The sequence below is a fragment of the Coturnix japonica genome, chromosome Z (assembly GCF_001577835.2).
Source record: "Coturnix japonica isolate 7356 chromosome Z, Coturnix japonica 2.1, whole genome shotgun sequence".
Classification (NCBI taxonomy): Eukaryota; Metazoa; Chordata; class Aves; order Galliformes; family Phasianidae; genus Coturnix; species Coturnix japonica.
The window spans coordinates 60,255,389-60,327,477 of record NC_029547.1 but is presented as its reverse complement, the minus strand read 5'-3'; the positions used below and the strand labels follow the sequence as shown (position 1 = coordinate 60,327,477).

Sequence of the window (72,089 nt, the reverse complement as noted above, 5' to 3'; positions counted from 1 at the left end):
GTTCAAGGAAAAGCCACATGTTGCAGTTAGTGACATAGTCTAGAGGCACGGGTTGATAGCTGAACTACATGATCTCACTGGCCTTTCCTGTCTCAAGAGTCTGTAATACTAGGTCAGTGTGCAGAAGGAGTCTGAGACAGGTCATGCTATAGAGTTGCTAAGGCTTAGACTAAGAGCTAAGACCTGATATACTGATTCTCATTCAAATTGCATTCTACAACACCACAGTAAGCTGCTTCTCAAGGATTTGCATCTGAACAAGGTTTCCAAGTATTCTGGGCATTTTTTCTATCCTTTGTCGCAGGGTGCCTCATCACCCTGCACCCTGAGATGAAAACATCTGTTTTCCTTCTACTACATTTAATTTTGGTATCCCCAAAAGTTATACTTCGCAGATATTAAAATGGTATCATCAGGAAGGAAAGCTGACAGTGCAGGAAATAGAATGAGCTAAAACCAGTTTTAAAAAAAAAACATTTCTTAGCATATTTTTATTTATTTATTAAACCTGCATTTCAGAGCCATAGGTTCATTTTTTGTTCTGCCTGGTGGTGATCCAACAGTGCTTTGTACTTGAATGGAACCAGCAGGATACTGTGTTGTTGTGGATAGTTATTCTTAGATTACTCTCTATTTTCTTTGGACCTGTTCAGTCTTTCCTGCCTTGAGTAGTTTCAAAACACAGACAAAAAGGATAATGAATGGGAGAATCTTTCTTCATCTCTATATGTCTGTATTCAAATATATGTTAAATATAGAACCACAAAAAAAGAAGTAAAAATACAGGGACATGAACTATACTCACTGCAGTGGAGAGCAGAATTGAGCCACATTATCATTTCTTCCCAACATGACTGTCACAGAGGAGAACCAAACTTTTAAAGAAAAAATTAACTTGCACTTATCCTTTGACAACATCCCACATTACGGTGATTGAACTTTATTAAGAGAACTGTTTGCCAGCCATATTTGTCTTCCTTTTGGCAGTCTTGTCATAAATATTTATGCTCCAAATTAAAAACTGTCTCTATAAAGGCTGAGCTGTACCTGCCCACCATTAAAAAAATGCTCATATATTGCTGTGCCACTTGCAGTGAAACGTCTTTATGTGAAAGCAAACTGCTCCCTTATAGCCTGTGGTTTTAACCCTTTCTTAGTTCAAGAAAACCTGAAAAGTGGAAGAGATGCTTATCACAAGATGCCTCCTATCCAATTCCATGGAGACCAAAACACATTCAAAGTGCATAACAACACTATTTGTTAGAGAAAATTCTCAGCTCAAAACACTGTTTTTCAGCCATCATCACTGTTAGAGCTGCATTTTTGCCAGTGATAAACAAGAAACTGCATGTCAGGATCATAACAATCTGCACCAGTGGAATTGATTACTGCCACTGTCACTACTGCTGAAACACATCACAGACTACATTGTGCTCATATCCACCATTTGGTCCTCACAGATTCAGAGTGAGCATCGATGAAGGTCAGTTGGTACTACGTTTTCCATGTGGAGGAATTCAGTGGCACAATTTTCCTTCATCCACACTTCCATATCAGACACCATTCTGCCATACTGCCCCACTGCTGCTATCTGCCTCACTTTAACAACGTGTAATGGAATGTTGGGGGGAAGGTTCAGACTCTATTACCATACCACCAACATCTGGAGGGACAACATCATACAATAGGAAATATTACTATCAGAGTAGCCCTTGGTATTTTACTTTCTTATGTAGCACTCCTTTTGACACACACAAGAAGGAGCCTGAATTTTCAGCTCCCTCAAGAGTGAGGAGGTGGCAGTAATGATTTTACTGCAAAAGACTTGCCATTTTTGTAAGTTACACTTCAGGGTAATTTCAGCAAGTTAGGTACCTATAAGCTGTGAGAGTGAACATGCACATGTGACAGACCAAGTGGTGCACTCAACAACACCACTTTATATCCTGGTGACTATAACCAATATGGTTATATCAATAACCAAACTATAAATTCTTCTGTCTGGAACATGCACTAGAAACCAATGCTAGCTGCTACAAGCTGGATTAACAAGATTTTCCCAGACCTTTCTGTGATGCTACAGGGAAAAGAAGGAAAAAAATATGAATGAGGTGATGAATTTTGCAGCATTTTAACCGCTTTGAAGAGTCCAAAAGTCATGTTTTCACAACTAGTTACTTTTAGTAGGTAAACAAAATTTTTAAAATGTTATTTTCACAAACAGTGTATATTAGTAGCTGTTAGTGTTGCCTTCCTGCCTTAATAGGCTTTCCAGGATTTTTGACTTGAGGCTAAACAAAAACATTCTGCTATTTGTATGGAGAAAACTTCATTGGAATCTTTTGTACCCAGAAAAGGTAATTAACTTATAGTCTCCCATCAATATACAGTAATCTTCACATTATAATATCAGTGTATTTAATACACACGGGGTAATTCAAAACAGCTTTTAGGGTATTTCAGACAATAAACTCCCTCATCTAGATCAGCACAAGTGCTTATTTTCAATTTAAATTGAGTTTAGCTGAAGGGCTTTATATCTGAAGAATCCCAACATTTTTTGAATTACCTTGTGCATATTTTAACGTTAATCACCTTATCATCTGGTGGCTTGGGGTTCTTCTTCTTTTGTAATAGAAACTTATGATGAAGTTCAAAGCGCAATACTACTTCACAGTGAAAGGACTTCCTGTTCCCCCCCCCCCCCCCCTTTTTCTTTTCCCCCCATTTACTGCAAAAGTGTTGTTGCTGGGATATCCCTAAAATTATAGTTTACGTTAAGTTGGACCTAAAGAAAAATCATAGTTCAACCTCCAAATTATTATGACATAGTGTATTCCAACTGCTATAAGTTCATGCTTTATTCCTGTAAGTGAGACAGAGAAACTGAAAGAATTACATAAGCATAGGAAAATTCTCATCCAAATTATCTTCATTTCCTTATGGAAGTAGTATGGCATTAAAATGGTGAGAAGAGAAGGGTCTTCCTAATATTTTTCCAAGCTAATATTGCTGAACACAAGAAATGTTATGTTTCTTCCTGTGTGGCAGTGGACTTTAGACTCATCCATGCATAGCAAACATGGTGATTTTTTAACAGTAGCAGTACATGGTTGGAGATTATGCTCGGCATCTTCCAAGCCTGTGTTAAAATCTGACAGTGCTGAATCATCTTCCTTACAGCCAGTCCTGTAGAATATTTATAAGCTAATAAGTTCACGTGGAAAGCACAGAATGTTTCAAGCATTTAGTAATATAGATGTTTATGTTATATTCTACACACATTACTTTAGGTAATCATAGTACATCAGCTCATTCTTATAAGGTCTTAATCTCACAGGTAAAGCTATAAATTTCCTTAGAGACATGACTGACTGGATTTGCTCTGTAGGACAAGTTTGCTTCACAGCAAAAGCAAAAAATCTATTTGGAGGAAATACATGATTGGAGTGTATGACAGTTGACACAGTCTGAGAAGTCATGGGTGTAACTGCTAAGCAGATGAAGATTTAATTTAAGGCTCTTCTATGTCTGCAGTGAACTGGAGTTTTCTGAATGTTTTCTGAGAAGTGCTCCCAACACACACAGTGCAGATAAACTGTCTCAAGTGAGCTCCCATGTGCTGGTGAGTGGATTTCACACCCTGCCCCATCCTTACTTGGGTCAGTGGTCCCTAAGGCAATTACAGCTACTGCATTGCCGTGACCTCAGGAATCATCATTCCCTGCTTAAAATAATTGAATTATATGAAAATGATTACTTCACTGTCTCCAAGTGTGGTATTGTCCAAACTCTGCATGCCAGATAGTGTGGTCCAACTGTATTCAGTCTTATTTGACTACCCAGAAACAAAAGGCATCCTCATGACTTCAGGAGATACAAAGTCAGGAACATAACCCATATTTTAGTCCAAATTCTACATCCAGATACTCACTAGTCATTAACTTAATGCTTAAATGCTCTTTGACAGTAGAATAAATACAAAATACACTTCATAAATAAATAAACCATATATCATTGCTTTTCCTGCAATACTGCTGTGGGCTACTCTATCAGGTTTTCAGTTCATACAGTTAACGCTCTATTTATAATATAAGAATGAAACTCGTCCATTATTTTCTACTGTTTAATCAAATAGCACATTATGCCAACAACATTCCTATGGAACACCATTTTCTGGGCCTCCCTTTCTTGAAATGGGGAGCTGAAAACTTTGTGATTCTATCCAGGACATCAAGAGGAAAGTACTGCAGTGGAAACTCAAGCCTTGTTATGAAGATCATTTATTTATGAATGTTCCTACTAACCCAGTGGTCACCAGCCCTGCCATGGCAGGGAGCTGGAACTTGATGACCTGTAAGGTTCCCTCCAACCAAAGCCATTCTGTAATTCCATGATTACTTGGCTGTAAGAAATTAGCACATAACAGTGGTATACTCTGTTGGATTCATTAACCTAATGTAAACTTGCCATAAACATCTTTAGCTTCCTATTACAAAAAGGTAGACATATTAGGTAATTACAGACCAGGACTGGATAAAATAATTTCTGAAACAATGATTATTTTAATAATCTTGTTTAATAAGGTGGATACAGATCAATAGTGATGCAGACCACTGCACAGGTAAAATTAACACTTAAACAAATGTATAAAATGATGTAAGAACTCTGCTAAACTATGTTTAAATGCTATAATGAGATGGAAAGCACTACCATAATAACAGGGTGGAAAAGTCTTTGGCTACAGCCAATGAAAACAAGGTCAAATACAGCAGCCATAAACAGAGAGATAAAGGGAAACAGCTACTTACCTTTGGAAGACTTCAGGCAGACCAAGATCTGCAGCAAGAGATACTGTCACTGATACTGTCACTTAAATGAGGTCTGGGAGGGGGTGGATCCTTACTCAGGTGCATTGCTTGCACCTGAGATCTCCTGGGTTGGGCCTGTCTTCCCAACTAGTGCTCAGTCAGTGTTTCAGGCTGTGATTTAACATTTCTGCTGCACTATGAAGACTGTTGACTTGAGATGCCAAATGCTTGAGAGGCTTAAATGCTGCAGAGGCTTTCTCCCGTTCCCCTGTATGAAGGTGAGCTTCATTTTCCTTAAGAAATCTTAGTGGACTTCTCCAACCTTAATGATATTATGGTTCTATGATTCTATGAAGTAGTCATCAAGCTTACACTTCAATGAAATTTGGAGGAAAAGCTAATATAAGTTCCCTGAAGTTTTCTTTTTCACACTTCTGTGTATTTTTTATTTATGTGTGTCATGTAATTTCTCTGCACTTCCTAGGCATGACCTGAAGAAGTGTCATTAAATCACTTGTGAAATTTTATTTCTCATGTCAGCCTTTCTGAGAGAGAAAGCATCTTGTGGACAACATTTTCACTTCCAGAGTCTCTTTTCCTCTAAGCATAGCCCTCTCTTGTCACTAACTCAATCAAAATTTTAAAGTATCTCTTCTCTTGCCCCTGTCTCACAAATCTCTTATCCTCTCTGGCATCCCAGAGTATGTACTGACATTACCAAGCAGTGTATTTTCCAATCCAGATGGTTTAGAGTTAGATGCCAGGCAGACTGCTGAATTTAAACTGTGCTAGCTCTCTTTTCATGCTGGTTTTTTTTTTTGGTTTTCCTGGCCATCTTGCCAAGCAAGCACAGTGACTGAAACTGGATGAGGGCAACAAGCACAGTCTTCACACCTAGTTCAGGAAGAGTATACATTGTTATCTGTGATTCACTGTTGTAAATGTATTTCAGGTGATCAGCGTTTTTGATTCTCTAGTTATGTTTGTCCTTGTATATTGTTTGGAACGTGGAAGACTGACAGGAGAGCAGTATATATTGGGAAGGTCAGGATAGAGAGGGAGATGTAAATATGTTGTGAAGCAATGTTTTCTCTCCTGGTAGAGAGGAAACTTGCAGGTCTATTAGTCTCAGAGTAATTCTTAGCTGGTGACCTATGTATCTCACTATCAATAAGCAGCAAAACTAAGCATGAAGGATCCATTCAAGCTCTTCTGTCTTCTGAGAATTTAGACCTGAGTTACTTTTCTCACTCACTGGGCTGCTAAACCCAAATTGTTCAATTTATTTTCATCTCTTAGAAGCATCTATCATGACTGCAAAAGTGACCATGGTCTGTCCATATAGTTCTGTGGCTGATCCTCATGTATCACCCTGCTATGACGGTCCTTAATTTAGTTATCTGCTTATCCGGTCATCTGCCACCTCTGTATTAGCATGGTTGCAATCTTGGCAATCTTTTCTCCTTTCCTTTGTAGGTATTTAGGAAGGTATGTAGAGTAAAAGTAACTAGTCTTTAATTAAATCAGGATTACCAGAAAGAAAGTTCACATGCACTTGTGAAAATACTGCCGTGTGTAGGTGGGCTACAGACAGAAGGAATGCACCAAAACATTTTGGAGGTTCATAGATTTATTAAACTCACTTGTTCCACTGATATAAATTAACTACTGGTAGGCATCTAACTACAAGAATATACTTGCATGACTCTTCTATTTTTAGCAAAGTGGTTGTTTTCCTTTACAAAGAAGAGTAAACGAGATTTAAATGCATATATATATATATATATATATATATAAAGAATATCAGTATTGTGGAGAGCACCACCACCTAAACTGGGATAAAAGCTCTAATAGAAAAATTGCTTCTATCATACCACCTCCAAACAAAATTCACGTCTGTATCTTCATACAAGGGCATCCAAAGTGTATGAGAAAAGGTGTTACACAGCTCTCTTCTTTTTCTTGCTCAGGCCGCTGCACTGAACTCAGGTAGATATCAGAACCTTTCACCTGAGAGGTAGTCAGGGAATTTGCTTGACCAGGGCCATGCACTCCTGCTTCTGAAGGGCAGAGTGCTAACATTCTACAAAATAAGCAATTTATAGCAATAAAGAAATCATTTTAAGGAAAAAAAAAAAAAAAGATTTTGTGCAGTGCAGCATATTCCCATATATCCTTCCCTTTCTTTGTAGTGTGTTTTCTGAAGAAATATGAAATAACAAATCAAAGTTACAAACAGTAGGATTGTGGAGATCATCTCTCCTCCTCACTTTTTGTTGTTGTTTAAAAGAAGATCAAATCTGCTGAGGGAAATTTGATCAAAAGCCTATTAAACTTGCAAGAAGAAATGGCATTATCAACTGCGGTTGAAATAGAATTGGTAAGTTTTTTATACAGTTTGGATAAATTATGGAAATGACACAGAATATTCATTCCCTTTTGTACTCAGGAAAACAATAGATTTGTGTACTTAATGTTCTCATTTATTTATATGCTGATAAATTCTCAGGTGGTGCATCTGCTTTAGTTAAATGAAGGTCAATAGAACATGGTGTCTGCTGTTGCATGTGAAATATATTTTAAAGTGTTGTTTTCCATTCATTATACTTTGTATGTGACTTGAGAGTTCAGGACAAATAAAAAAGAGAGAGATGTTTAATTTTAAAATTAGATGTCACTGGTTTTGAAAGTAGCATTTTCTTCAGACACAAAGGAGGGTGAGAAAAAGCAACAATTCAGAAATATGCAAAATTTTTTCTGGCTCTGTATTAAAAAAGAGATATTTATCTGCTGCCTGAGAGCCCAAAGTGGAATTTCCTTGTTCTTCATTTATGTCATTTACTTATTAATTTTTACCAAGGGCCATTTGAAAAATTGCTTTGTCACTTCTATAGCATTTGGTTGTGCTGCAGGGAAGAGGGAGTCAGGAGAATGAACATTCATAGCCCATGAACTGGGCTAATAATGTCACTACTTTGAATGAGGCTTTGGCTGTTTGCCCTAGTTGGATTACTGATAGAAATAGCAGTTGATTGGCTGGAGGGCAGAGCAGCTGGAATCATGACCACAGAGACAAGAATCAGATACTAAGTGAGTTGGCAGATCTGTTCTGAAAAAAATATTTAACAGGTGATGATGCTAATTATAACTTAATAGTAGAAATATATGCTCAAAGACTGAATATTAGATTTAGACAATAAAAATTCTAGCAAACTGGAGAGTTTTGGAACATAGTGAAATTATAAATAAAATAAGGCAAGGAGGATGGTGAGGTGAAAGTAGATGTTCACTCCACTTTGATAAGCTAGTCATTACTTTATTACATCTATTTAGATCTCTTAAGGAATTTATGAAGTGAGATATACAGGAGTACTGTGGAAAAAAAGACAATGGCAGAAAATAGTAATGAAATCAATGAGTTAAAAAGGGAGGAAAGAGCAGGCACAGGCTCTAGTACAAGAAAAAAATTCAGTAGCAATTCTCCACAGGCAGCAAATAATGTTTGAGTGCATAATTAATAAATTTGTCAGAATGTACTTAAATCATGAAATATTACAAATAAGCCTCTTTCCAGAAGGATTAAGATGAACGAGTTATCCAGCAGTGTATGAAACCTCACTGCTCAGTATTTGGAGAAGTTTTTGCATCTAGATTTATCTGTTTCTTTACTCTTTGCTTTTCTTTGCTCTGTTTGCTGTTGAGGAGAAGGTGTGGGGAAGGGAAGGGAAGGGAAGGGAAGGGAAGGGAAGATCTCTTTGGCCAGTTCGGTTCAGCTGTCCTGTCTGCATCACCTCCCAGCTCCTTGTTCATTCTGAACTCCTCATTGACAGGACAGTGTGAGCACCTACAACATTTGAGCCTTTCATAGACCTCAGGAGACCACAGGAGAAAAGACAAAAACAGACATTATAATCCCAGAAATTCCTGATATTGAGAAGTACACAAAGATGTGGATAAGTGATATTGTCATATCTGCTATATTTTACTTTTGTTTTCCTTCTCTTTATCACTTTAGGGATAATAAAGCCTCAGGAGGAATGTAAGTTAATTAAGTTCAGCTTCAAAACATTAAGATTTTATTTTAATTCTTTTGAATTTCACTTAACTCTGACTTTGATTAGGAACTTCGTGATATTTCACTTTTATCAAAGATTATAGTATGACAGCTTTTGTCACCTTCAGAATGATATTTGGAGTATTTAACTTCAGGAATAATAGCTGGTAATAATTTTCCATCCCAGTTCTTGGTGAAATCAGCTAATTCCAGAAAACTGAAAGGTCCACCCTCCTACATCTCTCCAGTTAATCTGGACATGCCCTACTTCAAGTCCAAATTATACAATGTGAAGAAGAGCTCAAAAACATTGTTCTGCTGGTGTTCCCAAGAGACACTAACAGTGATCACTTTCAACCCAAGAAAGTCTTATTCTGTACAAGCCTGGTTTACAACAAATGTAATCTAGAGGGAATCTGGTTGTTTTGTGTATTCTGCCTGTGGCACATTTTCTAGGTTTTAGCATTTATAAAGTGCGTAGGGATGCCTGAGAAGGCACAGAAATGAGGTTTGGCATTCATTCATCTTAATTGGCAGCTAGGCTGCAAACTATACAATTCAGCACAGACAGAATTTAGGAATACAGCACATGCATGAATGGGTTTTTAATTTCTGATTTTTTATATTTTTAATGAAAAATGTTATTTTGAAATACTTTTTTCATTCAAAGTGGTTTGGACAAAAACTAACATGAGCAGCAGTAATAATTAAATTTAGAGGCTGACACTGACTATAAAGCTTAAACATGGGATGAAAAAATGAATTTTCATAATGTATATATGTTTTTTGATAGAAATAGTCTTTCAGTCTAAAGGGGAGCTTCTGAATTTAAAGAGTTTGGAAATCTGACTTCCACTCATTTCAAGCTATTTCAAAATTAAAACTGGGATGGTAGGGATAAGGAACAAGCAGAGGAAAGAAAATAACATCTAGCAAGCATGCAAGAAAGTCTGATCTGATGCCTTTCTGTTTAATGTAAAATCATGCTTTATGTATGCGTGAATTTCCAGTTGTTTTCCAGTTGCTTTTTCAAGTTTCCTACCAAGAAGCATTCAGTACAAAATGTAGAATAAACTGTTTATCCTGATTTCCACTAGTAACTTATACATCTTAAGTTATTGCTCTCCTTCTGCCCCAGAAACAGAGCTGTTCAAAGATTTTGTTATTTGTGTTTTTTGTTTGTTTGTTTGTTTGTTTTTAATATCTCTGAACTGTGTTGGTGCAAAACTTAACTGTTTTGTACGTATTTCATCCTCTGCAAGTTTGTTGATGAAGCTGGAACGAGTTGCTGACATACCAGAAGGTTGAGCTGCCATTCAGCAGCTGGAGAGCTGGGCTGAAAGGAATCTTAGGAGGTCCCACAAGGGCAAGTGCAGAGCTCTACACCTGGGGAAGAGTAATGAGATCAGTACAGGAGGATTTGTGATATAGAGCTACCTGATCAACAGTTCTCTACCTTTTTCTCAGTGACAATCGAGCTGAAAAGACTTCCTTTTCAAAATTCAAGCAGTTTAAATTGGTTGCTCTGAGGAGGCAGTGTACCTAAGTGAATGTCTGTGAAGAGGTTAAGTTGTTCAGTCTAGTAGACAATCTATTAGAGACAGGGAAGAAATTCAGCTGGCCAGGTTAGCTGCCAATGGCCTTTAGATCATAATTCATCCAAAGAGGAGAAAACAGTTCAAGGATGGCTTTTGATAGTGTTAGCATGTTTGGAGAAATACATAACAAGCTGAAAAGTATTTTTATTTTACCTTTCTGAAAAGAGACTTTCTTCTTGTGTCTTTCACAAAATAAATGGTCAGAAATGAAATTTCCTGTCCACTGTAACTATTTCTTTTTTCTTTTTTGTTTGAATTATTAATTAACTGTTTTAACTTAAAAAGCAGATTTATTTTAAGACACACAGAAATGCAGCTAAATTGTATTACTTCTATGAATTAAGATTTTGCTGCTCCAAGATCCTGTGGTTCTCAAGATATAAGAAGGATAGAGCTAAGAGAATTGAAGGAGTGGCACATAAGTGCTTTAAAGTTTCACAGCTCATTGCTTTTTAGTGTTTTGGCTTTATTTTCATTACTTCAGTGTGACTCAAGGCAGGGTTTATGCCTGTTCTGTATATAGATAGGATTATTTGTTTACTTGTTCTCAAATTCTCAATATCAAAAATCAGCTTGCAGCTGATGAAACATGGAAGTCTGAAAGACTTTACATGGGTTTTTAACTGAGCTAAGTTACTGTTATAGGGCATTGACCCACAGGAGAAAAACAGAAAATGGAGGATGTGAAACCTTATTTCAAAGAAATGCTCCGATTCTCTGAATAATTCAATTTTTCATTTTGGTCTTCCTTTGGAATGGTTTCCTTTTCCTTTTATTATTATTTATTTTTATTTTTATTTTTTATTATGTATTTGTTTGCTTTCCTCTAACAGTTATACTCAGTGCAGACATATTCCACAGGAAGTACATCCAGAGGATCACCTCATCCTCTAAGAAGGGATCAGCTATGACTCCTAACAGATTTTCATCTGATTAGATCTTGCAAAATTTTAATGATGGAGTTTACATGAAATCCTGGACAAATTAAGTATCCTACTTCTGGTGGATAATATATTTCTCAAAGCCAGAATGTGTCACATCACATTATCAGATAATGTGTTGTGTATTCTGAGAAATCATATTGATTTTGTAACCAACCCATAAGGTTGGTTACATATTTACACGAGGATAATATTAAAAAAGACTATTATTTAAAGTTGCTGCCTTTCTGTGAGTACTGAAGTATTTTCTTTAATCACATGGAGCAGAAGGAGATTTGCTTATCAACGTCTGTGCAGAAAACCTCCTTTCTGAGTGTTAGATTGCATGGAATTCACCTTGGTGCAGAAGGCTGAAAGGCCAAAATCACCATGCCAGGAGTTTTACTTACATTCTGCTATTCATGCAGTTCAATTGAATTTATGGAAATCTTATGTTCTTATACATGGCAGCAGGACACCTTTCTTGCATCATCTTCAACTTGGAAATATCATTCTTTTGCTCCTGAAATTTTAAGGAACCGTTTTATTAATAATAAATAATATGCAAAATGAATATATTTCTTTATCCTACAGAATGGTCTGTACCCTAAAATTTCACTCAGAAAAATATATACGCACCAAATATATTGACTGCTGAGTTGACTTAACATGAGAAATCATACTGATCCATGGCAAAGGTTTTGCTTTAACCCCCACAAATCTTCAGGCTGTTTATCTATGCTTAAAGTAGAACTCCTTCAATATATTATATTGAAATGAAACAGAGAAGCTTAAATAACAATAGAAGCATTTTTGTATTTTTTTTATTCATGTCTCTGTTTTTTGTTGTTGTTGTTTTTTTCCCAAGCAGTCATAGCAGTTTTTGTTAGATAACACGATAACTGCTTTCTGCTTATGAGCATTTCAAATATTGAACTCCTAGCTGGAGCATACCAGCTGTGGTGTCTCAAGGTTACAAATAAAAACTGAGCCTCTAATATCTACATTTTGCATCCCATAGTTCTTGGAATCTCTTTCAGCTCAAAGGAATGATAATCAAATATTTCCTTCATTCCCAACCCTAGCACTGTATTACAGTAAAAGAAATTGTACTCTGTCCTGTGATCAGCAACATAGAAACTGGGTTCAGCCTGATGCTTGAGTCAGTATTTGTCCATTCCCATAGTTTATACACCGAGAGATTTTTAACAGAATAAAATTTTCCAATGTCAAAATAGGTTAAAGATGACAAGTTACCTCTTAGTAATGTTGATATACAAATTTTATCTACCCAGATGAGAAAATTACTGTGTTGAACATTCAGGTCAGCTTCCATTGTAACATCTGGTGCATTGTAGTGTTTTCCTTTTGTCTCCATGGAGAATATTTTATAATGGCTACCTTATGCAGGTGAGCAACTGCAGTTTTTGTAAGAGTGGGGCCCTAATTTCCAAAATATATTCTAAAATTAGCCACAGAAAATGAGGACCGTTGGAGGTGATGTAGCCTGGCTGGACACTATTTCCAATGTGAGTTGATATTACTTACCCAGAGGACTTGTGACTGACTAGAGAACTAAATTCCTTCAAATAATTATTGGACAGTGAAGAAACCTGCATGTATGCTTAATGAAATTTGAATTCTGTTTCAGAAATTATGCTGTCATTTATCCTTAGTCTGGTGTTCTGTGGACAAATAGGTAATGAGAATTCTATTAATTCAAAGATTTTAGCATGAGGTCCTAGCCATAATTTGCCTACCAAATAGCTCAGCATCTCCCCGTCTTTCTGCAAGTCTGTCTTTCTAGTCAGAGCAAGAGAAACAGGCTCACTTTTGTGAAAGGCTTTTTTTGGAAGGAGATGCCCTGGAAAACTTTGGTTTAGAGAAATCATTAAAGCATGACTGAGCTTAAACCTTTCAATTTTTTGGTCTAATAGTTGTTTCTACTTGCAATTAATTTGGATGTCAGAAATGAAACATTACTTTGAAGACAAGGAGATGGATTACTGATAGTTAGCTTGCTGTGCTTACCTTGTTCATAAGCACTGACATTTAAGCTGGTTCTATTTCTTGGCTTCCTCTAACATTTTTCAAAATCAGAACAACATAACAGATTGTTCTCTTGCCTAGCTGTTCAGCTATGGCTGCTGTGTTGGCTGTTGTAAAGAGTCAGCAGGGTTATTTAAACTCTATGAAAGATTCACGGGATTGTTCTTAACATTTATTAGCTTTCTTGGCCAATCTTTACCAAGGGAATACATTTTAAAGAAAACCTGCAATTTTGTTGTTCTTCTACTGATCTCTGCAGCTGACTGATAATGCTGAATTGCCACAAAACTGGAAGGAACTCATCTCACTCAAATTGTCTTAGGAGCTGACATTAACACCAATCAATAATCAATTATATTCATTATACCTCTTGAATATGAAAATGAATGATATGAAAGAGGGAGAATAAATTCTTTTTCACTTCTTATACTCAAGAACAAGAAGGTGATATGCTTCTGCAGATTAGAGGAGTATTATATATCTTATGCAGAACAGTTGAAAAAATGCTTTATTTGCTGAAGAGTATATACTTTGCAAATGGGCTACAGTATGTGCTAAGGGTGTCTGGTTTAGGTAAGAGAAGGAGGCTTTCACACAAGTGAACCTGTTAGAAGAAGAAGAAAGAAACTTGCTGGTTAACACCGATTCATACTTAGTCTACATGACATCATAGTCAGCATTACTAATAATGTCATCATAAATTGCATTCCTTCATTCACTGTCTGCCTCTTTTTCATGTGTCTTGTAACAGCAGCTCTGATAGCAGGGTCAGACTGTTAACCATTTGGTCTAAATCAGTTTTCTATCCCCAGTGGTCTTGCACCTCCTGCTTTAAATTTTAGTTTCTTCGGTGTCAACTATTGTTAGGATAGAAATCTCATTCTGTAGCATCTCACAATAACAGTATCAAGAAATAGCAACAACTGTGCATTTATTCAGCTTTATTAGAATGCTTTCCCTGTTTATTCTTTCTCCTCAGAGATTTCTTCACTGACATAGTTAAAAAATGTTATCCTTTAAAATAGGAAAGGCAGTTCTAGAAAACAAGACAAAATAAAATGCAATAAAACATAATCAAAACCAAAAGAAGTAATGTTATTGGTTTAAGGACATTCCTTCCTGAAATATCTGTGGTTGTCATTTTGCCTGAAGTGGTGCTTATTGCACAGCAAGTGGACCATTATATTTTTGTGCTTACTGATCTCTGTATCAGGGTTGGGTAAGGAAATACTCTTCCATTTCATACAGTAGGACACCTCCAATAGGATGAGGAAGAGTCAGAACTGTGCGTCACTGCTCTTAAGGCTAAATGTTAAGTGACAGAAACTATAAAGTTACCTAGAAAAAAATAGAAAACAAATTAATTTGATTTGAGAGGATCACTATTTGTTAGTGTTTCTGGAGAGAGGTAAGTATTTTGCCACACGTAGTAACTGAGGAATAAGAAAGAGATGCAAATAAAATCCCTTGCTGGGATATGAATCTGTGTAAATGAGCAATTCAGATGATGATTTTATGCTATTTCCCATGAACTGTCTCCGTTCCAGCAAGGAGTGAAATAGCTTTTCAAACGAGAAAGCATATCCAAGGAAATACTGGTATTTTATAAAGCAGACTAAAAACTTCCAGATACATCTGGATTTCTATTTCTGGCCTTTTCTCCCCACTTTCTTTCTTTTTCCTCATGTGTCACCTATGCAAGAAAATATCTTGGTATTCTTTTACTCTGAGGGAGAAGGAAGCTGCTATGGATTCAGAAAACCCACTTTGATCTATAAGGAGGAACAAAAGAGGAATATACTTTTATGAAACACTTCTCAGAGCATCTGACATGAAAGCATATTTAAAAAAAAAAATCACAAAAATCTGGGACACTGCGAAGAGAAGAAATAATGAGGGATGAAAGAGCAGTAAACGTTAGTCAGTATACAGCAGAAAATTATGACATTTTCTCCCAGTTGCCTATTGCTAGATTTGTATGTCCTCCTGCTACTGTGTATGGGGCATTTAAGTTATTGATGTGCCAAGACCAGATCTGCTTTCCTGAACACTATATTTTAACTTTTAACAGTTTCTGTTAAAAATGTAAAAATGACTCATATACACCACTTTCATTCTTAATTTCTCAGTGAAACAATTGTGTCTTTACACCTTTACTTAACAGGAAAAGTCCTTACCCTTAGTCAACACAGACTATTCTTGCCTGTAGAAACATCCATGGAGTTAACAGAGAGACTGAAATAGTTTTGTAAGTTTCTATATTACTGTAATTGTAAATATGAGTGCACAGTCTAGAAGATTGAAAAGCAACAGTTCTCTGAAAGACTTAAATTCTGTGCATCAAAATAGCACTATCAGAAAAAAAAAAAAAAAATTTGAGCCAGGTAAGCATATGCCAGTATGTGCACTGATTAAAGGACTGACAATCATCTGTCCATCATTTCTTGTTGGGCCTGACACTCTACCTAAGCTGTTTCATGATTGAAAAGAAGCCTAGTACAGTATGTATTCTGTTTCAGGAGTTGTCAGTGAAAGGAAGTTTGGTTCAGATTTCCAATCCTAGAACATTTTTGACAGGTTTTAAATCACAATAGCTTTGGTTTCAGAGAACTTTAGTGACTGGACTTTGAATAACTGATCTTACATCTAATGAGAAATTAGAGGTGACTTTTACTGAAGCGGACTTGAAGTGGTGAACATCTGTACAAACACATAAAAAATACTTTTGCCAAGTCTTTCTGTAAAGAAATGTTATCAGCGATTCTATTTCATTTATCCGGGGATAGGGAAGAGCAGGTGAGGCTTATTAATCGTCACTGTGAATGTGGGGCAAAGAGGGAGAGGTTATTATTTTAAGCATCCATGCCTAGTTTCAAATGTGGGAAAGAATTCAGCACCCGTCAGTTCCTGCTAACACAGAATACTGTCTAAATACTTAAATTACTAATGGGTGCTGAACCATCCTGAAAATCGTCCACAGAGGATTTTGCCCATTGGTGTTTGATCAGAACTTACTGTTGACGTTTTCTAAGTCTCTCTAGGTCTAAACACTCTCTGCCCAGAAGCATCTCTTTGCTTGTGACTTTCCTGTAACCTCATTCACCATTCTCCAGTACATATTTGACATCATTCATATTTCACTGCAACATGCTCTCTATATTCTAATACAGAATACTTTAAAATGTCCTTTTGTTTGATGGTTATTGAGCTAGGAAATCATTATTAACTTACCATAACTTAATTCATTTTAATTATATATATGTATATAATATATATAATATATATAATGTATATAATAAATATTTTGCCCTTTTCCCAGGCATTAGTATTTCTTTGGTGGCAAAAAAAAGCGAAGGGACCTGGGGACCTGGATACATTATACGTGGCATAATAATCAGTCTATGGTGTAAGAAAACACAACTGCAGTGTTGTTTTCTGGATGTTGCTCTTTGTTCAGACTCCTCAGATACACTGCAGAATGCTGCTGTAAGGGATGCTGCTGCTTTACTCATCCTTGGCCTTGTTTCTCTGCATCTATAGCATCATGTTTAGTGATCCAAGATCTCAGATTCTGACAGCAATCTGTAATAGGACAGAAATAGGTGTAGTATAGAACTATATTTCAGAATATGGGCTAGCAGACAATCTGAAAATACCTTAAGAAGTGATCTTGCCATACCTTCAACCTCACCTAACTATGTCTAACTCTGTCTTCCACTTTTACTTTTGGTCTGCTATTTTCCAGTGCTAGGGACAAAGCTACCAGATAACAATACATTGCAATGAGATTAATGCAGCATAGCACCCTGACCCAAGTTACCTCGAGGGCTACCATGAGCCTGGAGACACAGAGAAGTGGGGAGGAGTGCAACTGTCCTTTCAATGGCTCTGCAGTGACCTGCTGTGATTTCATTCAAAGTCCCTGATAGAGAGAACTGCAAGGCTTGCAGTTGCATATAAAGCTATTAGCACCTGATGTGATGCTCAGCACCAGTGAAACAATTGCACAAAGCGGATAACAGAGGTGTTTGTTTCTGGTTTCTCAGTACTCTGGCTGGCTGAAAAAGCTGACACTGTTTAGTTATTTATTTATTTCCTTATTCCCATTACAGTTTGCATGCCCTAACAACAAATAAAATTATTTAAAAGATTTAAGGAACAGAACTTCATCTTGGAGCTCAGGATAGAAGGTCTTGCCTAGCACACAACCTTTCCTAATGAGATTCAGTATTAAAGCTACACAGTGTTATCACTGATGCAATGGAAATCCAAGGTAAATCTGCCCTTGAAAATGTCTGTGTTAATGTGAAGAGTATGAGTGAATCAGCATTCCACACTTGCAATACAGGACAAATGTAAAAGAACCAAAGTGATCTGAGAATGCTTTGGAACTGATATTAGTGCTCAGAACCAGGTGAATGGCCTCAAAGTTCTGCTGCTTGCATGGTGAGGAAGTGACTGGTGTGATCTGTGCCATGTGGTGGTGTGGAGCATGACTCCCTGTTCAGCAGTATCACAAGGGTCTTCCTGTGAGTTGGTCTCTGACAGTAAGCTAAACCATGTCAGGTCTTCCTTTCTGTGCCACATCTCCACTATGCAGACTGCTTTCTCTCCAGATCAGTGCAGCTGTATGTGAAGTGCTGACTGGGGCAGGTCTCTGGCATGAGCTATAACCCAAACTATGCTTAGAAATCACTTGTAGGAGTTCTTATACCTTGCCTCACACACCATTTAAACATTTTCAGGATTGTATAAATGTTCCTGTCACACTACAGAATTTTTCATTGATGGAAAGTATTTTCCAAATAACACAGCAGGAAACCTTCCTTAGGTGATATGGAGTTTTCCACAGTAACACTGTCTTCATATTGCCATGAAAGCAATAAAAGCCAGTGTCATCATATCTCAGCTGAAAAAATGAATCCTTCAATACTTTGAACCAACCTGAATCATTTAGTCAGTAGCGAAGAGTGTTTCATACTGAATCACCAATACTGTTCCTACTGTAGCACATTTTCTCCCTTTTGGGCTGACTGTAGCATCTGTTCCTGCTTCAGAAGTTACTTAAGTATGTGCTTAAGTTTTCCTCAAATTTAAGTACATTCTTATGAATTATTCCTTGTGTAGGTATGTCTCAAAGACTGAAAGTCAAGATTCAGAAAGATGAGTATCACTCCTTACTATAAATTTATGTAATTATATAGAACTGATTTATCAATAATTCAGTTATCCCATTCATTTTTTCTGAAGGTGTTAATAGATTTAACTGTGTTAATGCATGTATAATTTATCAGTCTATAAGTTAAATACTTTAAAACACAATATTTTGAGTTACCAAGATAATAGTTAATAAAATGTGCTGTCAATAATTGCTCACATGATGCAGTGCTTATATTGGCTCTAGAGTAACTGGAACATGGATGTGCTGTAAAGCAGGGTGGTCCCCAGGGCCCAGGCATTTGAGAAACTGAGAGTTAACTGCCCCTTTCACAGAATCATAGAACCTTTTGAGTTGGAAGGGATGCTTAAAGGCCATCTAGTCCAACTGTCCTGCAACAATCAGGGACACCTACAGTGACATCGGGTCCTCAGAGTTGGGTCTAGTCTGACCCTGATTATCCAGAAAGTTTTCCACCAAAAAGTTAGTAAGCTTTTTCTTCATGATCTGATACACAAAAATGCACTCTCTTTTTTTTTTTTTTTTTTTTTTTTTTTTTTTTTTTTGTCTTTTTTCAGCGAACAGAATTTGGAAAAGACTAGTTGGCCAAATGCAAAATGTATATACAGAATGAAACTACAACATTTCTTTTGTGCCTTTCTGTCCTACTCTGTACCAAGTAGTTACAGACTATACTGTTTACTTAATTTGGTGTTGCTACTGCAAAGAGATCTATCCAGGCAAGGCAACATTTCAGGCAAAATAAGATGTTGGGAAGCCATACCAAGCAATTGCTTGATTTCTTTGAGCCGATGATTCTCCCTTGAAAGGAAAGGAATATGTGTCAATTGCATGGTTACTACATGCTGACCATTTGTAAGTGCAATGAAAATGTGAGGTATGAGGTAGAGTTAATTCTGATTTCCTCCTTGTATATATGTTTACAGCTCATCTCGTTACCAGGAAAACATTTGCCTAAACTGTTCCTAAGCCAAAACATTTGCTGTACTCCTAATAATGATCATTCATCACTGTTAATGATGGTAATCTGTGGTTTGCAGTAGGGGTGACTAAATTCTTTCCCAAGGGCAGCAGAATTCACCTTACACAGAAGAAATTGCTTTTTTATTTAAATGTGGAGAGCAGTATGTCAAACTCACCCATAAGACTGTCCTTTCCCAGCTTTCTATGGGATGAGCTTCCCATTCTGTGGCTTCTTTGTTACATGGCATTTCAAATTCAATTAGATCATTGTCATAAGTTACTGCAACTTTTCCTGTCACTGCCCACATGGAAATGAATATTCAGATTTTTGGGGCTATAATTCAGGCAGTATTTAAACCTTTCAAGCTGTCCATGTAAGATCATTTACTGAGTTTCATTTTGCCTCAGAATGCCTGTTTGGCATTTGACAAATGGCGTTTGGCATTTGGACAAACTGCTCTGCTCACCTTACTTACATCCTGCCTTATAAGCAGCTTAATACCAATATATGTGTCCTGTTAAGGATTTGTATCTGGCGTCGCAAATCATCGGCAATTGATGAAAACAAACTTCTGTATGAAAACAAACTTATTTGATCTATGTACTCCCATGTAAAGTACATTTAGAAGCATCTCCCACTAGGCATTTAATGGTATTGCTCTCTTAAAATCTCCCATGTGCTACAGATCCAGACAAAAGTTTCCAAAAGCACTGCTGAAACCGAACAATCTGTTTCATGTACTCATGTCAATCTTCTTATACTAACATTAAATACAGCAGAATACTAGGCAGGATCTTTAATAAAACCAAACATTTCTGAAAAAAATACCATCAAGGCCAGCAGGCATATTGACTTCGACATCAGATAATCCTAGCTAGAAGTGATACAAAATGAATATATTTAATTAAAAACCTGAATAAATAGAATGGCATTCATTAAAAGTATACAAAATAGCATGCAGTAAGTATTTGAGTATATGTTATAGTGAAGAAAGGAGTTCTGAATGAATTGTAGAACAATGCATCACACATATCGGAGCCATAGAGCTTCTCCGATGCACCAAAAGGTGAGGTTCTTCAGAAAGTTTCTCAAGGATGTCTAGATTGCAATGTATGTTGTGACCTGGGCTTCTCTGCTACTTTCCTTGTGACTGTGATCTATTTGGAGCTTGGAATATCTCAATATTTCATTAAGAACTGCAGACTGTGATAAACACTAAAAAGTTCATGTATTTTTACCTATTGTCTTCATTAGAAAAGCACTTGAAAGAACACCTGTAGATGAACTTTTCGGGGATGAAATAATTAAAAATTTATATTTCCCAAGTTTTAATATATTTTGGAAGTATGACCTTTATTTATACAATTGCTCTGATTTCTCATCTTAGAGCATTCTGAGTTACAAAAACTGCTCTTGACCATAACTTGGAAAAGTCTTGCAAACTTCCTTTAGTTCAGACCCTTTCTGAAGGGTCTAGTCATATTAATCAACTGGAGAACTCTGCTGGGGCCACAGATGCCATGCTCAAATTTATTGCATGAATTCTAGATTAAGTGAGATACAAGACACAGCTTTTCTGTAGGGTGTATCATTGCCTGAACTTCAGAACACTCCATGAAGCCTTCCTTAGTCTTAGTTTGGGCTGAATTTAAGCTTTTGAGCTAAAGCATTGGCAGCACATGAGCCAGCTGCAAGCATGACAATGTCATACATGAGAACAAGAAACTCTGCACCTGCAGTTTAGGCTCCTTGCCCTAGATCTCAAACAAAAAGTGCTAGAGCTGCTACCCAGGCCACATATTAAAGGCATTTAACACATCTTGGACAAATCTTAATAGCGTGATAGTTTTACTGATATTCAGAGTACTCAATTCATAACAAATTAGTCCAGGAAGCTTTTTTCTACAATACTGTTATTAAAACAGAATGAAAGATGGAATGTTTAATTGCTGTTCAGCTTAAGTAAATATAGTTAGAAGAGCTGTATTTAGGTTTGATAAGCCACACGTGCATATATTACCACTGAACTTTGATGCTGCTTTTTGAGAAATAAATTTTATATTAATATTCCTAATGCCAGTCTTCTTTGTTTCATCAATACATGCAATGGTAAGCCTCCAAAGAGTAAAGCCTTTGAGTCCTATACCATATACCCACGTATACCCACATATAAACTTTAAAATAATCATGATTCGCTCCTCTTATTTTGTAAGTAGGCTTTATACTCTTCTTTTAAGTTCCAGTATCAGAGAGTGACTACTATGCATCAAAAGCATAAAAGACAAAGGTTGTGCTCTGTGAAAGAGTCTTCTGGATCCTGGAAGTTGTTGTTATTTGTCTGTCACTGCTTCTTTGTTTGGAGACAGAGTGCAACAGCCATGAAGTGACGTTTCTACAGAAGAGACAGCAGCTCACATCTCATCGCTTGACAGCTGTGAACTTTCTGTATCATAGCTTCTGTCTGTTTATTGCAGTGGTCGCATCATTAAATGGCACCCCAAATGCGTGCATCCGCATAAAGACAAAGCTGTAGTCATGGGAACTTTATCAGATAACATTTCTTGTCATTAACCTTCAATGCCATACAAACAAATCTTTCAGTTTTGAAGCTCATCAGCTCGTATTGTCTGCATCACCTTATTAAATGTTTTCTATCAGATATGTTATTTTCATTCCTTGTAAATATGTCTGATAGCAATTAGACACACACAGTCAGTTTTAGCAGGTCCATAGACCTACAGCTCTCGATTGCACATTTCTTTGTATTAATCTTCTTTGTTTCTACTTCCAGCCTTTACAACTTTTTATCTCTGTTTAATCCATGGTTTTCTTTTTCTTTAATTTGGATAACTGAAGTGGCTCTAGAGAAAATATTCCTGAATTTCTATCAGAATTTTCACAACTTAATAACATATAGATTTTACAGCTTCACATCTCTAATGTATCAGTTATGGTCATGCAATGATCAGAACAGAATGCTACAGAGGCAACATTTAGAGGCAACTTTCTACCACAGTCCTATCTACATGTGTGTGTACCTCTGTGTCTATATGTGCAGGTTTGAAGATTATCTTTTTCTACAAGAGCCACACAAACTTACCTAAGGAGCAATATTCTGCTGAGTAGCCACTGTACTACATATCATTGAGAACTTTTACTTCAAGCTTTTGTGCAATGGCCATGTAAACTGTTGGGACATGACAACAGTAAAATTTCCATTTATATACATTCATGCTCAATACACTCAAAGCTGCCACTCTACATCTGTTTTTCTTTGTTACATTCTCACTGGAGGCAGTGTTGACTTGTTGGATATTTCTTGGTATAATGTTGGGCCTGAAAAGACTTTTTTTTTTCCAAGACTTTACTAGATAATGAAGGATAAAAAGGATAAAGAAGATAATGAAAGAAAATCCCAGAAGAGTGAGATGATATCTAAAATGTGAAAGCCAGGAATCTTTCCCAGGCCCAAGCTCTAGAGGCATGCTTTGTCTGCACCTTAGCTCCAAGCAAGGCAATGTTTGGGCATGAGCAAAAACTTCAGCATGGTTTGTGAGACTAGAAGCAAAGTTCAGATATCCTGACTCAGTAAATGTTGAGAAACGAAAATCAAGAATCCTGCAGCGCAAGGACAGGCATAATTGTTGGCCACTGCATCTTCCTAAAGCCCAAATTTGCTCAGTTATTGTTGTTACAATCATGGACCATTCTAGCTCACAATAGAATGGATTTTGCTTGGTACAGCTCTACACACATAGCATGCATGAAGCTCTTCCTTCCTTCCCTCCCTCCCTCCCTCCCTCCCTCCCTCCCTCCCTCCCCTTCCTTTCCTTCCTCCCTCCTTCCCTTCCTCCCTCCCTCCCTCCCTTCCTCCCTCCCTCCCTCCCTTCCTTTCTTTCTTTCTTTCTTTCTTCTTTCTTTTCTTTTTTCTTTCTTTCTTTTCTTTCTTTCTTTCTTTCTTCTCTTCTTTCTTTTCATTCTTTCTTTCTTTCTTTTCTTTTCTTTCTTCTCTTCTTCTTTTCTTTCTTTTTTGTCTTTCTTCTCTTTCTTTCTTCTTTCTTTCTTTCTTTCTTTCTTTTCTTCTTTTCTTTCTTTCTTGCTTTCTTTCTTTCTTTCTTTCTTTCTTCCTTTCTTTCTTTCTTTCTTTCTTTCTTTCTTTCTTTCTTTCTTTCTTTCTTTCTTTCTTTCTTTCTTTCTTTCTTTCTTTCTTTCTTTCTTTCTTTTTTTCCCCTTTAGGGATTTCCTTAATGATAATAGAAGTGCAGAAAGGGAAATGTTTCTTTTCAGGCAGCTCCATTCTTGTCATATTTTGTCATTCCAAAACAAAAGATCTGAAGAAGTTCAAGAAGTTAAAGATCAGAAATGAAGCACAGGTTAAGCTGAGGTAACAAGTAATGTAAAAATCAATACGTTATCAAATCCGTTAAGATTTTGGAAGATTTTTGGCTTTTGTGTGTGTGCATTTTATTTTATTCCTCGGAGGAAAAACAACAAGTAATTGCATTTGAAACTGGCATGGGAAATCTCCATTTCTGAACTGTAGATGCATATAAGTTAAGGAAATAAGGATGAACCAGAATGTGATGCAAGCTCTGAATATATCTGCCTGGAACACATCTACCCTCTCTTGAAAGCAGACTTTTTGCTCTTCTGTTGATTAGACGAATTATTTCAGCACAAACTTATCTTTTTCTGTTCACTTTCTGAAACATTCTTTTGGCCATAGCACTGGTGATTTTAAACAGAAAGTATAGTGAAAATAGTGGATTATAAATTAATGAGAAAAATGCTATCACCCACTCATCACAGAAGTACGGAGTTCAGTTGGCTTTTACTTACTAAACAGCAGTTAACCAGTAAATAATCAAATGAATACTGTTGCACCATATCAGCCACGTGAAAGGTGAAAGTTATCCTACCTGCAAAATAGTTGCTAAATGCTATTAGCTATTAGTAAGCAGAAAAAGAGCCTGCTGTTAATCAGTAAGTACTTGAGTGAAAAGAAAAAAAAAAAAGGAAAAAAGAGAATAAAAAGAAGGCAGATCCTATCTTGCTTTTCTTGGGAAACAGAGATTGTGGTTATTGTGAATTTTTTTCAATCTTTACGTATTCATCACCTTTAACATATTCATCTGCCTTGCCAAAGATGGATTTTCCCACTGAAAAGTCCATTTCTTGTGATAGATTTCCATGGCACTGGCCTTTCATTTAAGCAGTCTTGTGACACGGTATTACAGCAAGTTTCTTTCTGGCTGACCACTGCCATTTTCTTTTTGCTCAGATTGCAGTTTCAACAAAGTTTTCTGTTGCTGTGAACAGCCTCCAAGCAAACCACATTCAGGCCCTTGTCATTGTATGGAAGTGAAGAAGGACAATGCAGTCTCTACCAATTGTAAGCCAACCTGCCTCTGTTGCTATCATGCAGTAGAATGCCTAAGGATGACTTATGCATGGATAACCACATGCAGCCTCCAAAGACACATACAGTATACATCCAGCAACCCATACACTGCTATGTATTCTTCCTGCATCCAACACTTTTGAACTTTGTTTAATTGCCCTGAAAATTGCATTGTAATGAGCAGGTAGGTATGTGCAGCACATCTATTTGACAAGATTAAAGTTGTCTGCTGCGGCTCCTTTCTCCTAGCTTCACTTTTGACTTCACATACCAGGGCAGGCCTCCGATCTGGGGGTTGGAAAAGGTGAGTTACAGCCTTTATGTACTTTGCATACTAAGGTAAGATTTAGCTTGCAGGGACTGAGAAATGAGTGAGTTTGGCATGCTGAAATGCTGCTCCATGAGATTTCCACAGAGAAAATCTTTAGATAATCAGTAAAGCAGCCACATTACAATCTTCCATACTGAGATTTTAAATTACAGTTAAAGCACTCAAAGGCCAATTCTAAAAAAATCTTTAATCACCAGATGAAAGTGTATCATCAACAGTTTATGATTGCAACCAGATAGGCAACTAATTGTGCCTATCCAAAGGCAATAAAGTGGTAAGCAATGATATTTGAAAAACACTAGCTGTGCCCACCTCTCTGGGTACAATGTCAGCAAGAAACTCTTATCGAACAAATGTCTTTTCAGCATGCCCAAAAAAGTGAAATGAGGTTTACTATAGTTTACTTAAATAGTATAGTAGACAGACACATCATCTGATAAAAAACATACAACAAAAATACTTGCCTTCATAGATTCTAAAAATGTAATTTTAATTGACACATATATTTATAAACATATCAGCATCTTGTGACTGTTCCTCTGTTCACATGGGCCTTCTGCACTAATTTTCTTGCTAACAAAGGACTGGTTTGTCTGGGAGCTTTTATCATCTTGTTCATTAGCACTGAAGTTCTGAAGCAGAAATGTTTGTGGTGCTCTGTTGTAGCATTTCTCCTTGAACTGTGACAAGTACTTCTTGGGGTTTTAAGATTAAATTCATTTTCTTCAGTGTCTAAGCAGGCTCAATGGTTTCAAGTGCCTCCTTAAGCTGTGGAAAGTGTTTTGATAGTTGAATAAAACAAGGAGTGATACTCGTGGTTTAGTTTCCTGGTGAAGGTGCTTGAGGAAACGCTTGACAGGCTTCTTCTTAGAAAGAAATTTGCTTCTCATTGTCTGAGAAACTGAGAAGCACAGGAAATCTCTGTCCGTGGATCAGAAATAGGGATCATGGTTGGGCTGCTTCTGGCTGATGAAAGCTGGAGAAACACAGGCAACGTGCCTGTAGAAAATATTTCTGATAAGTCTCATTAAAAGAAGGCAGCTTACCGCACCTTCAGAGGCTGGTTGAGCCCCAAACCCTTTCTTCTTGGTGTGACTGCTCTCCTGGGCACAGCCTGCAGACATTAACTGCAGCCTTACCTTCTTGTCAAGTGTGTAAGCAAATGGGCAAATACAGCAATCAAGATATATACAGCTGAAGGAAGGACAACTCGGTATCTGTAAAATAAAATAAGGAATGAATTCCAGCAAACAGAAAATAATAAGAAGAAAACACTCAGCATAAGATGAAGAACAAAGAGAAGACTGAAAATTCAAAATTGGATCACTAATGCATTTCTGCATGTCTGTGTCTCTATGGAAGAATAAGCTGGAAACAGATGAGGTAAAAAAATATATAAAAATATATAAATGTATTTAAACCAGAAGTTCAGAATTATCTGTGAATGCTTAAAAAGATTGGGCTGTTTTGATCTGCCACTTTTTAACGTTTGTATTTTTATAGCCATGTTTTTTTGATCTTCCCTACAAGTGCTCTGAAATTTCCTCTGTGATTTAATGTGCATGAGTGTCCAGACTTTTGGATTGTTTGTGCAACACTGAGAAAAGAGGGACTGCTTTGCTTGTTGCTGTGAAATGGGTGCAGGCCCAGTGCCAGGCTGCTCAGTGGGGCAGAGCTGCTGCCATGATGGCATCGAGCAAGGATGTGGGGCCAAGCCAGTCCACATGAAGCCCATGGGCTGTATATCAGACATGCCTTTAATCTATACTAATTGCTTCTGTCCTTCAGATATTGTTAATATGCTCCATTGTGCCCTACATCTTTGTTTTTCCACAGAAGAGTCTTCAGTTTCTTTTTGATCTACTTTTCGTGTTTCTCTAAAGGAATAGGAAAGCAAGGCTTTATATTTCAAATTTTGAAGGACAGAACTGTGTTTTTAAATAGATTATTCAATAGAAAAACAACCTACCATTTGCTAACCCGACTAGCAGCTCCATGTTTCTCCCATGCTAAATCAGCTCTGCTGATTTCAAAAGATGCATTGAAGTGCAATGTCATTGCCTTCAGGGCAATGCCTAAGAGGAGAAGGAGTAGCACACTTCATTTTCCCTTCTTTCAAAATGTTCTAATCTCAGCTATACAGTCTAACAGTAATCAGATCAGAGAAGCTACAGAAGGGGAGATCATGTAGTAAGAAAATAATGTGCAAATCCTACCTGGACATATCCTTTTTCAGTTTCTGTGTGATGCTTCCTTCCCAGCCCACCCCAGCTAGGTTATCCCTTCACTTGAGCAGTTAGTCCCACCTCTTAACAGCTTAAATACTGTTGACTCTGCACTTTCTCCTTCTGCATGGGGAGATAAGTTGGTGATAACTGGGTGTGGTAATGCAGAGCTCAACTCTCTGAACCCAGGTCTCTGATCCCTGCCTGTTGCTGAAGCACTGTGCTCAGTGCTAACATAAAATTAGTTTGTAAATTATTTCTGCAATTTATAAGTGATCCAGCATAATAAACAATAACAGTGCAGATTACAGAATACAAGCTGACACCATGACAAAAAACATCTTGTGGATGCTACACTGCAGCAAAAGAGGTTATTGCAAAGTGACCTGACTTACATTTACATTTTCAGTAAATGAATCATCATGCTTTATAGACCTCAGATAATCAGCAGTTAGAACAAAAAATAAAGTCCAAATGACCACACAAAGAAGTTAGTGTGCTCCAGGCAAAAAGATGGGAAAAGAATACAGAGGAGAGAAAGAAATTATACACGGAGAGATAAAACTCTGTGCAGTGTTTAAGCAGAAAAAGAACTGAACTTATTTTGCACTTTTCTTTTTAGTAATTATTTGTTTCCTTATAATTTTTTAAATTGTACAGTACATAATTAGTACTTTCTAGAAACTGAAACTCCTTTCCTGCACTAAATGTAATTATATTTAAAAGCATAGTTTATCGTCTATAAATTAAGCTTCAATTCTCATCACATTTTATGTTCCTCAGTTTGAGCTTTCTGTGATCTGTAAATTGGTTTTAATGATTTTAGGAATTCCTAACAATTTTAGCCTTTATAGTTCATTAATTACTTAACATTCCATTAGCAGTCCGTTTTGTAAAGAGGAGAAAGAAAATAAGCTGTAAGTGCAGAATATAAACAGAATTAAATGTGCTGGAAGCCATTTAGAATATGGACATGTTATAGTGCTTTAATGTGACCTATTAGTGATTAGTGTGCTCAGTGCTACTGTTTGCTCAGCACAAACAGACAGCATGAAGGTGGCAATTCATTGGCTTCCGCTGTTGTCTTCACTCTTCAGAGTGCTGTAAAAAATATTTCTGGCATAGTATACAGTCACGGTCAACACATCTCTTTGCAGATGTCAGGTATTTCGGGTGACATTTTGAGTGTATTTTCCTCTGAGTGCCTATAGATCAAAAGCAAAAGAAAACAGCTCCTTGATTTCTGCAAATAAGATGCTGTGAAACTGCCTCACAACAATGCACAGCCTCATAAACCAATGGACAGGAAGCAAGTGGTGACATCTTTTTTTCTCTGGGCTATTGCCACAGCTCAGATCTTAAAGATACTTTCAAGGTCATCTTAAAGATGCTTTCAAGGGCTGCTGCCGTGACATCAGAGAACTCACACAAAATATGACATCTTGAATCTTCTGTCAAGTATCACTGGCTCCCAGATTGTCACAGAATTGATTGTTAAGATTTCTAAGTGCCATTATGTTCCAACATCATGTTCCCTTACTCAAAAAACAAAAAACAAACAAACAAACAAACAAAAAAAAAACAACAAAAAAACCCCCACCTGTTCCTTCAGGTCTTTCTCACTGCATGTTCTGTCTCAGGAAGTATTATGAAATGAATTCAGGTTGCTTGACATAAATGGAACTTCTTGATTAACTGCTAAATCATGTCAGATGTGGGTCACAAGGCTCTTAACATCAGAGATACCTTTGCTTATTTTTCTGACATGACCTTATTCCCATTACTGTAGTAGTGCAGAATGCTATTCAATGAATACTCTAAACAGCCTTGAACAAAAGAGATATTTCACTTAACAAGGTCATGCATATGACATATGCACATTGGTTGCCCTGATCCTAATCTTTAATTCTATATCATGGCAAATTTACTGTATGGATCATATGTATCTACTAAACTAACATTTGAACTCAGCACTGAAAATTACCTACCACCTGATGAATTCTCATAGCTGCATTTATCCTACAGTCCATAGCTATCCTACAGTGTGTTCTTTCCCTTCATCAAACAAGCAGAACTACCAGAAAATATCACTGTTTCCTCCCTTCTGGAAGATTTCTTTCAAAATTTCTTCTGAGAAAACCAAGATAGGTCATAAATTTAGAGCACTTCCTTTTACAAAGCTTTCTGCACTTCAGCTCATTTAACTTTTAGATCCTTGTCACCAACAGAGGAAGCCACTATGCATCTGTCCTCTACCTTTAATTAGTGGTTATTGGTGTAAGACATGTATGCAAATAAAAGCACTACTCCCATTTTCATAGGCAGAAGTTAATGAGCAGCTGGTCACAAACATTTCATGGAATTACTTTAAGCTCAGCCTTACCAGAGAATGGTACGCAAACACCACCACCTATGGAAGACCATGTCAGTATCAACAAAGTTAAAAAGGATGTAAAAAATAAAAATTTAAAGTAAATGTGAATAGTTAAGGTTAGGCTAGGAGAAACCGGGTTTCAAATGTATTAATTATTGTACTATAGTGTACCAACAGCCTATGGGAAAGCCACATGCCATAATCTCCTAGAGAATTTACTCTTTCCCAAAGCATTTCCCTGTTCTCAGTTTTGCTTTGGAAAGTTGGTACTAGTATTGAATAACTCACCATGCTTTCTTCTTTTTCAAGTGAGAATGCAATGACCGTTATCTACTTGTTCCGCAGCAAAACCACAGCCTAGACTGCACTCCCAGAACTTAGGAAACAGACAGTATTTCCACATTCATTCTGAGAAAATCTATTATAATGGCCTAAGTTTGTGTCATTGTATTTTTTCACTAGGCAAAAAAAAAAAGGGATCTTAAAATCAACTACATTTGAATAACTGACAGAGCATGTATTTTATGCTTAATGTTCTACTACTGTCACAGATAACTCAGGAGTCACTGACAAAAATAAAAAATGGAAATTCCAAAACCACTTACCAGAGCAGTTCAGTAACCACAACCCTCTTGCTACAACTTCTTCCTGCCAGTGGAATATTGTTTGCAGTGCAGCCATCACTGGTTGCTTGGGAGTCACTTTCAGCATGTCTTCACAATTCTTCTTTCAAGTTCAATTTATTTCTAACACCCTTGGTCCTCAGCACACCTTTCAACCACTGAGAGTCTACAGCCATCATTTTAGTAGATATTTTTCTTGTATGAGATGTGCTCTGAGGTACCCTGAAATTAACTATACAGATGCTGTTGTACTTTATTATTCAAAAAGCAAACAACGAAGGTGTTACCTGGATGATCTGCCATTGTTCAGTGAACACTGTGAGGTTGCTTTGGGCCTTTTGAATAAACAACAGCTGATTTGGAAAGGAAAAAAAAAAAAAAAAAAAAAAGAAAAAAAGGATTTTTTGAGATTTCTACAGTTGACACATCAATAATGGAATAGGTCTTGGAAAACAAAATGCAGTCTGTCCGTGAGGAGACAATAAATGAACAATGCATATAAACACACGTGCACATGCATAATGATGCAGACATAACAAACTGTGCAGGACAAAGGAAGGTGTGGTACTATATGTGCAAGAAGAATTAAACTAAGGCATTAAGGAAGAACTCGGGATCATTTCAGAATTTGTGGATCCATTTTAATGGATGGTAACACAGCTTTTCTCTTTATTAACTATGTATATCTACATGTACATATACAAAAAATATGTACTGTAACATCTAGTAGGATGTGAGTATGAATTTGAGCAAATGACAGTGATGGGGTAACCAGGAGAACAAAATATTCCTAGCAGACAGATTGGTTAAACTGCAGAGGTATTTATGTAGTGAAGCAGTGAAAACATTGTACTTCAGTCATTTCAAACTGAATCAGGCTACATTCTATTTCTATTATGTATGTGAGTATCACTCTGGCTTTGAAAAGTTGTGTTTTCTTTTGTACTGATGTAGCCCAGAGCAGAATTTACCTCCTTGGGAACAAATTATTTTATTAGGAGTTAGCAGGGAGAGCAAAACCACAAAATCTACCAGGTCTTATCTCATTCTTTGCACTTACGGGAAAAAATATTCTTTATTTTCTGGATAGACGTTGATTTTTCAGCAGGGAGTGCTATTGTTTGGCGTATAATTCTCTTTCAAAAATTAGACTGAAATTATACACTACAGCTTTTTTTTTTTTTTTTTTTTGTTGTTCTATGACACAGATTGGTGTCATATTGGTGGAAGAGATTTCTAATTTTAGGTACTTGTAGCAGTGTACCCCCAGTTTGGTTTCCCACTGTTCTCATTTGTACTAGGAAAGCTCATCAGTGTGCTGCTGTATTTGAAAAGAAAACCAGGTATGAGGATTTAAATGTGAAAGGGAGTTCTTCCATGTTCTACTTTGAACAGCTTAACTGTTAAATACTAAATCAAGATGATTTATTACAGTAAAAAAGAAAGATCTGTACATGTTTTACATACAATATAGTTGTTCTGCTCAGCTATGCAGTATTCCTAATTTCAGAAAAGTATTTACTGTAAGTGTTTATTAATGGTGAACTGTGTGGCTTTGCTTCATATTGTCTACTAAGTCGGTCTGCCAGTTGATGAATCACTACAATAAAACAGTTGTATAGTGCTGCACAGGGATCTCAGTCATAAAGTGGGAAAATGGTTGGGATCAACAGTGTTATTTAACATCTCTTGAAGTGAGTGCACTGGATAGGGGCCTTGAGGAGACCCACCTTGGCTAAAAAGCTTTACTTGTGCCCTGACTTTCAGACAGCTCATGTGTAATTTGTAAGTTGATTAAAAATGAAATAAGATGCTTGAACTTTGGCAGTTGGCTTTGAAAGAATTACTTTCATAAACAACTTTAAGTATGATTGCAGTATATAAACCAAACTTTTTATTTAAAATAGCATTATATTATATTACATTAGATTAAAATAATCCTAAAATCACTTTCCGTTTTCCATATCTGTTTATTCTCTCTAGACATTACCTATCATTGTGTTCTTCCAAAATTGTTCATTCCTCACTATTTTTTTTTTTTTTTTTTTTTCATGCAGAAACTACTCTGTTAGTTTCCAGGGTTAATGACAAACTGTTCACTGGCTGTTGGATGAGGGCTGGTACAACCTGGAGCATCTGAGCTTAGTTCAGCCCTGGTGGGGTGAACATCAGCATGCCCTGACACTGCTGTGAATGGAAAGGTTCGTAACTGTGTTTGACCTAGGAGGTCAGATAAGGAATGCAGGTAGCTTGCTTCTTTTGGCAAGCTTGTGTGGTTTCTTGGCACTCTTCTGTTTTAGGCAGAAGGTCCTTTACCAGCTTTCTTTCTCTCCTCTGCAAGAATATTAATGTCCTTTGTGGATTCTAGAACTGCACTCAATATTCCAGGTGAGGCAGCACTAAAGCTATATGTAGAAAGAGAATAATCTCTTCTGACTGTCTGGCTATGCTGTATTAAATGCATCCCAATGTTTCAAAGGCTATTGGTATACAAGACGTTTTGTTGTCTTTAGTTTGCCTTTGTTTATGAGAAGATTTTCTTAGCACAGGTGTTATGTTGTGTGCCCAGTAATATCTAACTGGCTGCTTGGAAGCACTTTAGGAATTATTTAAACTCCTCAACGTGAAGTTACTATATTGCCATTAAACAAAACTTAAATTCAGTGGTCATTATATGAATTAAGATATAGGTATGTAAACCACACAGAATCTTAAGTGGATCTGTATCTAGGTCTGCAAGGCTGATATGTGGCAGTTTCCCTCTGTTTAGTGGTAGCCTTTGAAAGTCAGAGCTGATGAACTTCACATTCTTCATAGCAGAGCTATGCAGCAGCTGTAATCCCCTCTTAACACTTATTTTCCTGAGGCATTAAGTTCCATAATTGCTTTTAGAACTAAACAGGGCAAACATATTCTTCTGAAAGAATCTATAGGTCAACAGAGATCATCCTGTGCTTTTTTCTGGAGTACACATATTATACAATATAACCACATTGCAGTTGTACCCAAAGTGGGCTAAAATCAGAAAAGAGAGGAAAAAGATATTCTTGGACAAAAAGTCATGATCTTATAGCATGATAGGAACAGGACTCAGAACCAACACTCACAGGAGGCATGAATGTGATCCACATCCCGCCACCACTGCCTCCTTGGACAGCCAAAGTCTTTGGAGGTTGTTTGCAAAATGCTTTCTCAGGCCTTACATTGTTCCTTTTTGAACACAGGAGGGGGTATGTGTGCTTGGAAATTTGGCTTTTCCTGCTGTGTCATTTTCTAGGTGAAAGACTTCACACTGCTGGCAAGCTATCCTAATGCAGTTTTTCTACATAATTGCAGCAGGATTACTTGTAATTCTGTGCACAGATTTTGGGTTTGAGTTTGGCTTAGACTTTCCCACAGTACTAGAAAAGTTATTTGAAATTCTCCAGGAATAAAGAGCTTCATGAACTGCTATCCAGATTAAATGCTTCTTGCTCCTCATAAGCTTGTCACAGGTTCTCCAATTTTTCTTGACCTGACTGTGCTCTTGGCATGCCCACTCACTGTCCAAAGCCATTTCAGTGGTCTGAAGTATTCCTGCATTCACCTGCATTACAATCTGTGCTCTACTCAACATTCCTTGCTCTGGGGTAGAGACTTCAAAATCCTTCTGCCTATTTGCATACCAGAAGACAAATATATTCTGTCATCTGCATTATCAGCCCTGTCAAAATGATCCAGCCACTAGTTCCACTAAATTAGAGGGCTTCAATTTGTGAACTCAGGCCTGGCACCACTTACAACCTGAAGTGTGTTTTTCAAGTGATGTCAGAATTGAGTACAGAACATCACTGCTTCTAAATCTGAACTGATTTCCTATATCCTTCTGGGTGAAATTTAATCAGGTTAGAAAAAAAGAGTTGCATTTCAACAACACAACAATTTTTCAATAAACATTATAAACAATACCTGCAGATCTCTTTAACACTAGGAAATTCCATGTTATTAAGATCTGAGTAGAAAATTTCTTTCAGATGACCTGAAGAATAATGTTCAGGTTAAATGTGTCTGTGTTTAGGGGGCAATTTGTGATTGTGTCATCAGAGAAATAAAAATCATTAGAATCATTTCTCAGTTTCCTTCCCTTTATGATAAAGATAGTTAAGTGATTACACATAGATTTCTCCTTTACATCTTCTCTCCCTTCACACAAACACTCTGTGAACTAAATATCTCCATGCTGCACAATTTTTATAAAGCAATCTAAAATGATACAAAGGATTTGTGCCCCAGGCTTCAGAGTATCAAAGTGTTAAATAACTTAAGATTCACTGAAAATAAAACCTGTCTGCTCCCTGAGTTGACAGACGATGATGATATTTTATTTTCCTGCCACCTTATATCAAATCAGGAAGTTAAAGGTGAGAAGTTATAAAATCTACAGCAGATGATGAAGACTTCCAGAGTTCCAGAGCTCCCAGAAGAACTCTAACAGGCGGTTTGCAACACAGACAGAAATCCCAGAAATCCCCTGCTCATAGCTGAGCAAAGCAGAAAGATGTGTGCACTCAAGCAGGAAGATGCCATAAAACACACTCTGCATTTTGCCTGTAGTTTTAGCAGTAATCTAAAACAAAAATCAAACAAACAAACAAAAAAACATCTTGGCAGTCCCATTGTCATCCTACAGATACTGTGAGACTCTCATGGGGAAGAATGGTCCTTAATACCTTGTGGACATGAATAAAAGCCCATAACATTCACAGATTACATACTACATATATTACATATATATTACATACATTTATAAAAGTATAAAAGTTTATATAAAGTATCTGCAGTAGTTATCACATGGTGATCTTAAGCTTGTAATGACAAGAGGTCACTACTCCATGCTTCTGCAATTTAGTGGCATCATGGGAAGTAGAGTAACTTCCCCTGAGGGACATTGAATCTTCCTGAACTACAGATTTCTGGAGATTATTCTTTCACTCTTCATTCATAACTGGCTTCAGCTGCATTCCTCTGATATGAAGATACCAACAACAACTGCAAAAACCCAAATAATGGTAACAAAATGATTGTGTTATTAGGTTTACGATAAATGGTTATAAGTAAGTTTTACATTTCCTCAAGATAGCTAAATCACAGTGATAAGAACTGGTGAGTAACAATTGTGGGGCTTCCAAGGACAGCTTCTGCTGTGTGTTTCACTGTCATTTTTCAGGACTGTGTTGCTCAGGAGTGTTTGTATTGTCTTCCTTGTGTAAAGGTTCTGCACCTTCATCAAACCATAATCTTACAGTTGTTCTCAACATCTATTGACCAACATAACCAAACAGTTCTTCTGGTTGCATCTACTACTGATTAAAAAATACTGAATAAACACACTACAAATATTGTTCTTCCTCTAAGTCTATATACATATCTCTAAATTGAACATTTTCTTCAACAAATCAGTGGCTCACTGTTTTCCTTCTGATGCATGCAAAACTCTATATATATGTTTCCCTAAGAGTATAAGACATATGCTACTATCTAAAAGTCAAATGTGCCTTTAGGTATTCTAAGCAGTAAAAGTCAATTGTCAGCGTCCACAGAACCTTCTGCTCAAGATGTTAAGAAAAATATGTTGGGGTAGAAGTACTTCACTAACTTAGATCATGTTTTCACTATGTGTGTGTTTTTCATCTTGTGTGAACGTAGGATTCCTTATGTAACATTTAAATTCAGGATTCATCAAGGCAGTCAGTCATCAAGGCATCCTTGAAAACTGGTACTGCATTCACTTATTAACTAGTAAGTTTTATATTTACCTTGTAATACATGTAAAGCTACATTTTTGTTGCACTGAGTACAGGGACTTCAGACCACTTTAATCCAGAATCTCATGCTTTCTCACAATTCTGACTCACCAGCTACTCCATTATATACACAAATGCTACAGATCAAAAGTCAGATTTACATTTTTCTTTTCACAACATTTTGGCTTTGGATATTTTAGACAACCCCATCTCTTGGTATTACATCTGGAAACATATTCTGCAACTGAGTCTTAATATCCTGACACAAGAACATAGATTGAAGGTACTGTGACTAAGACTTTATTTTCTGCAAAGTCAATTACCAGTGCTCAAAAAGAGTTTTATTTTTGACTGCATGCATTTCTTCCCTGCAGGTTACAGGGAGAGGAACAAAAATAGGTAGCTCATGGTAGGCGGTCATTAGTCAAAAACGATTTTTTCCTACAACTGAATGAAAATGTGTTTGGATGTGCTGGGTGTGTTGGATGGCTATTCTGAACTAAATTTGCACTGCAGTGTTCAGGGTAGAAAGAGATACTTTAAAATCATATGGTTGGCATATTTTTACACACAGTAAAGTCTTAAGTCAAAATTACTGCGTGGTTTATTTTTCTGTTTGGAAACGTTCTATACTGAACACTGAGTTCCCTGTACTGACAGAGGTGGTTTGTTGTTTGTTTCTTTTTAACAGAGTCATAGTAATAAATATCTTGGACTGCATCTGTAAATGTATCTGAATGTACTGCTTTATTTTTGTATCTAAGTTGTGACAGCCCTTGGCTTTCAATCCGATTATCTGAGTCAGACTGTTATGAAACTCCAAGGAGAGAAAAATGTCAGCCCGACAAACTTAGAAATAACAGGATTACACTCTTTTTTTTTTTTTCTTTTTTCCTTGAAGGACACATTTATCTTTCAACTATTTGACTTTCTTAATATTATATAGGTTCAAAATGAAAGAGAAAAATCTGATAATGAATTCTATGATAATGATAATGATAATGAAAGACCTACATCCATTCAGCTTATAACAGTTTCCAGAAATACTTACCTTGCATGTAAGGACTGAACAGTAGTCGTATTCCGTATTAGGAGACCATATGGTTAGTATAAGAGGAACAAGCTAAAACTCTTGCTTTGGCTTACCATTAATGTGAATCTAGGAAGGATTATTGAATACAAACTGGTAAGTGGAGAAGAAGGATGTGTAAATCCTTTTTTCTGGGAATGAGAGTTGTGGCCAGAGAATTTAACTTCCTTTCAAGACCTTTAATCACATCAAGTGTTCAAAATCAGAACCATGAAGATCTACTTACTCCTTGCCGAGTAGCACTGACTGGCAAAGGAGAATATAAAAGCCCTGTGTATAACCAAGTTCCTGGTATGTCTGCATATGGGGATGTCTGGAAGATTTTGTACCAACCAATTTAATGGAATTTCACTTCAGGAAAGGTTTAAAGCAATTTAGTTTTGGGCAGACCTTGCATTTTCCAAGAAATGTACCTCAAGATAGGGATTACCTTAGCAATTACTAATTGAATATCTGTATATGGCACATTATTTTTATGAGGATGGGCAGGTTTTCAGAGAAGAGAAAATGAGAATAGGAAAATTAAAGGGATTTACAGATTCAGAGCAGAAGTTGATAAAAAGAAAAGAATAGAAATTGTAGGGGAACAGGAGAAAATTTAGAGTATTTAGTGTAATTCAGTCAGTTGTGTACCCATTTCAGCACCCCAGAAGGGTTGTTTTGAAAAAGTCAATGGAAGGACAGAAGCAGGGATCACTGGATGAATAAATATCCTTCAACTGACATGAAATAACTGGAAAAACTGATAAGTCCTGTTAATTGTTAGCTGTTGGCTGTTAGACTATTGATGTTGAAAGCCTGAGTCATTCTTCAGTCATCTTGGTGGTGTCCCTGCGCTTACTACTTCATGAATTTCCCCTTGTTACTAAAAACAGTTTGTCATTGAATATATAATTTATCTTTTTTTTTTTTTATTTTATTTTTTGATTTGTGTAGAATTAATAGCAACGTGTAGATTTGGGAGCAAGTACTACAAGGATTTTCCTGAAAGCTCCTGAAAGCCTTTTTCTGTTCCTTTATGATATGTGGAATAAGCTTCAGCTTTTCCAGATTAAATCATTGCATTGTGTAATACTTTAAGCATTAATAGAACAGTAGGATTTACTGTTGATTGGTTTCCCCTTCTGAAAGGTTCCAGAGGACATGTCAGCTGAAGCCACAAAGTCAGAGCACCAACAAAGTGAGCAATGTATGCAGAAGTGTAACACTGATAAAGTAGCTGAAAAGATAAAAAGCAACTGAGAATAGCAATGGATGTGAAGAACAGCTTTGCAGTAGCACTGACTGAACGTATCTTGTCATGAGTTTTACAAGCAGAATTCTTGTATATTTCAGTGTAGAAAAGATGAAGAATACACTTCTGAAAAGTGCTTTTATAAACAGCATGTTAACATTCAGAAGTAAGGGGATGCTTGTCAGATGCTTATCCTAGTGCTCTTGACAAACCCTGAAGTCCACTGCTTTGCTTCATATGTCTTTCTGGAATAATTCTTAAAAAGTTTTAAAAAATTATCATGTAATAAACTGAATCTGGAAAGAGTACAAACTCTTTAATGCTTTCTTAGGTTAACTATCATCTGCCAGTTAACCTTGCCACTCTCATCTTAGATATATGGCACCTAGAAAAACTGGGATGTGAACTGAACACAGATCTTTGGGATTTTCATGATCTTTTACTGTGTAGAAAGGAGTATTTTGTCTTTTGTCTAGCACTTGGCTTGCTGCTGTTGTTGTAACAGTACTCATACCTCTTTGTCATAGTTTTATTATTTCCTTTTGAAGATGAATGATAGCTTTGGGATTTATTTATGCAGGTTTTGGCTGTATTGTTCTTTCCTTTTTTCTTTTTCTTTTTTTTCTCTTTCCCTTAATTGGCTTCTGCTAACATAATTCATGTAATCTACCTAAAGCAACAAGTAATTAGAAACAAAGACTTAGCATTCCTCAGCTTGAAGTCTCTGGAGCCTACATATGATATCAGTGTGAACATAAGCATGGCAAATTTGATTATGGATTTTGGCATGTATTTATGTCCTTAAAGTCTCATGTGGTCACCAGACAGCAGTAGATGCAGATGGTTAGGGAAGCTTTGAGTGCTCAGCCCTATGGTGTACATGTCATGTGCTCTGTAGCCTCACACAGTTTAAGGTGAATATATGGAAAGGAGGATATATGCTCACCAGTGAAATTAATAATAGAAGTGAAATATAAGTTTGGAATTCCCAGGTATTTTCTGCACAAAAAAAAAAAAATACTGCTGAATCATTTTTTTTTCCATGGTCTGTGAGCATAGAGCTTAGAAGAAGGCCCTTGTAATTGAAATGAATGCAGTATGTAAATCCCTTGGCTTAAAGTCAGGTCTGCAATACACAGAATAGTGTCAGAAAGTACTGCAGTTTTGTTCCTGCAGTAAGAATAGCCATGAAATGTTGCTGATGCTGATGAACAGCCATTAAAGAGAAAAAGAAAATTAAAAAAATCAGAAGACAATTTTCTGAAGGTAGGTTGTTTACTTTCTTGATTAAACAAAGTTATTTTCCATACTGCTGTAGCATAACAGCATCATACAGTATTCACAAAAATGCAGATGCAAGGAGCGTTTGAGTTATTCTTCATGGTGCCATCAGACACCATGTTTAATAGCAGTGTGAATATAGGGTAAAAGTTCACTTGTAAACAAATGAGAACATCAGTCATACATCATAATTGGAGTCTCCTAACTGTAGACTGCCAGAGAAAACCTGTGGTGAAATGAACTGTCAGAAGACAAGGAATGGAGACATGCCAAGTAGTGCCAGAGTGACAGAGTTTATAGTCCAAGTCACAGAATCAAAGAATAACTTGGGTTGGAAGGGTTCTCAAAGACCATTTTGTTCCAGTTCCCTGCCATAGACTGGATTAGCACCCACCAGATCAGGTGCTAGATCAGGCTGCCCAGGGCCCCATCTAAACCAGACTTAAACACTTGTAGGACTTAAGCAAACTCAGCTTCTCAAGGCATAAAGCTGTTATTTTCTTAAGCCAGTATTTTTATGCCTTGGTCATTTTCCGATTTCTCTGTTATATACAGCTATACAGTTCAATTCTAACTTACTTATTGTTGTGAGAAAAACTTTCTCAAAATTAGTGTCCTAAACACATAGAATACATTAAATAAGTACAAATATGGCAAACTTATAAGTATATACACAAGCACAAGTAACTTCATATGGACAACAGAGCAGATAACCAGCCAGAGGTACAGTTATTGCTAAAACAAATTATAAGCCTTTGAGGTGTAAATGACACCTTTGCTTTGATAGCAGACAGCATTTCCTTTGGTCATCCTCCATCCCCAGCTTGTTCTTCCTACTGAAAATCTTCAGAAATACAGAAAATAGGAATCTTCTCTTGTGACAGTACTGAAGAGATCTTCTCTGAAGCTGATAGGTGGTAGCGTCTGGCTACAGTAATTTGGTTGTGCATCATCTACAATTCTGTTTTCTCTTCCACATTTAAATGCATCCATTGTCTTACCACAGTTCATTATTCATACGTACTCATAAAATATGCAAAATGTAATGCAGCAGAAACTAGTTAACATTGTCAGAGCAAGCCTAATATTTGTCATTTTTCTCATTTTTAACCTCAAAAAATTAAATTGCATTAATAGACCTTGCATGAGTTTAGAATGTAAGATCAATTTAAGAACAAGTCTGTTTAAAAAACAAAAAGAAAACTTAAAACAGAATCTTTCCATTTGAATCCAAAACCTATACAGACTATTCTTAATTGAAAAGATATAAAGTTCCTTTCAGAGATAGAACAACCACAGAACAAAAAGAACTGATTTAATATTCCAGCTTTCTGTTCACATATAAGTATGAACTTCACTTTAGAGAATATTCAGGATTTTAAAACTGGTCCAGAAACCATGGAAACCACTGAAAGATTCCACTGACATCAGCTCTGGTTTTTATTTTTTAATTATTTTTCAGTCTCAGACCTCCCAAATTTTGTCATGTGGATGATAGAAGGTATCTGTTTGAGGACCAGGAGGCAAAAGTGGGACACAACAAATGCATCAGCTGCTACGCAACATGTATTTTTATGTAGCATTCTCAAAGGATGACTTAAATAATAGAAGTATTTTTTTGTTTGCTTACTAAGTAAAATTACTGAGAAACTTAATTCACTGCTGATTTTGGATTCAAGTGTGCCACTGGGGTATTTTCTTATTTTAATGCTGTTTTTAAACATCAGGAAAGAAGCACAGTTTTGGCAAATATTTGATGAGTAAACAGCTTAGAATTAGTATTATGTTGGCAACACTTTTAAGTAGCTGATAGATCATCTGGCTGATGTAATTAATGCTCACAGTATGCTATATCCTGAAGTATACATTGCAAACATAATGATTATCCTAGGCCCTTTTTTTCCTTAATTTCATAATTTAATACATTTTTCATTTTTCATACAATTTCATAATTTAATACAATTTTTACAACTATTAGTCTGAACTCCATATGAATTTACTGTGACTACATTCATGAGGACACTTGTATGTCTAGTTAGTATTAATGGAAGTTGTCTTACTTTTTTACTAGATTATGGGAAGCTTTTCATAGTCAGGAAAATAATATTTTAAGCATATCATTAAAGATATTAGTACAAGCCACAAATGCAGCTGTCTATTTACTTGGGTGTTATGTACAGAATCTGCTCTTTCTTGTCTCATCTAACTTCCTTATTATGGTTACATATTTTTTTCAGTTTTGTTTTCTTAGTCTTTTTGTCTGGAAGCTGGACTTAATTCCCACTGATGATGAACCCTTACTGACTCCAGAGGCCATGGTCTAGGATCACATGTTGTTTTTTCTTTAGCCCTCATAAATCATAGGCCAAATTATGCCTCACTTTTTCTTCCTTTAATGATATAGTTCTTATTTCTTGATTCTGATCTCTTCCACATTATTCCATTTTTGCATTCTTAACCTTGTCTACATTTGGATTAAACAGCTCAGCTGTTTCTAACTTTTCTTGCTCCAAAAACTAAATGTCACGCTTACACTTCATTTATGCTTTCATATTTCCACCTCATTCAATTAATTCAGTTTTGTTTCAAGTTACTTTAAATGAACAACATTTTCTTGACAATATAAGCATAAGCAATGAGAGATTTTTTCTCCTGATGTATTTTATTTTACTTGGGCCACAAATCAAAGACTATTGTACTACTGTTTAAAAACTTTTCTTAGTTTTTAGTCTCCTTTAGTTTATTTTTCTTGTCTTTGCTTTACTTTCCCATGTGATATTTCCTTTTTCTCTTTTTAATTAATCAGATTTTATATCACTTTGAAAAAGGCAGCTCTGTGGTATTTGGCCCTCCTTCCCAGGGCCACCATGAGATATAAAGCAATGATGAATAATGACGATAACCTACTGCGCTCTCAGTGCTAGGCTTTGAAACACAGCACTCAGTAATATCTTCTGCTTACTTTATAGTCAAAGCAATTGTCAAAATTGCTTCTAAACATAGCATATCATCAGCATATTAATGTCAGTACAGTCCTGTCTTGCTCATTTGTTCATGCTGAATGAGTATTTTAGAGGAACGCTTCGCCATAAATGTCAGCTTTGAACACCCAAACAGCCATCACGTGTGGTGCATTCACTCAAGCCAAGGTACACAACATACAGTGCTCTCCTCTCATTGACCCCACAGTCATTACAACATAGAAGGCTACCAGATTTGCCAAGCAGAAACTATTCCCAACTGCACTATGATCAAAACTGAGATTTTCTACAGACACTTGCATTTTGGTGATGAGCAACATTCCTTAGTGACAAAAAACACTGCTGCAGTGTTCTTCCCAGCTACAGCATGGGCTTTGCTATGTGTATGATACAGTCTAGACCTGGAGAGACCATGGGGCATAAGGGAAGGGGGTGAAGGAAGACTTTATGTTTAACTTTATCATTGAAGTAGTGTGAAGAGGACTTCACAGTCAGTCTTGTAGTAAGAGTTCAGATGTTCCTAATAGTTCACATTTATCTCCTTATGCCACATCCTTGTGGATCCCCTTAGAAAGAGCCAGAAAAAGTCTCCTTAAAAAATAAAAAAAAATAAAAACACTCAGGGAGAAGCAGAATGATTGCTGAATCACTTTCTATCATCTTCAAAAGGCCAGGGAGAGAGGGAGAGGTGCCTAAGGGCTGGAAGAAAGGCAGTGTTACTCCAGCCCTCAGAAAGGCAAGAAGGACCTGTGAGGTTACAGGTCAGACAGCCTCACATCCATTCCAGGGAAGGTGATGGAACAGCTTGCACTGGATGTCACCTCCAAACAAGTAGAAGAAAATAAAATTATCTGGAGTAGTCAGTGTGGGTATGACTTTGCTATTGCTGGAAGTGCACACAAGATAAAATTTCAAAGAACTGCTGGCTCCCAATCTAGTGCCTGTATGATTATAATTAACTTGTGCCCTTCAAGGACATACCTTGAAAACAGATCTTATGAGAAAAAAAATATGAGAATTATACTAAGATCTGATCTAAAGCATGTTTTGATTAATGGGAGTCTTTTATTAAATATTTTGAGAACTTTAATGTGGACATTTACAGCTCTATTTTATTGCTTTGAATAACACATATATAATAAACATGAATTACATAAATATCTTCAACAGAAACTTAACTTAAACTACTAGATTTGTTCTGTATATTCCTCCACACAAAGTAATCCTCCATAATTCTAATATATAGATTCCACTCATATCCATTTGTAAGATGCATTGTGTTATGCTACTGTATTTTGTTATGCTGCTACTCTTTCTTTGTCAGAGAGTTTAGACTCAGACTTAAGTTATTATCTTCCTTCATCTGGTGGTTTATGTTTTTGTGGTGGTTTTTTTTTTGATACATTTGCTTTTGGTGTGTTACCTAGGTAGTGATAAATGTACCCGTGTCTCATAAAATTTCATTCTCTAACATTTCAATTATTTTTTTTTTATTATCTTGCTATAGGTATAATACCGTCTCCACTAACTACTTCATTTTTAGATAAATCACACTAATGATCTACTCATGTGTCTCATTTTTGTAGATTTCCCACTGAAGAGAAAGATGCCTTTCTAACTTGGATTTCTCTTCTGTTTTGTGCTGCACTTCTGAAGAATTCAGGTGGCTGACACAAACATAAATCCTCTGGGAGGTTGTTTCCTGAGAAAGGGAAGATAGTGTGGTGGCACATGTGAAAATGAGTTGGGAGCAGAATTAAGCCCTCAGGAAAAAATACGTCTGCATTCTGGCTTAAGGAAAGTTTATCACTTGGCAGCCAGTAGGTTGAATTAAATTAAATTCAGGTGAGAAGGAACTGTGAGCAAGAGCCAATGAAGAAGGTAAAGGAGTTGTTTCAGTTAAAAGAGAAAAAGAAGTGTTTTTTTCATTAACACAGGGAGAACTAACAGGAAAAATGCTTTCCTGTGTACACATGTACGTGTTGGGAATGGAACAAGAATTTGCTAAGCTGTCTTTCCAGAAGTAATTCCATTGGGGTGACTTTTAAAAGATACATTTTCTTTCTCATCTCACTTTCATTGCTGAAAACAACCAAGAGATAACAGGGGGAAAATAGTCCCCCAAAACCAACAAGAACATTTCTGCTTCTCCCTCCACACACCCCCCTTCAAATATAAGTATATATATATCATTGTGTGCAGAAAAGAGAAAGTTCCTGGAGAAGAAGAAATAAAGTTTTATTGCTATGTAAGTACAAGAATCCAGTCTGTATTCTCAAAGAAATATCTTTATGAAATGTCTTCTAGCTGGATCTTTTAAGTTTAATCTTTTAAATCTTCTTCTTTTCAAAGATTGTTCTTCACTTTAGTGCTGGATTTACTATTAATAATGCTGGATTTAAATTTTATCATAAAGTAAAAAGGTATCTTAAAAAGAGGTCTGGTCTTTAGGTCTGTGTCTGTCTAGAATATGTTGGAGCTAATCCAGATTCTTACTCTTGGGAATATTCAAGAAACATATTCTACCCTATGAATGTCTGTGGACTAAGAAAGGTATTTTCACAGAAAAGAAGCACACTTAATTCTGATTTTCTTTAGGGTCGCATTCCAACAAATAATCTTACATGCAATGAAGCCTCACATGCTTCTTTCTGCAAATGCAGGCCACACAGTACTGAACTGTTTTTCAGCCCACTTTAATAAACCTTAGGTGCTCCTATTACCAATATCCCAAACCATGTAAAAGACACAAAAACTGTGATGTTGTTATGTAGTTGTAGAGATGGAAGCCTCCCTTACTAATAATGAAATACCATATATGGAAGAAGCTGGCATTGCAAGATTTCTGGTACCTGTGGTTTTTTGTTTTCAAAAGTAAGAAAAGACATAATTTCCTTTCATTCTTTTACTTAACTCAGTTTCTTTTTAGCCTCTACAGCACAAGCAGCCTGTACCTGATAGGAAAATTTCTCTCTGGAATTCAGGCCAATGAATTAAGCACAGCTGATGGGAGAGGTTGCCCCAGCTTCTCTGTTACTGTCATTTTTCAAGGTAATAAGTAAAAATGCATGCAAACATTTTTTTTTCCAGTTTGTGGTTCACAGTCTGTACAGAGAAAATGCTAGTCATACTGATTTCCTTCTAATGGGGAAGTGATGCATTAGTGATCTATTAACATGCAAGGGCCAGCAGGGTTAAGCTGTTCAAACACTGTCATTGATTTCTCTCCTTGCACCATATGCTTACTTCTTCTACTTCTTCTTACTCAACTGGTGCTGAGTAGCACTTTGTAGCAGATAAGCTGTAAAAGTTTGTTCCTCTGAGGATCTTTCAGAGCCTCTGCTGTTGGAACAGTAATTATGAGGAGGTGAAGTATTTGACTAATCAGCAGCAGGAGTCCGTAGGGGTCCAAAGCTGAATGACAAATGCCAATATTGACTTTAGGTTTATTGAATCAACAGGCCAATATGGTGAAACTGATCTATCATCTTGTCACCAATTCCCCCTTGCAGTCTCTGAAGCCTGCCAATTAAAAGAAAAGGAAAAAAAAAAAAGAAAGAAAATAGTAATCACTATACATCACTCAGCAGTGACTGCAAGCACATGATAAGTAGCAATTTAACTTTCCCTCTGTTGAGCATCTGATGTCTTTTGTTTTAATTTGTATGTTTTTCAAGGCATCTATGGATTCCAATATAAAATTAGAGAGAAAAATAACATGACATGCATGTGCATAGTTTGAATTTGAAGGAACATTCATTAAAAATAGCTAAACTTCAAAGCCCTGAGACCATCACGAGAAAGTGGCCCTTTAAACTCTTGCTCATACTTTCTACTTTAAACTCCACCCTCCCACTGGGTTTATTCTCCAGGTCTGAAGGGTAGGCATTAGAACATGAATGTTTGCAGGAAGATTCTAAATTCAGTTCTGCAAATGATGTCTGCTTTCCTATTCAAAAGCTATTAGATGACCTTAACAGAAAGCATAAAATGAACCAGCAGCATGTGACACCTATGATTTTCACAACTAAGCACATCCTCCATACCACATCAAGGCTTAGAGGAAGAAAAATTTAAACCAAAGCGAAAAGTCAAATATTTGTAAAGGGAATATGAGGATTTGGTAGTGATACCTTGCAACCAGAAGGGGGTGAAAACTGGGCAAAACCTCCTGATGAGACCTACTTGTACAGCTGGTGGGAGTCTGCCAGTAAAGACTCAGTCTGACTCCCTCTCTTCTCTGGTTTATTTTTGTTTTGTTTGATTTATTACTCTAAATTATTCTGTATTATCTCACATTTATTTTACTAAATTTGTTTGTGCTCAGTGGGGTTCTTTTCCTTCCCCCTTTTCTTCCAGGGAGAGGGAAGGGTGCAGCATGATTAGCTCTTCAATCTGTGACTAGAGCATACCCTTAAATTCCCACAGACCAGGTAAAGTACTGTGCGCAAACAGAAGGATAGAAATCCACCCAATAGCTGTCTCCAGGCTGTATAGACATGTATGAATCAGAAGTTAGAAATATTTCAGAATTTTCTAAAACTCTTCTTGAAAGACTGAACATTAATATTGTGTCCCTACTACAGTTATGAGGCTCTGTGGATTTCAAATCCAAATCTAGATAAAAGATTTCATATATTTTAAGACAATTTTATATATTCATTTATAGGTTTAACACTATGGACAAACATAAATGTATGAACACGACCTACACAAAGTATAAGAAAATAGGTGATATCATTTTACCTTCTTTCTCAATTCCTCTCTTCATCCTTATTTTTTCTCTTACTTGAAGAATGGCTGCTATCTGTTTTGCCTAATCCCTGTGTCTTGCTGCTTTAATACATGAATACACTACTTTCTGTTTGCTTCTTGGGTAGGTAATTGTAAACATTTTTGATGCAAAGAAATGAAGAGGCTAATTTAGCAATTAGCAGTGAAATGAGCTGCGACTTGCCCTCAAGAGACAGGGTATAGAATTTTACCAACCATGTGTGAAAGGACAGGAGCTAGCAGTGTGTTTTTAAAGATTTTTTTTCTTTTTCCCAATTTTCAATAACAATGTGTGGAACACTGTCCTGCTAATCGAGCCTTTGTCCTTCATGGCAGTGAATAATGATTCCTCACACCTATGAACCGCCCCTAACCTGTTGAGTTTTGTCAAGCTTCAAAGCTGGGGACAATATAAGATAGCACAGGTCTACACCACAGATGACAAAATTTATGGTGGGAATGGCAGGCCCACTAAAATTTTGGTGACTTCAAATGTCCACCCATTGCTCTGTATGAGTCTTGCTTAATTCTTACACAGGTGGCCCAGCCCAGATCACCTTGCAGCTGTCTCCTGCCCTGCGCCATCATAGTGGTAGGTCTGCACCGCCTGGACTCCAGTCCTGTCCTGCTTTCAACTGCATGCCCATCACTCAGAACAACCATACAGCAGTGTGTGATTGGCACTGCCTAGGCTGAAAATGGAAGATGGGGAGGGTGCACTGCAGAACCAACTCGAGTTATGGCAAATAACTGCATGCCTTTTGATATATTGGCTGAAGACAGTCCTGTGATCAGAAAAAAATTTGCCTCCATGCTTTCTGTTGTGATAAAGAAATTTGAGAATATGTTTGATAGCTGTTGAAAAAAAAATCACTTTTTTTTTTTTTTATAATTGTGATTCTGTTTTTAGTTGAAATAAAAAAAATTGCCTGCAAATTTTTAAATGGAACAAATACAATCAGATACCCAACAATTGTATCATGTCTCTTTAGCAGACTTTCGTAAGAGAAAAATATTCCTCAGCACACAATAATGCCATATTATGTCTGACAAACTGAGATTCTTATAAAGAGAGACACTGCTTGCTGCCAACAAAGGTTCAGGTTGAGAAAATCTCACCCTGATGTTTCTCTGACAGCTGAAGTTACCCTCCAGCCTGACACAGGGAGTGTGTGTCCAAGTCCACAGGCACAGAAGCTCAAGGTTATGTGTTAAGATTAACCTCAGCCACCTTCAGCCTACCTAGTAGAAGACAATGGAAGACAGTGGCTGAAGGTGGATTTGTATTTTTCTACCTACACTCTTTACAACAGGGACAAACAGGGCAAGGCATTTAGTGCAGCTTTCCAGGGCTCATTAGCCCCTGATTCTTCCTGCAGAGCAGCGAGTTGTGCTCCTCTGTCCTGCCCTTGTAGCAGCTTCCAGGTTCCACAGTCACGTTAAGAATTGTGTAGCTTTAATAATTTAAAATAAATATGTAATACTATGCTCTGTTTTTCAACTGAAGACCAATTGGTGTCTGAGAAGTCTCATTAAAGAAAAGTAAAAAAAAATCTTTTTATTTTCAGTTCCACTGGAGTATTTAAAGAATAAATTTAAATTCTATGATATCCAAATTTTGAATAGATAGATAAATAAATGATAGATAGATAGATAGATAGATAGATAGATAGATAGATAGATAGATAAATTGCAGAGGGAATTGTACTCTCAAAGACTCTGTAGCCATTTGAAAAAGACTGGGGTTTTTTTGCATCGAATTCTGCACTCCTCACACTCCTCACCTCCCTGGTGAACCTCAATAAAATGCATTGGGTTCATCTCTTCCCTGAAAAAGCTGGAAAAAACTGGAAACATCAAAAATATTTGACTTTACCATAAACGAACTCGTTAACAAGAAATTTTATGTTAAAAATTGCACTACATGTCTTTCTTCTGAAAAGACAAATAGAATTAAAACAAATTTGACCCTTCTTAGGCTAAGACAGGAACGTCTACCCTGTGGATGTGCACATTATGAAATCAGTTCCAGGTTAAGGTGAACAGGTCTTGTACTTAACTAGAAAAACCAAACCAAACCAACAACAGCAAACAGAAACCAAAAAAACCAAAAAAAACCCCACCAAAACAACAAAGAGGTACTAAAAAATTACTTGATGTTCAAATCTGCATCAACATCATTTCAGCTACTAAAAGAGAGAGGGACGTTGCATCAGAGGATGGCATGGAAGAAGAGCACATTCAAAATTGATAAGGATTTTCCTTGTCTGGGAAAAGAAGAAAATGAAATCACATAGGAGAGTCTCTTTTTGACATATTTTTATTTCATTTTCAAGACAGTATTGGATAAAAATGCCCTAACACTTTGGTGCTTGTCCAATATATTTAAAGAATTCTCATCATTAATAAACAAGGCTGAGAAATTTAGTGTTAAAATTGACCTGGTGCTTCGAAAGCAACATTTTATTATAGCTAAACAGGTCCACACTATTCTGATTTCAAACCATTTCATGGTTCTTCTGGAGCTTCTTTCATTGTTCAATTTTAAAATATGTATCTAAGAGTAACTAGAATAGATCCCAGGGCTCCAATTTTACTGTAGCTTGACAAATGAATTGTCATGTAGAGTAATAGCAAGGAGTTTAAAAGTATTAACATTTGGAAGGAAAACTTGAACTCTAACAGATATTTTAACCAGATACAGAAAAACCTAACTGATTTGGAATATGGAGTTACTATAAAACAAATTGCATGTGATAGTGGAGATATTATAAGTAACTCCTACTGTACTGACAATTAATTTTAATGCGAGCGAGCTGTAACCAGAACATTCCTCCTATAAGCTGTAAACACTGCCTGGCAGTATAATCTGAATGGAAGTAGATCAATTTCTCAGCACATTTTACTTTTGTGTATATGTATGTTTTTTTATTTTTTATTTTTTATTTTTTACCAATCTTGTGCTGATTTTCAACCACTGATAAAATAGGGGCCTTGGTGAGATTCAAAATTACATATCCATTTAAAAAAATAAAATATAAGCTAAAATGTAAACTACAGCAAAAACAGATTTCTAAAGAGCAGGACATATTGCTCACTGCATGACTGATTCACATTATTTGTTGGGAACAAACGATTTTCCTTCTTGTTTTAGTATGAAGGAAGGTATTGCTAAAGGAAGCTGACTAATTGCATGAAGACAGCTCTATGAAGAGTGAAAACTGAACTCAAAGTAGAAGTGTTATTGGATCTGTATTTTGTATATGTCTTTGAATACATGCAGACGTGATAAAAAGCAAAATCCACATCAAGAATTTCCTGAGATGCTGTTAAACCACCATGCAGCAGTATATTCCTCCTGGCACCTGGGTTAATTCATAAAAAATATACTCCTCTGGAAGTAACAGACCTCATTGTACTCTATTGTACTCTGCCTTTTTTTTTTTTTTTTTTTTTTTTTTTCTTTCATGGCACTGCCAGATTTTGTTATATTCAATTGCACTGACATAAATTCAGAGGCATTTTCTCAAGTGACAACATTCCATCAAGTTTATAGTGCAGTAACTGGGATCAGAATGTAAACTCTCTGTTTATTTTCTCTTGCTAAGGAAGAATGAGGAAATAAATGCAAAGGAACCAGTGGAATATATGAACAATTTTCTAGAACTGCCATACAGCACCAAGGACCAGCCTATGCTTAATTCCAGTGCTGACCAGTACACAGAAGACTGTTTAGCAAATGTAGAACAAACTATTCTCAGAGAAAACACGTTACTCTGTCTCATTAAATACAGGCTGATGTCTGATTTCCAATCCTTATTAGTGTTGACATGTTTTCACTGGAAATTTTATTTGATTTGATTTTCGATTCTGTATGCTAGAGTTCTTGTTCCACAGCCTGAAAAGATATGAAAAAAGGTATCAGGTGTTTCAAAGCTGCTGGGAGATGGAGAAAACCTATATCTCTGTGAAAATGACAATGCTTGCATCTCTCTAGGTCTTATTTCCTCCATCATTTTAATGTGCATATGACTTGATTGCATGCTCGCAAAAGAAATATGCTTTGGCATACATGAGTCTTTTTACTGAACTGTTCGTGATGGCCTTACATCTCCTGCTCTTACACTTACACATAGTCCCAGTTTGTGAGTCTGATTGAACCTATCAAAAATAAAAGTGCAGATATGCTGCAAATGGAACTGTCCTCCCTGTGACATAAACATATCCAGAGTAATTCATAGCGTGCTTATCAGAATGTGAAATGCCACTGAAATAGCTTGAGTTCTATGCTACTGCCTGCTGTTTAAAGTTTTTGGTAAACTACCTTTACAGGTAATGATTCAAACTTCAATCTGATTGCTGCTCCTACAGCAACTACTCTGCTACTAGTTTTTCATTTTTGCTCAATGCACATTGGAGGAGATGAACAGGGAATCTGTTTTTAATACAGAGTTTTCAGTGCAAGATGAAGGAATGTAAGGTATTCTGCCTTTTTTTTCTTAGCTAGAAGAGGACTCCCCAAAAGATTTCAGAATAACATTGGAAAAAATTGTCTGACATGTACATTAGCTGCATCAGAGTAACCTACAATAATTCAATAAACAATGAATTTCAAAGGGAATACAGTAAGAGACTTTTAAATATAAATTTTACTGGTAGAATTATGTGTGACACCAGCTCAAGATTCTGCTGCTGTTAAAGAATGCCAACAAGTCAGAGTGGGTATTGATTTCTACACCTGCAGTATTGGACACAGGGAACTTCCAGCCTGTGACATCCACCCTTTTCTTGGAACACCTCCAGGGATGGTGACCCAACCACCTCCCTGGGTAGTCTGTTCTAACACATTACCACTCTTTCAGGGACAAAATCTTTACTAATATCTGAATACTAATATCTGAACCTCCCCTGGCACAACTCAAAGGCGCTACCTCTTTTCCTATCACTGTTATCTGTGAGAAGAGTCCAGCTACCACCTCAGCACAACCTCCTTTCAGGTAGTAGTAGAGTAATAACGTCTCCCCTGAACCTCCTCTTCTTCAGATTAAACAATCCCAGATCCATCAGCCACTCTTCTTAAGAACCCACACCTGTTTTGTTGTTCTTCTCTTGACAATCTCTGGTTCCTCAATGCCTTTGTCATAATAAGTGGCCCCAAACTAAACACAGTTCTCGATATGTAGCTCCACCGCAGCTAAATATAGGGGGACAAATATCATTCTGCTTCTGCTGGCAACACTATTTCTCATACAAGCCAGAATTCAGCATTCTAGCCACTATAGCGCAGTCCTGTAGATGCAAGGGGTTGTTGTACACAAAATGTACCCAGCACTAGGTCTTGTTAAAGATCACACCATTGGCCTCAGCTCATCAATCCAGCCTGTACAGATATAGGGCCCTCCTACACCTAGGCAGATCGACACTAATAACTACTAGAACTAATAACAAAAAGGCTAGTTGGCAGGTTTATCTTTCTGTGATGTGATGCTTGTTGATTCATCTTTGTAACAGCTGTATTCAGAGCTGTTTTAGCTTCAGCAGTCAAATGCCACAGTGATAACAACTCTGGGTCCCCTTCCAATAATTTAAAGAGGGGATGGAGGTCCTCTGTAGAGGCTCCTGTGGTCTTACCCAATTTATGGTGCCTGACAGTTTCTGTAATTCATTCAAAGTATTAATCTTTGTTCCTATTGTCAGGGTCTGTAGCTGGACGTTCTGTTGTAAAATCTTCCATCCCAAGTATAACCAGGAGGGTGTCTTCTGAATTTCATCTTCAGCAATTTTTAGTCTGGCTGCGGCTGGTGCCTGTATAATACAAGATACTATCAAATTCACCTCTGGCTCTGTTGGCGCTGCTACCAAAATATCGTCCATATAATGTGTATATAAGCATTGTTATTCTCTTGGCAGATTGGCAATAGGATATTGGCAATAAACTGCTGACATATCGTAGGACTATTTTTCATACCTTGTGGCAACTCTGTCCAATGATAACGATGATGCAGTTCGGCAGCATTAATGGTAGGGATGGGAAAGGCAAAGTTCCTGCTCAAGGGAAACATCATAAGTAAGTTGAGGTACTTTTGTATTTGATCTGATAAATAAATAAACTGTGTTCCATAAAGATTTTTAAATCTCTCTTGAATTCAGATTGATTTATTTTGTTTTTTTAATGGTAAAATTTGCCCTTTAAAAGTCATTATCGTAATGGTACAATGACTATTCCTTCAGAAATGTCAATGAATGTATATTTAATAATTTATTTTCATCACTGCATTCAATATTATTGAAAATATTAATGTTTATGTAAACAGTGAACCTTTATAATAAATTTCATCTTCCTTACAGTCTTTAAGGATTGATATGTAGTATCTCTGCTAAAGAACACTGCTTTTCCCCTCAGATTATCTTGATTTACATACTGTGGTTGTAATTCTTAGTAAGTTGACACAGTATCTGTGTATCTCATACTCCTGCAAAAGCTCACTATGAGAAGTAAAATGTTGGAATGTATAGTACTGAAATTATGATTTCCTAATCAAGAAACGCAACATTTTTCATGGTAATGCATTGTGTCACTGCAAATAAGAAGCCTGACACACTGGTATGAACAGTGCATATTCTTCATGCTATTCCAAAGCATCAAAAGTCATTTGCATTGACACAATCCAGATGTGTATAAATAAAAGGTAACAAATTTTGAGGAATAGTGAAAGCTTCGGTAGCAATTTTTATTTTTTCCAGAAAAACCAGACTACATTTGAATTAGGTGTGACTCAAACTACAAATTTCATTTAAGTGATTTCCAATAAAACCATAAAGTGAAACAAACACCCCCACCTAGCTTACTGAAGATGTATTGAGCTCAATAATTGGTACCAAGATCTGGCATGAATAGTTCTAACTCACGTCCTTCAACATGGACACAGTTAACTTCTTCAGAAGTAATGGCTACCCAACAATTCATCTGTGAAGTATGGACTGCCTCATACACCAGCAAATCAATGTTATTATTTATATCTATAGGCACATATACTTTTGATTGACAAAATGTAACCCTGGAGAAAGATTTATTCTCTCATTCAGAGTGGTGAGTGTCTCCTATTTCTCTTCCAGTTCTCAGCTTTGTTGAGATCTTCCTTTATCAGACAGAAGGCTTACATATATATGTACTCTGCCTTCAACAGGCTAAACAGTTGTACCATAACTAGCAATAAAGGACAGGAGTGACCACAATTAGAAGGTGTTTATACTATTTCCAGGCATTGTATTTCTACACATCAAAGGTGCAGGACAGAGTGAATTCAAAGGAAAATATACCACAACAGAAAATAGTGTAGAGGCAGAAAAAGACTTCCCTTGAAATTTAATTTGGCCACAGAAACCGGTGGGTTAGTGTCTTGCTGAGTCACTTCTATGTTTCGGGAGTCTAAACTCTATTAATGGCAAAGACAATTAATAGTTTCAAATTCTTGGTCTTGCACATTACAGAAATTTACCATATATGATCATAAGAACTATTTCTATTTTATAGATGGGAGTCTCAGAGATATTGCAGTACTTTCAATCATCTCATTTAGAAGGTGATATTGCTGTGGGCAGTTACTAAGGTATTTTTAATATTATAAATAACCTGAACTATAATTTAGCTAGAAACTCTTAAGAAACAATGTTTTGTTAAAGCTAGGAAACAATACATTTTAGACTTTATGTTACGAATTACACATAAATTTGCACAATTTTTTGTCAGTGTTATGAAAGCACTGCTAAGAAACTTGAACAATCCTGCTATAGGATCATTTTTTGCGTCCTACTCATGATTGCTTTTACTAATGAAACTGTGTAATTCCATCCAAGTTGCTATAATAGCATTCTAATGATATTACAGAAAGAAATTTTTGAATTTTGAATTTCCAGATTTCTAAAAAAGTGGAAGATTGTTCTGATTAAGGAATTCAAAAAAAAAAAAAAAAAAAAAAAAAAAAAGTAGAAAGTAGATAACTCTTTTATCTATATAAAAATTATCAAAATTTAAATGCAAATAAAAATCTTCCACCTACACTGTCAATGAGGAATTAATGGAATGTATTGCCCAAACTAATTACATATGTGATAAGACAAGAATTTAAAAGGAAGAATATTAAAACATACTTATGGTCTCCAATTCTTTGAGAAATTAAGATGTCTTGGACCATAACCATATATGTATTTCTGAAGCACATCAAACAATAGAATTTTTATTTATATTTAAAATATATATTTAGTAATAAGTCACTAGCTATAACGTTATTCGCTCGTTTTTAATATCCTACCTAATTAATCAAATTGCTATATGCAGCACAACACTATAAATGCCCATGACATTCAATCTTGTAGATTAAATGGATTCCTGAAGTTATTAAATAGTGAAAGTCCTTTTTAATTGTAATGAAGCCAAGAAAGCTCATTACAAAACTACAGACTGGTTAATTATTTTCTCTTCCTCAAGTGCTCCTTTACATTGTGGATCACTACATAATTTTCACGTGTCTAAACATATGACTGATTATCTCATTATAAGTGAAAAATACAGCTATGTTCTTTCTCTCTGCAAGATTTTGCACTATCAAATGTTCAGGATTTACTCAAGTGTCATGAAGTACATCGGCTTTATCTGTGGAAACACGGAAACTGGACAGTTTCATGTATCTAGGCTGGGTTGTTCTGTATTACCCTCCTTTCATTCAAAGGTTATGAAGAAGGCATGGGGAAAAAACAAAGCAGATCCAAAGAGAGAACTTCTGATAAATTCAAAGAGGGTAACGAAAAGACAATGTTTGAATTATTTGTGCAGATCTGAGATGCATTTTGTCTATTAGGAAAGTATTTAAATGACTCCAAAGAGGTAAAATTACTTTTTGCACAGACACAGAAAAGCTTTATGAGCACTGTTTGCGGTGCATGATTAAATATAAGAATAATTAATATCGCTCTATAAACATGTAGAGGAAGATGGCACAGAGCACTGACACCTGTGTTGCCTACCATATTTTGACAGGCAAGATAAAACGTAGAATAATTAATTTACTTCTATCCAGTCCATTTCCAGACAATACTTTTGCTAAAGATACACTGGATGGATAAGTGAAACATAAAATATTCCTCAGTTATATAAAAATATATATTTTGCAGCATGAAGCAGAAAAAGTAAGGGTCAACCTCAAAGACCAGCCATGTCAGTGTGCTCTGAAACACTGTGAGTGCCTGAGCACAGCTAACTATTGTCATCTACTGCATAGAAGTATTGTAAGGTATTACTGTATGGTTTCATTACTGCTTGATTTTAAATGACAATATTAAACTTTCCCACCGAACCCAGTGCCCTAGAAAAGAAATTGAATAAAATCATCTCTTTACTCTGTTCTCTCATAAAAGATTATTTCCTTCTCCAATATCTCAATGTCACCACAAGTCAGTGTAGATTAATGAAGCAAAGGGAGACAAAAAAAAAAAAAAGCCTGTTGTGGGAAATATTTATATTCTGGCTTTCTAGAGATGTACTGATTAAAATGCATGGCACTCTATAACCTTCAGACTTCCTTTATTTAAACAGTAGTTCTTCAGGGGAGAAAAAGAGGAAAAATTGCAAATTAAATCATGGATAAGCATGGTCATGCTGGTGGAGACAAGTTCAACATGGATGATTTATCTACTTAGACAAATGAAATCAGTGTCTGTCGATCCTTCTGAAATGTTCTTTGAAAAGAAAGAAAAAATTTTCTTGCATTGGTTTAATTTTACCGCCCCCAAAATAAAATTAATGCTGATAGTATATTAAAGATGAGTCGTTATTAGTTCTGTCCAATCACCTACCTGTTTAGAGGGACTGGGTGATGTCAAAGCAAATGGTGGTAGAACTGCCACTAATAGATGGCAAAAATGACTTTCTGGAATGACAGGAGTATACCTGAATATGTAGGATTCAATTCAAAATATAAGGTTTTGTAGCCACAGACCAATAAGACTGCTTGAGAAAATGCCTGACTAAGCAGAATATTTTGGAAATTGAAATTTTGTGTTGAATTTTAAAATTAGCATCAACACTGTAGACTTTTTTTGAATTAATTCTAAAATGTAGTCAAGAAGCAAGATAGATTATGGGAACTTTGAATATAATAACAAGTAGTTCAGCACAACAGGAACAGGTTAAATGCACATGTCTGGTATATCATGAAGAGAAAATGGCTTTTATCACCAGTGCCTTTGGGTGGATATAATTAGAACCCAAGAATAGTCCCACCTTTTTCTGCTTCCATGGGTCAAGATATAGAACTTCTATAGAGTAAATAAGGAAATGACATAGTGGGAATTGAATGTAATTTGCAAGCACAAGTGCAATGACTGAAATCCTGGTTGCAAGGGATTTAAAGTTCATGGAGATCTAAGTCCTGCTGTAAATCGTGTTGCCAACCAGGGTCTTATCCAACCTGCCTCTGAATGCTTTCAGAGATGGAGAATCCACAGGTTGCATGAGTGCCAGATGTGAAGACAGACAACAGGAAATTCTGGTTCTATGCACAATAGAAAGTATTGATGTGTTAGGATTTTAGACTTCTGGGAGCTCTGTTGTAATTAGTTGTTTCGGGGATTTTTATTTTATTTTATTTTATTTTATTTTATTTTATTTTATTTTATTTTATTTTATTTTATTTTATTTTATTTTATTTTTCTTTCTCAATTTATCACAAAAAAATGGTTGTGAAATATTGTAGAGTTAGTAAACATGTCCCCACATGAAAACTACAGCAAACATACAAACATTAGCTACATTTATGCTTTTGAGTTCTGGGGCAATCTGCAATAAGCAAGGATCATCAGTCACTATTTCTGTTCATGGGTAATACCCATGCTCCTCAGAAGCAAGTAATTTTGAGCTAAATCAAAGCAAAACTGATACCAACGCAGGTTTCAGAACAATTAAGTTAGAGAAATAAATATCAGCAAGAAAGAAAATGCAGTACTTAGCTGTTCCCTTAATTCATTTAGTATGCTAATAAAAAAGAAAATATTAAAAGATTCAGTGACGAATATCTCATCCTGTGCAATATCACTGAAGGGCTTGCCCTTCAATTATCTAATTAGTGTCAGAAGGATATTGTTGATGATAATCATTATATTTGGCACGTGCTGTATATAGCATCTTTTGTATAACCATGTCAAAGATATCACAAATGTCACTTAATTGCTATTCTCATCAGTTCTCTCACACAGTAATCTTAATATTTTATTCATAGAATCATAGAATTATAGATTGCCTTGGGTTGGAATGCATCAAAAAGATAATCCAGTACCTACCCCCTGCCATGAACAGGGTTGCCACCCACAAGATCAGGCTGTCCAAGATCCCCTCCAATCTGACTTTGAATGCCTCTGGGAATGGGGCATCCACAGCTTCTCTGGGTAGCCTGTGCCAGTGCCTCACTTAATATCTAATCTCAATTTCCCTTCACTTGTTTTAAAACCATTCCCCCTTGTCCTGGCATTATCAGACCATGTTAAGTTGTTCTCCACCTTGTCTACAATCTCCCATTGTGTACTAAAAGGCCACACTGAGGTCACCACATAGTATTCACTTCTCCAGGCTGAACAAACCCAGTTCCTTCAGCCTGTCGTTACAGGAGAAGTGCTCCGGCCCTCTGATCATCCTTTCAGCCCTTAATTAGCTTCACATGGGCCCACATTTCAAACCAGGTCCCTTCAGATGGTGTCATTTCCTTCCATAGTGTCAGCTGCACCCCTCAGCTTACTATCATCAGCAAACTTGCTAAGGCTGCATGCAATTCCACTATCCAGGTCACTGATAAATAAGTTAAAGAGTAGCAGACTGAAGATGGACCCCTGGGGGATAGCACTCATCACTGGCCTCTGCTTGGACACAGAACTATTGACCAGAACCCACTGGCTGAGACAATCCAAACCACCATATCAAAGGCCTTGCAGAAGTCCAGATAGATTACAGGAGCTGAACCCCCCTTTGTCTGCTGATGCTGTCAGTCCATCAAAGAAGGCCACCAGATTGATCAGGCACAATCTACCCTTCTCGAAGCCACACTGGCTGCCCCAGGTCACCTGCTCATTCCTCATGTGCTTTAACTCAGCTTCCAAGAGATCTTCTTCTAAGATCTTCTGATCTTAGAAAGGAATCCTTAAAGTGCTTCCAGCTCTTTTGCTCCATTGTCCTCAAGGACAGGTTCCTAGAGGATCCCATCCAATAATTCCTAGGACAGCCCAATGATCACTCTCCTGAAGGTAAGAGCCCTGTCCTTGTTTTTTTTGCCAGACCCGTCCTCTTCAAGATCACAAACTCTGCCAAGGCATGATCACTACATACCAGAATGTCTGCAGTCTGCTCCCCTTTGCTGGTAAGCTCCAGGTCCAGAAATGCACCTCCAGGGGTTCATTTGCCTAATTACTGGACCAGAAAGTTATCCTGAATGCAATTCAGGAATCTTCAGGATTATTTGCAGCCTGCTATTGCTTTCCCAGCAGACATCCAGTTTAGTGAAAGCTTTCATCAAGATGAAAGCTTGCATGCATGACACTTCCTGCAGTTGAAGCAAGAAGGTCTTTTCCACAGGCTCCCCCTGGTCAAGTGGCCTGTAGTACACCTCTACCATTAGATGTCCTCTACTAGTCTAACCCTTAATTTTTAACCATAAACCCTCAACCTGCTTATGCCTGTTTCTCAGAGGCAGCTTTTTGCACTATACCCATTTCCTGACATAGGGCAATTCCTCTGACCCTATTTCCTTGCATATATTATAAAAAGCTTTTAGCCCTCAATCATAGCAGTCCATATTTTGTCTCACCACATTTCTGTGATAGTAATTACATCATAGTTTTCTAATTGCATTGTGGTTTACAGTGCCTCCTGCTTATTTCCCATGCTTTGTGCATTGGGACATCAACTACACTAAGGGCAACATTACCTTCTTAAGGGAGCCTTCTCTAATTCCTTTGAGACAAATCTGAGTTTTTCCCCTGCTGCTTCCTAAAGTGGCACTGTTCCCCAGATCTTCTCTGTCATATCAAACTCAATCAAATCTAGTTTAAGGCTCTGGAAATCAGTCCAGCCAGCTTGCTGCCCAGAACACTCTTTCCCTATCTGGTCAGTTGCATCTCATCCAACATCAACATGCCTGGTCTCTCCAAAGATTTTTATCAACACAATGCTACATGGTATGGGACCTCACTTAGGCCAGTTTGGATCAGATTTACTCCCTCCCAGCTCTTTGCACCCTCCCACCGGCAGGATAGCATGAGAAGCTGAAATGTCCTTGGCATATTTTAAGCCCTGCTCTGCAGCACCTAAAACACTGGTTGTGTTATCAACACATATACCAGCCACTGTGAGAAAAGTTCACTCCATCTCAGCCAAAATCATTACAGCCTATTCTATCCACATCACTGACAATAAACCCCTGCACCATTGTTTGCCTAAACCACTGACCACCTGTTAAAACTCATCTACAAAATGATAGCTTTCCAGACTACTTCATACAGAGAGGAAAAAAAAAGGGGGGTGGGGAAATATAATAATATTCATTTTAGAAATTTTTACACTCAGGTTGATACAGTTTACGCTTAAAAGAAAACTGTATTCACTCCAAAAGGAATATTTTTATGTTATTTTAAAATCTGAGTTGTTCATTGTCTGTGTAGGTGGAATAGCAGCAATTAAGGCAAGAACAAAAAACCCAGCACAGTAAATGGGCAAGAAATTATATATCAGACAGACTAACTTTTGAGCAAACAGCTCTAACCTTGTAACTTTTCAACAGAACTACATACCAAGAAGACACATGTTTTAACACACGAGTGATTTGGCAGAAAGATTTACAGCATCTTCTGCATGCTGTCATTTATGAATGTGGCTTCAGATTCTTCTCTACAGTCTTTTTTTTCTGTCACAGACATACTATATAACTATGTAAGATGCAGATGATCCCTCTTCTCCTGTACTTTGCCCAGAGCAGACCTCTTCAATGCCAGCCAAGAACGTAGAACAGAGAAGTCATAAAACTGTAGAACAACCAAACAAGCTGGAAGGAACCCAGAAGGAGTCATCAAGATCAACTCCAGACCCAACCAACCAAAATCAAACCCTGTGTCTGTGAGCTCAAAGCATACCTTTGAGCTCTGGCAGCTGAGGTTATGCCCACTGCCCAGGGAAGCTGTCCCATGCCCATCACTGTTGCAGAAAGGAACCAGGTTGAGACTCGAACTTGTGGGTACTCCAGGGTTGATTTTATTAACAAGCTCAGTGCTCAGGTGAAAAATGCATACAGAGCTTGGGTCACTCCTAGTGAATGACCATCAAGCTTTAAAGACGTTCTATATTTATATGATTAGGTAAACATTACATCATTTATGTTATTCATTTCTCGTGATTAATCAATATATCTTCAGTCCTTCTTTCCCACTGTGTTTCGTCCTAGGCCCAGGCTTCATGCTTCACGTATTACTCTTCTTTTGAACTTGTCCAAAAATTCATTATCTTCTTTCATCCGAGCCATCCGAGCTAGACCAGTCCATTCCATCTGTCTTATGGTTAAACTATACATTTTAACTTAATAACTACTAAATAGCAATGTCAGCACTATTATTGTCTACCTCTGCTGTTTCATAACTTCACAATACTCTAACACCCCTACATGGGTCATGGTTCAGGGCTATACAGGGGATACATGAGTAGCAAATTGGTTGAGAAATTTACCATTTTCCCTAACAATCACCCTCTGATGAAGAACATTTTCACAGTGAAATCTATTTTTCTTTATTCTGCTGTGGTATCAATATTGCTGTATGCCCAAATTTGTTGCTATGCTACTGAGCAGGAATTGAACTACACACATCTATATCCAGCCATTCCCCAAGGCCAGAATAGAAACTTGACAGCAATGGACAGAACTACCAATGCACTCTGGAAATAAAATTTATCACATGACTTCCAACATGTGAATCTCTTTTGTAATCATTTTACTGCACTACAAAAGTAATATGCTCAATTACTGTGTGGTGATACAGCTGAAGTTTCATACAAATGCATTTTCCTGAAAGAAAAGTGTCATGGTTTTGTAATGTTGCTGTCAGTATTCCAGAAAAAGAAGAAAACTACATAATACAGAGGACTTGATAGCAGAAGATGGTTCCCTGACCGGGAATCGAACCCGGGCCGCGGCGGTGAGAGCGCCGAATCCTAACCACTAGACCACCAGGGATATGTAATTTTCATCTGAGAGCTGAGTATTTGGGATGTTGTTATTCCACGAAACTGGACTATGAACCTTTTAATGATCCATACTGCACATGATGTAATGATGTGGAATATTGACAGCAACATTACAAAACCATGACAAGGAAAAGAAGGGAAGGGAAGGGAAGGGAAGGGGAAGGGAAGGGAAGGGAAGGGAAGGGAAGGAAGGGAAGGGAAGGGAACGGGAAGGAAGGGAGGGAAGGGGAAGGGAAGGGAAGGGAAGGGAAGGGAAGGGAAGGGAAGGGAAGGGAAGGGGAGTTGGGATCAAGAAATAAAATTTTTAGATGTTTTAACTTCTTTTATGTTTTCTTTTGTGAATCCAAAAAGATGATTGAATAACTAAAATACGGGCACTTTCAATCTGCAGAACGGCACAAATAACCTGGAGTTTTTTCCCTCCCAGGAGTGTTTCTAAACAGCTGCTGTTATCTCAGCCATATACTCTGTAAGTTCACATCAACTAGCTATTCACATGTTTTCTTTGGCTGAAGCAGCTCAAAAAGCCTTTTGTATTCTCCTTCACGTGGTTTAATAATGCCAAACTGTTACTTAGTTATATAGACAGATGTAGAACACAATAGATCCAGCACATGAGTTAAATACCTCATTTGTGTAGTGATTATTTCATTCACTTCAAATCTATGGGATTACTCCTGATAATGTTTATATGGCTGTTAGCATAGCTTATAACAATGCCAATAAAAAGGATAAAATTTACGACATATAAGTCGTACAATTTGATGATTAATGATTCAATTGTTATGCAACCGTGTGAAAGTAGGATCAGTATAGATTGACATGTTGAGTCAAGCACTTTCTGTTCTTTGACAGCAACCTCTGCTTTCAGACAGTCAGACCTAAGTCGCCCTGCAGGGGATAGGCTGAGGCATTCCTGCAGATCTGGCAGGTTGTTTGAAATGTTCAACCCCACAACCCCACTCTGTAACTGGCAGTATCATTTTGGTTACTGTAGGAGAGGTTACCTCAATTAATTTCAGTGGTAGTGGGCAGATATGTTGTGTCATCTTAGCTGCTTGGCTGCTAATTCCTAGCTAAAGGTGATAGCATATTTAAGGCCTGCAGCTAGATCTATGACATACTTTCTCTCTTTTTTCCCAAACCATCAGTACAATGTACAATGCACATGTCCCATCTCCTGATGGCCACCCTGCTGCATATTAAAGCAGCCAATAACAACAGAATTCTACATCTGAAAATTCAGTACCTTTGCAGACCACTGGAAACACAAAATGGGCTGTTTCCATTGGTGCAGTTTCTAGGCAGTGTAAGATGCAGTCAGTAGGGAAAGAAGGCATGACAATGTCTCAGCTCTGTGCCGAGCAGACAGAATACTCTCCAAATCTCCTTACATTTTCAGCACTTTACAAAAAGTACATAAAAAGAACTAATCAAATTTACTGTGATGGTAATGTATTGATTAACACAGATACAAAAGCATTTAGAAGGTTCCGGAACACCAGTTTTCAATCAATCAACTGTAAAGTGACAGTGGCATTTTAAGTTTTTAACATTTTAACATTCTGCTTTAAAAGCATCTGGACTTATTGGCTTATCTGTGTTTTTACTAGAAAATAAATGTTCAGAGACTAGATATATCCTTTGTACTTTAAATGAGACAAATACTGACAATACAGTTTTGAATGTGTATTTATAGTAAGGAAAAACCTGTTCTCAAGGTTCTTCGCCTTTCCATATTTCCACTTCAGAATTATTTCAAGGCAGCACAGGTCTTTGTAGACTACATGGAGACAAAAGATCAATCTGACTTCAAAGAGATCTGTTGGAGAAGCACTGAGTGCCTTGTTGTATTCTGACATCAAGGAGCTCGTTGTAAGAGCTGCTGGACAGGAAGGCGTTTAAGTCTATATTTGTTGAAACACTGCTACTAACCTTATTACACAGTAGAATTTTCTTTTGCTCTATGAGTGGTTTTGGAGGTACAGACAGTGAAAGAAATAATTTCCTTTTTAACTGATGGATGCAATAATGGTTCCCAGAGTGGCTGGTAAAAAGCACATGATGAAGAAAGTCCATTCTGGAGTTCTGAGATCTGTCTTATACCTGTTGCACGTGATTTACTTTGAATGAAATCAAGCACACAAGCATGACATTGTTAAAACATCTCTAGGTCTGATAGGGTCCTAATTATTATTTTTCCAGAAGGAGTGCAAAACAGGTTTGTCAGATGAAGATGGCCAGCAGGTTGAGGGAGGTGACATCTTGCTCTGGTCTGCCCTGTTGAGGCCACATGTGGAGTACTGACTGTATTTATGGGCTTTTCATTTCATAGAAGGTGGAGAACTGCTGGAGACAGTCTAACTGAAGGCCACAAGGATTAGGGACCTGGAGTATCTCCCTTGTGGAGATGGAAAGGCTGAGAGACCTGGGGCTGTTCTGCCTTGAGAAGATAATGCTGAGAGAGGATCATCTCAACACTTAAAAATACCTGAAAGATGGGTGTAGAAAGGATGGGGCCTGGTTCTTTTTGATAATGAACAACAACAGGATAAGGAGAAATGAGGACAAATTAGATCACAAGAGCTTCCATCAAAACATGGATAAAAATGTCTTTACTGTGAGGGTGACAGAGAACTGAAGCAAGCTGAACAGAGATTGTGGAGTTTATTTCTCTGCAGATAGTCAAAACCTGCCTGGCCACTTCCCTGTGTAACCTACTGTAGAGAACCTGCTTTAGCAGAGGGGTTGGACTGGATGATCTCCAACTCCTGTGATTCTGAGATTCTGCCAAGCTCAGCAACAGTTAGATGGTCTTCAACATATTCTGGTACCTGGGGCTTTTTCTTCTCAGGCACCGGACTGTGCACATCTCCTTGTACCTCGTGATATTTTTGTCAGCTCACCTCTCCAGTCTGCCATAGCCACTCTGCACAACCATGCACCCACCTAAAGAGTCAGCCATTCCCTCCATTTTTATGCTATTTGCAAACTTGCTAAGGATAAAACCTACACTATTGTCCATGGTATTAATATGCATTTTACTCAATCAAGACAAGACGTTACTTAAGTAAGAAAGAATTTGTATTTTATTTTTGTCCTGTTTTAAAGCATAGGTAAATCATATTCAGTTCACATAGAACATTATGGAGCTCACATTTTTATACAGAAATGAGGTAAACAGAATATATTAAGTAATAAAGATGTTGTTTTCCTCAGTTGAGTGAAGCATTCCACTCTGAGATCAAGCTTATTATAATCTAACATTGAGCAGTACACCACAGTAAAAAGAAATGGTGTGTCACAGGAAGACGATTCTTAAACAAATTAAGCATCCCTGTGCTGTGATCTAACACAAATGCTGCCTGCTAGAGCAGCAATTTAGCTTGGCCCAGCTGAATTTATGGCTTATTTATTTATCAATTTGCAGTACACTCTTCTGCAAAACACTGGGCACATTTACAGATCACAGTTGTACGACTCATCAGCAGCTTGTCTTTGAGAGTAATTCCTCGGGAGTCAGAAATTAGAGTCTACAACAAAGCCCTCTAACAGAAAATATCTGTGTTTTGGGCCAAAAAATTTTTCACTAAAGACAATTTCATTCCTAGATTTGTACGTCATTATGTTTCTAAGATTCTATTAGTCCTGGAAAGGCTTACTTAGGGCAAATTTCACTGCACACTTTTAAAAGAAACCCTTTTATGCTAGTCAGGAAAGATCACTTAAAAGCTGTTAGTTCCAATAATACTGTGTTTGTTGGGTAGGTCTTTGAGCAGATAATGTTCTGAAGAGTGTCCATAATGCAACAGGCAGCTCTTTTTCATGATGACAGAAAATCAGTCTGTGTTTTCAGCCATTCAAAACACTTCAGTGCTCTTCAACCACAGAATTAAGCCAGCTGCCCTCCTAACAGCAGCTGCAATACAGCAAAGTAGTACTGACTTCCTACTATGTCAGAAAATAAGCCCCTTCCTCAGATAGGAAAGCAGGTGAAAAAGAGGATGGCTGAAGTCTGCAGCACATACTGAAGATACACAGGAATTCGTTTCTCAAGAAACATGCTACTCTTAAACTCTTAACACCAGTCATTTAATACCACTGATAGACAGAACTCAGAATTATCCTAAGAGATGGCCCCCAAAGCATACACAAATTCCAAAGTTCTATATGGCAGTATCGTTTTCTCGTTTATTAAATACTGCTATTTGGCTTTATTTCTGTGGAGCTTTTGCACAAAACTACTTCCATTCCACAGGCATAGAGGAACGCTTCCTTTTGCCTAGGGATAGCTCACTGACACAGCAGGACTCTACAAAAATTTCCTACCACACAGCCTGGCTGCTAACAATCTACTTTTTGAGCTCTTATGACTGTCACAGGATAGACACTGTTCTCATTTTCTAATTCAGATTTGCAGAGGAGGCAGAAATAGCAGATATGCACCCTCTTCCTCGTGGTAATCCCCTCTTCAGCAGCATCATACATGGATTTTCTTTTGTGCTTCAACTTCTGGTTTGCTACTTAATAATGAATAAAGCAATTGAGAGAGACTTTGAACCACTGGAGCTTCACGAGCATGTCTCTCACTGTCATTGAATTTTGCACCAATGAAAAATACTTGTGCAGTGCTGGTTCTTTTCCTGCTTAGATCAGGGGGATTATTTTCATGAGTTGGATTTTGCCCATAATGCTCATAAACAATTTGCATTGTCTGGATACTAGCAGGCCATTCAATTGGAAAAAAAAATGATCTTATGAGAACAGAGACATTTTGTACATAGATGTTACTGATGGGTAGAAGTGAACTAGGTTTAACATCTCATTGAAACAGCAGGGCTTCCCAGCAAAGTAGACTGAGACTGTAGGAAGGTCTTTTTCATTAACTCACTTTATAATCCATTTCTTCCTTAATGAAGAGGAGAAAGTACATTTATTTCAGGGAAGATCTATGCCATCAAATGTATGTTATTTGTTCTTGGCTTCCTCGTGATTGCAAAGTTGCCATTAAAGTGATTGAAATTATTTATGGCAAAGCAATTCTGCCGGCCTACCCAATAAAGTTCACCAATTAACCATTCCCAACACAAAGGTTTATTTCTGCCTACAGCTGCAAAGCAGCCAAACAATGAAAAAAGGTATAACTGAATACTTAGAAATTGAAAATGGTGAATGAATACAGTCCCGTCTTTTTGTATGTATGATTAAAGGTAAAGAAAAAAACAAATTGTTAGCAAGGATAAGATTTTCATTTAAAACAGAGTATTATACAGTTCTCACAGACTATGTTTCAGCTGAAATCATTATTAATACATTGGATAAAAGAATTGTAGCAGTACAAATTACATGGATCTAAATGTTCACTATGCCAACGTACTTTCATGAGGATAAACTACTTCAAATAGTCTTGGCAGCAGATGCATTTAGATCAACAAAATGCAGCATCCAACTATGTTCAGATCTCCAGAGAAGATATTACTTGGTCAAAACTAATTTACTGGTCAGTAAGTAAGAGGTTAAAACAAGAACTGCTTCCAATTTAATGGTTTCATGTTTTGATCTTGAGAAATGCTCTCCTTTGACTTCACCAGGGAGTACTCTGATGTTCTCACGCAAAACAAAATCTGAAGCAAGAGAGACAAAAAAAGTATCTAATATTAATTAGACATAAATTATTCCTAATCTACACACAGTACTTAATCCCCAGTTCACAGAAATGCAAATTGCACTTCACTTATTTTTAAAAATAAGTTAACAAGCTGTTTGTCAGCATCAGACAGGAGCCCAAGATCAGTATAAAATATAGAACAAGCACTCCAAGCTCATTCCAAAGAACACAGTGATTGAAGGTTTACTCTGAACTGCACAGAAATGCAAAATGGAAAACCGTAGAAATAAAGATGTTTAGTTGTGCATCTGTTCATCTGTTGAAGTTTGGAAAAAAAAGTTTCACTGAAAAAAATACTTCTATTGAATTTCATCCTTAGGTTTCATTATAAGCAGAAAACACATTCTTCTCATTGATTTACAGTGATCCAGAAGGAATAAGGAAAATAGCTAAGGCGCTAAAGAAATTTCAAGACTTTTTCACTATTTTATTTCTTCTTTTTTTTTTTTTCTTCCTGGGGTTATTCAAAGGACATCACTGAGAGCTTAGAAACTTTAACAGAAATGTAAGTAATGAAAATATTTAAGAGCTGCAGTGATAACACGTATTTTAAACGAGCTACTAAAGACATCCTCTGCTTCTGGACTTAACTACCACCTTGTGACACTGAAAATAAAGATTGCCTATAATGAATTATTCCTCCACAGGGTAAAAGCATGCTAGAGTAATCCATTAACTGATCTGATCCACTCTGTCAATTTGAACATTAGTACTAAGAAGATTAGAAAACAAAAGAGTTTGCTTCTTGTGGTAGAGTGAGAGTTACCACCACAACACTGAAAGCCAAAGTGTTTGGTAGATTGTTAACTTGCATCTTCAGTAAAACACCTGTGGCCTAAGACAGGAAAGGGATTTAAGGTCTCAGGCTAAAACAAACTTCACATATTTGGAAACAGGGCTCTATGGCAGGGAACAGGCTTGTGATGCAGCAGTGATGGCAGTTTTGGTTTTGTTTTTCAGAGATAGATCAGCAGACTGCATCATGAGTGTATTATCTGCCTCTAGAAAGACACAAAGAGAAAGTTAGAGGCAAAAATTAAAGGTTTCATAGGCAGTAAATATTGAAAGAAATAATAAAGCATCTATAAATTCATAAATATAACTAACAGGAAACAATTCATAAAGAATCTTCAGCAGCAGACTATTTAACTTATTCCTATGACAAGGCAACAGACCTTGTGGATAAAGATATGCCTGAATTTGTCATGTACCTCAGCTTTATGACATTTATAAGATTCTTCCAAGCAAGCTAGGGAAATGTAGACTGTATGAAACTACTGTAAACCATATTTTTTCGGAACTGCATACAGTCATTAACAGGGGTCCAACACAGTGCTGCAAGGTTGCAGTGCTCCATACTGCTGCAGTGAAAATTGTAGAATAAGTGAAAAATAATTTTGTCAGGATGGAGGGAAATCACACACACTGGAAAACAAAGCTGTGTTCAGAAATCAGAGAAACAATCTGAAAAATACTACTTACAGCATCAATGAATCACAGAATGGCCTGGCTTGGAAGGGACCTCAAGGATCATGAAGCTTCAACCCCTCCACCACAGGCAGGGCCACCAGCCTCCACATTTAATACCAGACCAGGCTGCCCAGGGTTCCATCCAACCTGGCGAAGTTGGGGAAGTGTTAGAAAAGAATAATATGTCTGGATGAAGGGTGGCAAATGAAGGCATAGAGAGATAGATGTGTAGAAAAAGGTCTGGCAGATAACAATTTCATAAAACAACTGCTCTGGTCTATTTTTATGGTGCTAAAACTGTGCCCCATTGAGTTTGGGATAATAAGTTAATAAAAATGCTGATCAGTTCAAGAAATTAATGGATCTATGAGACTGGAAAAGCATGTAAGACTGTGGGGGTAAAGAGACAAAAAAGATTTAAATAGTCAAAACATATTTAAAGAAAGTTCAGCAAGGAGTAAGTGAATAAATTTTTCAGTTTGTCTTCTGGGAATGAGATGGGATTATGTTCCCAGTATTTAGATTAGAGGTCAGAAAAAGCTGTCTAACAGTGAGGATAACTAACAGCTGGGAGTTTGACTAAGGGGATTCTTATACCATTTGCCTAGGGCTATTGAGCTCTCTATTATTAAAAATCATCACAGAACATACTGCCCTAAGTTCTCCAAATATCTTTTAAATATCCACCTCCTAGCATTATAAATGATTAAATCAACATTTGATTTACTGTAGGAGATGCTGCTACCAAGCTGAAGAAAGTAAGCTTCATCCATCTAGTGCTGTATCTAACAGTATACTCCTGTATCCTTCCTAGCACATACAAGCATCCCTAATAAAACCATTCAGTTTAGTGCTGCTACTGAGCATATGATAGTCTTTGCATATGCTGTCCTTCCCGCATCCCCCCCACCCCCCGAAATACATCCTTTGATCATACTCTAATTTAAGACAACACATTTTCTTGGCTTCTGAGCACTGACTGGTACAAAAATACATAATGTCACAGCAATTACAATTGCTGCTCCACAACTATTCCCACTCAATGTCAACTGAAATTCAATTTATTTTACTGTGGAAAGCCAGGAGGAGCCAATTATTGTTACTTTAGCACAGTGCAGCTTTACCTCAGGCACCACTTAGGTTCCAAACAAAAACATTTTAGATCCTGCTTGCAGCCTTCCTTGTGGTAAGTTCCTCAGACTCCCTGCAGTAGTATTCTATCAAGGGAGGGATGCATTAATTACATCTAATTTGATCATGTTAGCACATAAATAAATAAAAACAGAAATACGTTCAAAATTCAGCTCTGTTTACTCTTTGTTTTACAAACTAAATAAATAAAAACAGAAATACGTTCAAAATTCAGCTCTGTTTACTCTTTGTTTTACAAACTAAATAAATAAAAACAGAAATACGTTCAAAATTCAGCTCTGTTTACTCTTTGTTTTACAAACTATGTTCACAGCATTGCACCAAGCTCTACCTGTTGCAGCTCATTCATGGACACAGTTGGTGCAATTCTTTGCATTTTGGGTTTAATTCTCCCACCTAGGGAAAGCTGGCAATTCTGTGTGCCAAGATGAGGGAGCCTCAGCATGCTGTGAATGCGAAACTCACAACTTCTATTCCCATGAGTTCACAGGATTGTGTCATAGAATCAGAAAATGTATTGGGTTTTAAGAGATCTTAAACATCATCCAATTCTAACCCACCTGCCATGGCCAGGGTTGCCAACCACTAGTGAAGTGTTCTTCACTTGCATTTGTTAAAATAAAAAAAAATTACTGAGGAACATTTCCAAATGTCAAGTTTCTAGCTCTTTATTTCTAAAATGAGAAAAAAAAAGAACTTAACTCCCCCTTTGATTGAGTGTATAGATTGACTTAGGAACATTACACCAAACAATGGCCATCTCTCACTGTGATTGTGTGACAAAGTAGGCTAATGTGCAGTCACAAACGCTACCTGATTAGAAGCTTACAGGATCTGAATAAGTGTTTTAGGCATTT

General features: G+C 36.9%; 2 long non-coding RNA genes and 1 other non-coding gene across 3 annotated transcripts; all 3 read right to left on the bottom strand.

The window, feature by feature from the left end:
• Nucleotides 1-51,100: 51,100 nt before the first annotated feature.
• On the bottom strand, nucleotides 51,101-55,543 carry LOC116652514. The gene is made up of 2 exons (XR_004305615.1): nucleotides 53,640-55,543; nucleotides 51,101-53,476 (listed from the first exon to the last, which is right to left on the bottom strand). It is a non-coding gene; the product is annotated as an uncharacterized LOC116652514 (long non-coding RNA).
• Nucleotides 55,544-62,859: 7,316 nt separating this feature from the next.
• TRNAE-CUC lies at nucleotides 62,860-62,931 on the bottom strand. Its single transcript has one exon. It is a non-coding gene; the product is annotated as a tRNA-Glu (tRNA).
• A 2,630-nt stretch (nucleotides 62,932-65,561) lies between these two features.
• Nucleotides 65,562-70,139, bottom strand: LOC107306607. Its single transcript, XR_001552197.2, has 2 exons — nucleotides 70,093-70,139; nucleotides 65,562-68,566 (listed from the first exon to the last, which is right to left on the bottom strand). It is a non-coding gene; the product is annotated as an uncharacterized LOC107306607 (long non-coding RNA).
• Between the last annotated feature and the right edge of the window lie 1,950 nt (nucleotides 70,140-72,089).